A 58451-nucleotide genomic window follows, 5' to 3' on the forward strand; every position below is an offset into this window, starting at 1 on the left:
TTGTCTGCGTGTGATGCATCTGGCCCACGGACCACCAGATTGACAGGCTTGCTAGAGATATTAAGTCAAGTGCTTATAATTATGTGAAATCTTACATCTATTTATAAAAATATAATTATTGTGTTCACATAACATATTATTTCCCCTAGCTACTTATATAATGACTACAAACGTTGGTCTGGTTCCTATAACATACAAAAGCAATGGCTGGTTTCTCCAACACACTGAATAACAAACTATCCAATATCATATTAGCCTATATTGTTGAATTTAACCACTTAACATAATTAACCATATTGCACAAAATTACTATTTAAGCTTGTATAAATTCTTACTGGATCTTCTATTTTGGAACAATGTTTATTCAATGATTGTATTTATATTTCACATTAATGCATGATTTTGTAATCATGATTTGTTAAATAAATCACATTGGCTGATTTTAACTAAGCTATAATTTCCTATATGACTGACAAATTACAATGGCTGTATTCATAACAATAAGATAAAATTCTAACACTAGGCTTAGCATTATGTGTGTGTCTAGTAAATGTGTTTTGATTTTTAGAAAAATAGAACTACAACAGGGCATAAGTCTCTACGATATAGTAATTCCCACTTACTTTCTGTCTCCTTTAAAATCCTGCAGGGAAAATTTTCTACTAAACGCTTTCATCTCAATAGTCTGCTTATTTTTAACTTGACTTGAAACCTTAGACTTCTCCATCTGTAATCTTCTCCAACAGTTGCAACTCATTTCAAGACACTGACGTTTGCTCCCTTCAGCCAGTCTTGGACTTAAAAATATCCGAAGCCATGATCTCTGATACCGGCCTGCCTATGTTTTAAGATTATCCATACATATATTTAATATGTTATATTACATTAAAGGAAAAATTTGTAGTATTATATGTAGTAGCAACCTAATTGTGAAACACTTACCACAAATATGTGATTGGTGTGGACATAGTTTTTTTTTTATTTGATGATTAAACCTTTTGTGGCTGCTTAGGCATTTAACATTTAAAAACTATTGCATTGAATTAGTTTGTTTCATGTAATATTTCATTACATTGTTGTTAGATTTGTGTTCTTATGTCTTTAAATTTGACCCACTTTCAGAAGATGAAGAGATAATGAGAATATTTGAAAGATCAAAGTTAATAAATACAGTTATTTTGATCAGCTATCATTGTCTGCTTAAAGACTTTCGTTTTAGGGAAGTAATAACATAGAAGCAAGGTTTTTGCTACATGAACTGTGCCCAAAATTAACTGTGCCAAAATCTGTCCTCCAAAACACAGAAAGTAACAAATCACATGTTTTAGGTAAGGTACAACAATGCTCTAGGAATGATCTAATAAACTGATTGCTAAGCTTTGCACCACCCTCACTCAGAGTCTTTACAGTTATATACTGGCAAAGATAATGAAAACAAGTCCACCAAGGGCTGTTAGGGAGATGAGTTCAATCTCAAGATAACTAATCTGATGGTTAGATCCAGAGTACTGGTGATGCTGTATTATCCTGATTAGAAGAAGCTACAGTCATGGCAGTGGTTTGCTCTCTGAGTTTGCCATTTAGCTCCCATTAATTAAAAATGCCAAAATAAATGATGAAATAATGGTCTCATTTGACATCACAGGAGTATTCACATCTATCAACATTGACTTGGCCAAACAAACCATCTATATGATCTAGTCAGAGAAAATCAAAGCAATAACGAAAACACACCTAAAGAACACTCCATGTCCACTGATGCTATCGTGAAACTTTTGGAGTTATGCCTCATAGCACATTCCAAATTCAAGGGCAAAATCTAACAACAACTACAAGGCATGCCTATGGGATCACCCATATCCTGGCTGATAGCAGAAACAGTAATGCAAAAACATAAATGCAGAGTCCTGCCAACTATCCAACCAAAATTTTGGACACGTTACACGGATGACACTTTTGTCATCATCAAACTCTGCAGACCGGAAGGGAGACACAATCTACTCAATAACGGGATCTGTTTTATACAAGAGGATGAAAAAGACAAACAATTCTCCTTTCTAGATATTGACATAAGGAGACAAGATGATGGCAAATTAACAACGTGTATCCACACACAGAACAGATAAATCCACACACACACATGTAAATCCACACACACAAACCAAATTTTGAATTTTCACATAACCACCCCACTGCATGCAAAAGGGGCTATATCCAGACCCTCTTCAAAAGAGCCAAAACACACTGCAGCACCGAGTCATTAAAAAAAAGCAGAAGAAAAACATCTTTTTGATGTTTTCCTCCTCAATGGGTATCCAAATATGATATCCTAATGGGTATCCTAATATGATGCTTGACATCCAAACCCCGACTAAATATAGAGCCAACTGCAACATGGAAACAAGTCCTGCCATTCATCACAGGAACATCGGAAATGGCTGCCAGAATACTGCAACCCCTAGGAATAATGATAGCTCACAAATTCACGTTCACACTCAAACAAGAGCTTATCTAAGGTCAAAGAAAAGATACAAAAGGAAGACAACAGCAATATAGTATACAAAATCAATTGCAACAATTGTAACCAGTTGTGTATTGGACAAACAGGAAGACAATTAAAAACAAGAATTTATGAACATCAACTGGCAGTCAAACAACACGTCCAAAAATCCCTGATCTCTAGCTTCATTGACAAGGAACAACACGAGTGTCAACCTCGAAACTACTTCAGCCGAAGCCATGTTTACTTTCGATTTGTTTCTTAGTTGCCACTTGGGGAGAGTGAGGAGTTAAGATGGACTGGAATGTGGTGCCTTAATCCACTAAGACAAAACATCGACCAGATGCAGCGTGAGAACCGAGGTTATGGCAATTAACATCTGCTGAGTCTGAGGGGGAAGCTACTACAACTGGACTGATTGGTTAACGTGTCTTACCTGATTGAATTGGATTCATTGCTCGGAACAGTTTGATTGAAAAGGAACAAAAATCATCAACCATGCCAACACTTGCCACACAGGTAAATTTATTGAAACCTAGTATTCTACAAAGGGCAATTAACAAGCATATTGATTTAGATCCAACATACTTAAGAACACTTAAGAAACTGGACCATTCGAATGACCAATCAACAACGGAGTCAATCAGCTCCTCAGAAGTATAGCACCAAACGAATAAGGCCAATCACACAGCCAACTGATCACACTGGCACACAAGACATATATAAGCTAAAGAGGAATAGAACAAGACAGTTCTACCAAAGTCCCGCTGATGATGTTACCTAGCCATTCTGAAGTGAAATGGGAAGCTTGGAGAGCAAACCACTTCCAAAATCTAAAACCCAAGCTACAAGTATTTTCTATCATTTCAAAGCTACAGTCTTGTTAAAAGTGCTCAAGAGGAAATCCAAAAACAGGAAAAGAACCATCAAGAAGGATGATCTGTCCACAAATATCATAGCATGTGATCCAGATGATCTGTATCCAGCTAAAGGTTTTGAAATAACAGTTGATCATGTGCTGAAAACTAAGATCTTATTTGAGGAAATAAATAGTAACTGCTCAACTAGACTAAGTTTGCTGATTTACTTTGGAATGATCTGTATGTAATTTTATCTACCCTTGATCTTTCCCTTATCTTTCCTTTTTTGCAATAAATTCCTTTTTATATCTAGAGATTTGATTTAATTGGCTTAATAAGGAAATTCCTCATTAAAAATATTGTCACTTGCAGGACTGGACAATTAAAAAACTATCCTTTGGCTTGTATAATTGGCACAAAGCCAGCATATTCCACTGTATTTTTCAAAAGCTGGACTGAATTGAGAAACCTTGGTAGGAGGGCTATAAATACCCCAGCTGGATAGATAGGGCCGTGATAGCGAACCTAGGGCACACATGCTGGAAGTAGCATGCAGAGCCATCTCTCCGGGCACGCCAGCTGTCTCCCGTTGCTCTTCCGGGTTCTGGCACGTGCCAGCCATTTGGTCTTTGCATGTGCGGAAGTGCCGGAAACCAGAAGAGCAGCTCCCGGCACACACATGCGTGCCGGCCACCTGCTCTTCTGGTTTCTAATGCACATGTGCACGTGAAGACCAGCTGGCCAACATGCACATGCATGTTAGAAACGGCCAGCCAGCTGGTCTTCCGGTTTCTAACACGCATGCATGTGCAAAGAACTGGCTGGCGCATGCATGCGTGTTAGAAACCGGCCAGCCAGCTGATCTGCATGCACGCATGCTCAGAAGACCACTTGGTACCTTTTCGGCGCGCACACACTCCCGTTTTAGCACTCGGTGCCCAAAAGGTTAACCACCACTGGATTAGAGGATATGTACAGCCTAACGTCTGGCAGCATACCACTAATACTTTTTACTATGGTAGAGGACGTTTATATCTTAATTCATATATTCGATTTGTTATGACCATTTACTGTAACTTTATAAAGATCCTGGATAGCCTACAAAATTAAAATTAAAACACATCAAAACATAATGACCTGGATATGATATGAAAAGGACATTTTTTACAACAATCCCAAAACACAGATTTGACAGGCAGGTTTTAATTAACCCTAGCTCCCCCAGTTTGTAATATGATTTTAGAATTTATTTTCATGATCTTTTAAAAATGATGTTATTGTTGAAAGCTGATGCAAAATGCTGCTGTTGTTTTCTCCATCACTCTGAAAAGTCCTTAGTTGCTTCTGATCTAGATAAGTCTCATGGAAACAATCCTTTGTGTTGTGTTCCTTCAATATGTAACTTAAATATGTGAAGAAGTCAGAATGACACATGGTTCTTGGGCACCTCCTTACTAACATAACTAAATGCAAGAACCATGGTGCATTCATTCTAATTTTCACATAATGTGCTCTTTAAGGAAACAACAAAGCAAGTTCTCTTCCAACAAATTAAACAAGAACAGTAAAACAAATGCAGAAGAATTTTTCAGGAGTGCTCCCGCATTGTTTGTATCCAGATAGTAACTCAGCTCTGACCTTCATAACTTGCTTTTGTGATCTTATCCATTTTGATTTTTTTATTGCATTATCTACCATCCTTTACTTATGTTAACTTGCACTACAAGCTAGAAAGGTCATCTATCTCTAGGTTCATCTTAACCTAGCAAACACCACTAAATCCAGTAGAATCTGATATTATTTGCAATGTTTGGAATTCACAGCTCACAATGACTCTTTTCTATTTTGCATTCCTATGGTTTCCCAAACTCAATAGTGCCTCATATCTCAACGTTATAATTCAGTACGTTTTTCATAAAAGCCCTTGCAAAGGAACAACATTCTCATATTGGTAAGAGGAGTGTAGGTGAATTTATGACTATTTTTAACCTCCCTCCCCAAGATGAATCAATTAGTAAAACATAAAAGCACATCAGGGACCAAGAAAAATCAATGTATTGCCATTGGGCATAGAATAGGATTCTGTGTCAATCTGTAAATAACTCCCACTTTCTATTTTCTCAAGATTCCAGCAATATTGGAAAGATGAGTCAATTTATTTCCTGCTCAGCGGCAATGCAACCAGTGTCAAAGCTTTTTTTTTTTTTGCATTTCTTCACTTGCAAAACAAGAAGCACAACTCCTGACTTCTGAACTTTGCAACTCCTTCCAGGAGTCTAAGCAGCAATAAATTGAACTCATTTTTTGAGTTTTCCCATTCTCTTCAGCAGAGTGTAAACTTGCTTGCAAAGTGCAATCTATTCTTTTTTCCTTTTTGAATAGACCATAATGAATGAATTGCTGTCATTTCTGTACTGGTTTAGGGTGGATTAAAAAAATTTCTTTGTTCTCTCATTTCAAGTGCAAACTACCTTCAAACATGTTTAGGCAGAGGATAAGTGCTTATAATTTAAAAAAAAAAAAGCAATTCTGAATTATCAAGAAGGATGAAAAATTAAGTCCACAGCAGCAGGGACCTTAATTACAAAGTAAAGAACATAAAGAACATAACACCTTTATGTATATAATAAGTGCACAACTAGGGGTTCCCAAATTTCATTTACTCTTAAAACCCTTTCCAAAATCTACTAGTGATCTGTAGTTTTTTAAATGTGATAAGTAGTGAAAAAAGTAAGGTTCTACATTTTAGCAAGGAAAACCAAATGCACAGATAGATAATAGGTAGTACCTGGCTCAATAGTAGTAATAATACTAGTAATTGTGAGAGGGATCTTCGATATTTAGTGGACAATCATTTAAATATGAGCCAGCAGTGTGCTGCAGCTGCCAAAAAAGGCAACATTGTCCTAGGCTATATTAACAGAAGGATACAATCAAGATCACACGAAGTGTTAATACCACTCTGTAATGCCTTGGTAAGGCCACACTTGGAATACTGCATCCAGCTTTGGTCGCCATGATATAAAAAAGTTCTCAAGACTCTAAAAAGAGTGCAGAGAAGAGCAACAAAGATTATTGGGGAACTGGATGTTAAAACATATGATGAACAATTGCTGGAATTTGGTATGTATAATTTAATGAAAAAAAAGTTGAGGAGTGACATGATAGCAGTATATAAAGGGTTGTCATAAAGGAGTCAACCTATTTTCCAAAACACCTGAAGGCAGGACAAGAAGCAAAGGGTGGAAACTAATCAAGGAGAGAAGCAACCAGGAATTAAGGAGAACTTTCCTGACAATTAGAACAATTGATCAGTGGGACAATTTGCCTCCAGAAGTTGTGAATGCTCCAACACTGGAAGTTTTTAAGAAGAGATTGGACAACCATTTGTCTGAAATAGTTTCCTGAAATGGGTTTCCTGTCTGAGCAGGAAGGTTGGACTAGAAGACCTCCAAGGTCCCTTCCAACTCTGTTATTCTGTTAGTCATCATAATTAGGTTTAAAATTATATCAGCTTATTTTTTTGTTTTATTCAAGCCAACTGTTTGTCCATCCCTTGTTTATGTCTTGGAGTAAGACAAGTCCTAGACCTAAATAAAGTTTACAACCAAGTGACATTCTCCAACCTGTAAAAGCAATCTAAGGCCAGGTTTGGTGGTCTGAGGCAGGAATAGGAATGGTGCATACATGCATGATCACTTAGATCTGAAATTTGTATTTCCTAGGTTATGATATTACTATTATTGACTGATGTATTCATACATATCAAAAGAAAATATAGCCTTTCTTGTAAAACTTCAGAACAAATATGCCAAATTATTTTTTTGTAGGGAATCTAGAAGCTTAGAATTTGGAGCTTCCATAACTAAATAGGAATGGGAATGGGTACAGTACTCTTGGATGGGAAATCATTAAGAAATTTCAGGGCTATAGTCTAAAACAGAGGTCTCCAACCTTGGCAACTTTAAGACTTGTGGACTTCAAGTCCCAGAATTCTCCAGCCAGCTGGCTGGAGAATTCTGGGACTTGAAGTCCACAAGTCTTAAAGTTGCCAAGGTTGGAGACCTCTGGTCTAAAAGGATAGCTGAAAATACAAATTGTGCTGTTGTTAAGTAGCTAGCTCTGATTTAAGGATATCTTTCCATATGTCTGGACAGGATATGCTGCACATTGAGTCACAGTAAATCTCAGCTTTTTCTCAACCTTGGCAACTTCCCAGCTAGGGAATTCTGGGATTTGAAGTCCACATATCTTAAAAGTTGCCAAGGCTGAGAAACACTGGGTTTGAGTCCTTATTACAGACAACAATAAAGTCACAGACATTTTGCCTTCTCCAGCAAATTCATATGTCAACTTCATTTGCAAGTGGTTTCAACAGAGATTGATAGGCAGAAGAGTTCTCAAAAGTAATAGTTTTCTCTGAACACTGTTGGTATAATAGCAGTATTGTATCTTCTTTTTTCAGCATTTAATCAGAAGGCAGTTAACTCTAATTTCAAATGGAAGACACTTTTTCTAAAGTTACACAGGAATTAAATCATATCTGCCCTCTTCTGGGGAGCTAATTTGTAGAAATTAATTGAACATAGGCTATATATCCATCTTTATCACATGTCAAATGGTGCCTTTTAAATTAGTATAGTATACTGTAGGCAGGATTAATGTAACCCTTCACTCTCCTATTATAAAATCAGTTATGGTTACTCCAATACTCCAAGCCTTGATATATTGCTTGCACAAATACTTTTTTAGTGAAAGGATTTAATGCATACTTCCTTCCAGATTATTTGAAGTTGGTATAATTGATATTTAAAAAATCAATCTGAAGTGAACCAAACCTAATTGGACAACATTGTAAAAGATTCCTAGGAAGGGAAGTTAAAAAAACAGTATTTTGAAAACATAGCACTGGATTGCTGATACTTAATAGGCAAGAGCAGACTAAAAGTGCAAATGCTTTAGCTACAATGATTTGTTTAACATTTAGTATTGAATTACCTAATGCCAATTTATACCGTCCTCAATTTACATAAATAAAATCAAGCCATGTGCAAAGATATGATGTAATCTGAGGTGACAACGTGTACCAAGGTGCTTTTTCTGACGGCAACTGAACTTCTTGTTTTTTCTTTGAAGACGTTTCACTTCTCATCCAAGAAGCTTCAACTCTGACAGGATAGCGGGGAATGGAAGGATTTATATTCCTTGCAGACAGCATATATTCCTAGCAGACAAATCCTTCTATCTATCCTGTCAGAGCTATCCTGTCAGAGCTGAAGAAGCTTCTTGGATGAGAAGTGAAATGTCCTCAAAGAAAAAACAAGTCCAGTTGCTGCCAGAAAAAGCACCATGGTACAACCATGACCTGGATGACTGAGAATCTCTACAGACTGACAACCTGTACATATCTGCTGCTACAAATAACTAAGATAGCACACCCATACAACTGTCATTAGAGAATACCTTTCAAAAGCCACCTTGCCTGCTGAGAATAGCTGTCAAGTTGGCTTGAGAAAATGGCTTACAGGAAAGTAACTTCTGAAGATGCTGGGAAGGCCTAAAAGAATAATATTTGGGATGTCGTCTCCTTGAGAGAAAGACTTCAGTACTGCAAGCTTCCTTCCACTTTAGGGAAGTCTGCATTGGTCAAAAAAGTCAATATGCTGGCCATGACTACTGTGTGTGGTTAAAGCCCTACCTTTTCATATGGAACTAGCATTAAAAAAGGCATGACTTTAATTATAGTCACTGCTGTCATTTTGACCCAAAGTCTCCTTCATTATTTGTATAATTTAAGGTCTTTCATTTATTTAATGCTCCATTGTTTATTTCATGACAATAACCACCATGATCCAGTCGACTGACAGAGCATGACTGGCTCAAAATCACCAAGAAAGTTCTGCATCTGAAAAAGAACTAGAGCTCACAGTCTTCTAGTTTTTATCTAGCACTTTAGGCACCATACTAGACTGGCTTTCTAGTTAACATTAATACCTAGTATAGAAAAGTAATAACTTGGATGGAAGGTAATAATTACTTTGAATAAGAGAGGCTTCTATTCATAGCATTATTTTGTACAAATTATAATTTTGGGGTACATAAACTGACTGTTGGCAGAACATGGTACTGTACACCATGACTTGTTTAACCAAGTTGATTTAATATGCTACACATATGCCAAACTATAATAACTAAGTTTACACAAGGTGCCTGAATCACAACCAAGAAACCCCTGATTGATTTAGTATGTTACATGAATGAAGATTCCATAGGCAATTTATTATTAATCTTGGTTCTAAACTTTGGCACTAATAAAGACTGGAATGTACAGTATTACACAATTCCTTATCATTCTTGACTTCATCATTTTCTAGTCTTTGTATAATTTTATGGCTGACCATCCTGATAATTCCTGCTGTCTGGAGAGCTCAAAGTTGCTGGATTCTAAGCCATTTACTTTCAGGTGAATGTGAGCATACCAAGAATCCAACCAGCTCATTTTCTGCTACATATTGCAATAAAAGAACAAGAAAAGCCAGCTCGTTGAAATTGTGAGAAACATTAATATCAAAACTGAAAAAATTTGAACTTTGATAATTCAAGTATAACATTAGGCTTGCTTTGTTAAAGTTAAACAAAAAATGTTATCAGAATGTTATATTTAGCAAGAAATCTTTGATCTAGCAGGATGGCTTTACTGATATGTAGCATTAAAAAATTAATTTTAATAATTAAGGATGTCATTATTTAGAAGTAGCAGATTTAGGTGCCCAAGTTTTGGATAATCATTAAGTTAATAGTGAAGGTTTCATTTCCCCCGTCCAGTGAACGGGTACCTGTTTATCTACTTGCACTTGTATGCTTTCGAGCTACTGGGTGGGTAGCTGGAGTTCCTGAGTTCGCCCCTTGGGGTCTAGAACCCGGGCCGTCAGCAGCTGACATGCTAAGCTCAGCATCTTTAACCACTGAGCCATCGCCATCACCATCACCCTCCACGATCATTAGTTGGCAGAAAATACAGGCAGTCCTCAATTTATGGCCATCATTGAGCCCAAAATGTTTGCTGTTAAGTGAAACATTTGTAAAATGAGTTTTGCCCCACTTTGAGACTTGTCTTGCCAGAATTGTTAGGTGAATCACTGCAGTTGGTAAATAAAGTTGGTAAACCTGGTTGTTAAGTGCATTTCCCCATTGGCTTCACTTGTCAGAAGGGGATCACACAACTCGGAGTAACTGCAACCATCAGAAATATTAGTCAAATTTTGATCACGTGACCACGGGAATGCTGCAACGGTTGTAAGTATGAAACATAGTCAGAAGTCACGTTTTTCAGTGATGCTATACCTTTGGTCACTAAACTGATTTCTGTGGACCTTCAGTGGTTAGTAGAGAGGGCTTGCATAAGTGCACTAACTTGCCTTATCGTCTCTGTCATTGTATTTCTATTTTATTCTTGTTCTCGTTTTTGTTTGGCAAATTCTAATAAATAATAAAATAAATGTCAAGGGCTACCTGTAGAGGGAAAACGAACTTTTTGCAACCTAGTGGCCATCCGGATAGAATAGAATATAATTCTTTATTGGGCAAGTGTGATTGGACACACAAAGAATTTGTCTTAGTGCAAATGCTTTCAGTAGACATAAAAGAAAATGATTTATTTATTTTATTCATTTAATTTTTGTCAATTGCTTACAAGATAATAGATATAAGTAAAAACATAGTTATGAATACATGGATACATATAATAAAAATAAAAATAAAAGAAACAATAGGACAGGGACGGTAGGCACATTGGTGCGCTTATGCACGCCCCCTATATTATATTATTATATTATATATATTGCAGCTATATTATAGCAGCTCTCGCTGTAGTGCAGAGTTCTCCAAACTTGACAACTTTAAGAGTGTGGACTTCAACTCCCAGAATTCCTCAGCCAGCATAGCACACGTCTTAAAGTTGCCAAGTTTGGGGACCCTTGCTGTAGTGCAAATATAAAAGCGAACGCAAGCAACGTAAGTGTGCTATGACGTCATCAAAAGGAGGCGTTTCTCTCCGCCCCGCCCCGTTCTTCCCCCTCTCCCCGAGCAAGCGCCTTCCTCTGCATAGGAACATTCTGCGACCACGCCCACATGGTGCCGCAGATGGGGATTGGTGGACGGGGTCTCGGGGATTTGCAAAAAGGAGGCGAGTCTATTAAAAGCCTGTTTTTGGTGCCGCTTGCTTTTCCTTTGCCCATCAGGCGGCTGCCTTTTTCTCCCTGCTCCTTTGTACGTTTAAAGCACCAGCATGTCCGACAAGCTGCCCTACAAAGTTGGTAAGTAGTTCAGTCTCCTATTCTTCCTTCTTCGTGCCGCAAACGGTCCCCATACGAGGCCTGATAGAAGCAGTTCTGTTTCCTTTCTGAACACGGTACAGAGGTTTATTGCAAAATAAAAAAAAATAAAAAGCAATGGCCAAAAGGACTCGGATTCTTCTCGGAAACATTTAAGCAATGTTCCCCCCCTTTTTTCTGTTTTTTTCCTTTTAGGCTCTTTTTAAAACAAAAAGGAGATCCCTAAAAGGGATCTTAATAGAGGGGATACATCATTCTTTCTTCCCGAGGAGGATTTAAATGCAACCGATTGTCTTTAATCGACCTGAAAATTAAAGGGGTGATCCTCGCTAGTGCAGCTTGTATAATGTTGGAAGGCTTGTGGGATCTTTTTTCCCCCCTGTAATCAAAATGGATTTCAGAATGACTACTAGTTCGTTTTCTATTCGATATCTGAGCAAACGCCATGTGGCTCTGAAGGGAAAAGAGGCTTTGGGGAAATGTAGTTCTTCTGACTGTTCTCCAGCAGGACCGATGTTCGAGTCTTGTAACTGAAATTACTACATTTCCCGTCATGCTTCTGGGGACCATGCTGTCAAGCAACCGCTGCCCTCTGGATGCTAAATCCATTCACGATGTGTAGTAATTATTTCTACAAAAGAAAAGACTGTGACTTGAAGTTCAATCCGGAATAAGAAATATATATATATATATATTTTAAAAAAAGACAGGTTGTTTTTGCAGCTGCATAGAATCAAGACTTGTTAACTTTTCACATGCTAAAATAATTGTGTTTATAATGGAAGGCTTTGTGGACGAGGTTCTACTTACAAATGTTAGAATCAGCTTTTTTCATTATTGCAATACTTTGCTGAATTTGGACCCTCTTCTGTGGACCTTAAACATCGCATAGACAATGTAAGAATACCATAATGAAGTAATTGGAGATTTGCCATTCTTTTAGGGGATCAGAATTCAAGTGCTATTGTGTATACTGGACAATGTGGGAAAATCTTAAGGCCAGCTCCACCAGTGTATTGAACTGTAACTTCCATAAAGTTCAGTCTTTGGTAATTTACAACCTTTGAACATCCACTGAATAATACCATGCTTGATAAAGCTACTCTGACCTTCTATGTCTGAGAGCATACAAATCAGTGTTGTCAATTCCAAAAGGTTATTTTGTATCAGAAGATCCTGATATTTCCTAAGGCAATTTAGATATCTTAACAAAAGACTCAACTCTGTTCATTGTGTAAAACTCTTCTTTTCTGTCCTGCTTCTTTCCTTTCAACAGATAACTTCTTTGAAGTCAGACGTGTATGTACATGCAATTACCTAAGTTTTGTTCTAGGGTAAAGTTGACTAAAGTCAATTATTTATTAGATACTTTGCATAAGCATTTTTTTTGCTTCTCTGTCATTTCAACATGTTTATATGCTTTGCCTGGAGCAATACCTGTTCCCTTGCTTGGGTTTATTTTCAATTAAATATCTACAATTTCACTGAATACAATCTCCAGTCTTAGGGTATTTGTTTTCTCCTTTGTGTTTGAATCCCCCAAATGTTCACCATTAGAAGTCCTTTAATGGCAAAGTGCAGCAGATGCAGAATAACGTAACAGAATAACAGTTGGAAGGGACCTTGGAGATCTTCTAGTCCAACCCCCCTGTTCAAGCAGGAGACCCTATACCAGGACTGTCAAACTCCTGGCCCTCAGGCCTGAGGCGTCACACGCTGGCCATACCCACACCCAGTTTAGCGAAGTAGGAAAAAAGTCCTGATATATCATGTGATGATAACATGAATTTGACAACCCTGCCCTATATCATTTCAGACAAATGGCTGTCAAGTCTCTTTTTAAAAGCCTTTTCAATTTCATTGTACGCATATTGTACATTGACAATAAACATTTGATTGATTGATGGAGCACCCACAACATCTGAAGGCAAGCCATTCCATTGGTTTATGGTTCTCATTGTCATGAAATTTCTCCTTAGTTCTAGGTTGCTTCTCTCATTGATTAGTTTCCATCCATTGCTTCTTGCCTTGCCTTCTGGTGCTTTGGAAAAATAGGTTGACTCCCTCTTTTTTGTGGCAGCCCCTCAAATATTGAAACACTATTATCATGTCACCCCTAGTTCTTCTTTTCTCTAAACTAGACATATCAACATTATTTAGGTTAATGGATATTAGTGAAGCTTGTAAGATGATAACAAAAGAATTTACATTACCAACTGCTGTTTATAAGGCTTTTTTTAAAAAAAAGAAAACTGCAAGTGGGATTAAATAAGGAGTAGAAATGGATTTGAAGGTAGGTCATTCTGGGATTGCAGTCGTGTATGTCAGCTGTTCTTCCTCATCCTCTTTCCAAGACTTGTTCCAGTATTTCTCAACTATGGCAACTTTAAGGTATAGATTTCAACTACCAGAATTCCCCAGCTAACACTGTATTTTCTTTGTATTTGTCTATTGTTGCTCCTTCTTTGTTTAGAGTTTTATCCAGAGGTAGTATTCAGCAGATTATGACCAGTTCTGGAGAACCGGTAGTGGAAATTTTGAGTAGTTTGGAGAACTGGCAAATACCACCTCTGACTGGAGATTTTACAGTATCCTTCCCCTGCCAAGCCCACCAAGACACACCCACAGAACCGGTAGTAAAAAAAAATTGAATCCCACCACTGGTTTTATCCCACCATTTTTAGATAATTCAAATAATTCTCCTTCAATTTTCCCCAATCTTGTGATGATTTGGGCTGAGGGTGACTGGCCCAAAGTCACCCAGCCAGTTTTTCATGCCTACGGTGCAGTTAGATTTCACTGTCTACTAGTTTCTGGGCCAACATCACTGGTGAGGTATACAAAACTTTTAAAATCATCTTTATGATCTTATTTTTGGTAATGTAAGTAAACTGATGGCTCCTCATGAATGTTCTTTTCATCAGGATATTAAAGTGATTTGCTGCTCTCATAATCCTAGTAATCTAGAAATCCTGTCCGGAAGCAGTAGGATGGGCGAAAAAAAAATATTTGCACATTTTCATTGCTTTTGTTATAATTTATCTGTGTAAGTATTAGAAGTTTAGGAATTGATAAAATCAACTTTTGAGCAGTGATCCTTTAGGAAAAAATGCATTGAGATGCATATCCCTGTAATAATTGCTTTGTTGAGTCCAGACAAAAATTTATCAAGGCCAATATTTTTTTTTTTTAATAATGGATAGGCAGCTGTTTGTAAGCAATGTCACTGCTTTCTGAACACTGTTGGTTTATCTTTTGAAGATGGAGTTATCACTGTAGAAATAAGTTTCTTACATTTTTTTACAAAAGTAGATGATTGAACATAGATCCAATTGTTATTTAGTCATCACATTTGATAAATGAGTTGTATAGAGTTTGTATGATAGTTCTGGTGGTGGGGAATTCCCCTTTAGTTCTTGAAAGGCTGATGAATGACCTTTGTATTTTTTTTAACTCAGCTACACCACGAAATACTTGCACATTAATAGTTATTCTAAGAGCACTTAAATTAAAAGACTTTAAATGCTTTGAAGATTATAATTCCTTCTTGACAATTTTTTTCCATTCAGTTGTGTTTGATTCTCTGATACTGTTTGGACAAGACCCTCTCCGGTTTTCTTGGCAAGTTTTTTCAGAAGTGTTTTGCCATTGCCTCCTTCCTAGGGCTGAGAGCGATTGACTGGCCCTAGATCATTCAGCTTCCTTTGTGACTAAGACAAAACTACAGCTCGTTTGGTGCCTATTACACCAAATTGATACTCTTGTCAATAGTGCTTGTTATAAATGTTAAAACTAACAAATGTTTTTAGTTTAGCACAAGGGATTCCTGTTTCCTTTCTTAACATTTTATTCTGGAAGTTTGGATATAATATAGTATGCCATATTTAAATGTCTATTATTTCCTTAATCGGCAGCTGACATCAGCCTTGCTGAATGGGGACGCAAGGCTCTGAACATTGCTGAAAATGAGATGCCAGGGCTGATGAAGATGCGTGAGATGTACAGCCCTACAAAACCACTGAAAGGAGCTCGAATTGCTGGTTGCTTACACATGACTGTGCAGACTGCAGTTCTTATTGAGACCCTGACAGCTCTGGGGGCAGAGGTAAGGCTGCATTTAAGTTAAGTTGCACTCTCCTGAATGGTTGTGATGTATTTGGATGATACCAGATGGCCCATTTATAGGTTAATGAGCCACCGTGGTGCAGTGGCTTGAGTGCAGTACTGCAGGCTACTTCTGCTGCCTGCCAGCTGCCTGCAATTTGGCAGTTCAAATCTCAGCAGGCTCAAGTTGACTCAGCCTTCCATCCTTCGGAGGTGGGTAAAATGAGGACCCAAATTGTTGGCAATATGCTGACTCTGTAAACTGTTTAGAGAGGGCTATACAGCAGTATGAAGTGGTCTATAAGTCTAAGTGCTATTGCTAATACTGTCAGTTGATAGAGGCAGTTAAAAACACAGTACTGTGAAAGCTTAATTGATTGCTTATATTTATCTCAAAGCTAAGGGTCCCCGGCCTTTTGAAACCAGGCTGCAGAAGTAGCAAACGTGGGTGCATGCGCCCACCACTCATGCAAATGGAGCTGCACATGCACGCTTTCCTACCACACGTGCGGAACTATCCCTAATTCCTCCCCCTTTCCCCACTAGTCCACAAAGCCAAAAAGGTTGGGAACTCTGCTCAAAGCTATTGGGACTATTTCTACCAGCCAAATTAAACATATTATTACATGGTAGTTATAGTTTACATTGAGTCTTTCCATTTTAATCTTGTAAAAATGCTACGGTTACAGTGTGTTTATACGAACCTAGTCATTGTGGCTTGTAAATCATTGATTTTGGCATACCATGTTGTGCAAACTCAATTAAGTTTTATTCTAAAAAGCATGGTTGATAAAATTATGGCTTAGTGCTTCATAGTAATTATAGCTAGTTAGGCATGGCTATAGCTGGCACAAAGATAGCTCTGCTTTAATGTTTGTATTTTGGCACTGATGTAAAGGATTAGGGCCACATGCTATAGTGTGATTTGTTTGTATCTGTAAACCCAATAGTTATGACTTAACATAGTGCATGGAGCCAGATTGTTATTTGCTCAATTGAAAATGTGGTTGGAATACTGATCCCCTGCACACAAATTAGTTTGTTCAGAAAGTTCCTTAATCCTGGGTTGATACTGCTCAGTTTTGCAAAGATTTGTCGAACAAGTGCAATGAGTTGGGGGGGTGTGTGTTTGTGCCAAACTATAAAGCTGAAATGAAACATGTGCAGCAGAACCAAAGAAACAATGGCATTGTTTAAAACAGTGTCTGACCTAGCTGCAAACTAGCCACCCATAAGGTTTTCTTACAATGTAATGATTAAATGGATATGAAAAAAGCTATCAAGAATTTTAACTGAAGCAAGAAAAAGAAACCTAAGTAAGCAGTCACTTCAAGAGCCATTTATATTCTGATTTTCAGTTACTGAGTTTTGGAAGGCTTTTAGTTTAACCAGGCACAAAGCTTTGAACTCTGACTCAGCTTTCACTGGGAAATAATTGATCTCCTGATTTTTCAAACTATTTGCCTTTAAAGCATTCCTCCTCACCCAAGTTAAATTCTGTGAAAGTAGTAAACTTTGGAGATTGCTTCATTAACTCTGTAGAGTTATTGAATATAGTGCTGATCGTATTTTGAATTATTTTTCAGGTCCAGTGGTCCAGTTGCAATATTTTTTCCACACAAGATCATGCTGCTGCAGCTATTGCCAAAACTGGAATTCCTGGTAATGTTTCGCATTGTTAAAAATTATGAGCTTTTTTAGTCCTGTGGGTATAAAGTAAAGTAAGGGAGAAAAAAATTGGGTGGTTCCTTATATATTGATGGTTACTCTGGTTGAATGTGTGCTATCAGGATAACCTCCTTTTTTCCTAGTGAAAAAAGAACACTAGAATGTTGCTTTACCATTAAAAATAATTAAATGAAAATAAAAATCCGGAAGTATAGGATGAAAATAATATAGATACTGTAGCAGAATCAGAAGACTTTTGATCTTGAAACTAGCAGATATGTGATCTTGAAGATTTTGCCCTACTGGATTCAATAGATTCAATGTTTTGAAAAAGGATTACATTTCCTGTTTCAAAATATTGGATCCAGTATAATGAGTCTTCTCGCTTCTAAATGATCTCAATGCAAAGAGCACACCTACAGCATACCTTATGTTGTTCTTGTTTTCTCAGAAGTGCTTAGGTGATATGGCTTTTTACACACTGGTGAATCTTAAGTATAGTGAAGTGTGTTTTCACACTATTTAAGAATATCTTGGACTTTGAAAGTTTAGATTTCTCTTTTGTCACAATATAATTTCTTTACAAACTGTGAAGCGTGATGTAGGTTTGAGAGTAATATTTGTGAGAAATGAAGTATGATACCTTCTAATCAGTGGTACATCTGCCTTGCTTGTAATGTAGAATAACTGTGCCCATTTATTTAAGGCAAAGAGATGCCTTTGAAATCTGCACAGACTTAGGATGTGGCTTAGTTTTGCAGTACCATGGGATGATAGATTTAATGATTAAACTGTTTGAAATTTACTATCATTAACTATTTTTGCATGTGTGACGAAAAGCAAAAAACTCTCATTATTTTATTGGCTTAATCCTGACTAACAGTGATTAAGATTATGCTTCATTCCCATGAAAATAAACAGACCTAAAGCCCCACTTGCTGGCTTGGATTTTAGCTTGTTAAGGAAGTATAGCAAATGCTATGGAAGAGTATCCTTTGCAATATATTCTTAATAAGTCTTCATAAGGAATGCATAAGAAATAAGTCTGCATGATCTACATAGGGAATAATGTCTTGGAATTAGAGAAAGGTAAAGAAAAAAGAGAAATAGAGCAAAACACGAATGAATGAACAATATATTCTTACTTGCACATCAATCTGCAAAATAATAATACAATTTGTAGGTAGCCCAATTCTCAGTTGCTCTGAGCAGCTCACACCAATTAAAGAGTTAGTGATGATTCTGAAATAGATGTTTCTGGAATAGATGGAAGACAGATTGACTTTTAACCTAGTAAATTAAAAAAACATAGTTTAATTGCTTTGATTTATATTACTGTAAGATGGTTATCAGGCCCTTTACAGCTCAGACATATTCTTGGAAGTAAAGATAACACTGGAGAAAGGTTCTCCATAGTTCATTTATAAGCAAAATCATGGAGTCAATGGGATTCTCCTCCATGCTGCATCGAGAGCCCAGGATGGGGTTGACTCCTTCCTATGACATCATAGCTGAGTCTGTACTAAGATATAAAAGCCAGCCCCCGGGAGAGACCCCAGCTTTTGACTCAGCTCCTTTCAGTCAGTAGCTGTGTCTCTGAAAGCGTTCTGTTAGATAGCAATCACCAGCGATCTTTAGTACTTTTTTCCTCGCTTCAAGCAGCTCCCAGGGATCTGGGCAGCTGCTCTTTCAGGAGAGCCCTGCAACGTTGGGAGCAGCGTCACAGAGCTCTGTGTAGGCAAGCTGGGCAGCGTCTGCAGACCTCCCCCACGCATGCAGTTTGGAGCGATTGTAAACACGATCGGCAAACTGATAAGAGCTCCAGCCAGCTGATCGTGTAGCTGGTTGCTGTGTTTTTCCCTTGGTGACTTTGCTCGGGGCTCTGTATAGCCTAAGGAGCGATTCTTCAATTTTGGAGCCTGTTTTCCTGTAGTCAGTGGCCATCTTGGATTCAAGCCTTCCACCACGAGGTGAGCGGCTATTTTGTAAGCCCGGGGGCCATTTATACCCTAAGGGGCTTAATAGAAAAATTTCTAAACAGCTTCTTTCCAACGCAAGAGCCTTTATTTTACAAATGGAGCAAGATAAGGCTCTGGCAGAGCTTTCCCCCCCAGTGGAACAGTCTCTTAAGCCCAATAGGAGAAAAAGATGTAGGCAACGCACCCAATCAGTCCAGAGGGAGGTGGCTGCTAAAATCAAAGCTAAGGCTCTAGCCCCTAAGAAGGCAACTCAGGCTGAATTGAGGGGAGAGAAGCGCAGACATGCAGCTCTAGAGAGGCAGTTCAACAGAACTATTCAACAGAAGGGAGTGCAACTATAGCATGTTTCAGGTGATACTTGTGGGCCCCAACCAAGCCCTCCCAGGGGAGGAGAAGTTATCTATGAGCCTTTCCATCCTCCATCCTGGTCTCCTGAGGCTCTTGCTGTCCAGTCAGATCCTCAGGATTTAAGCAGATCTGGGCCTTATTTCCAACAGGCTTCTGTGCCCTATGCTCCTCCCCCTCCCTCCAGGCCTCAAACCGCTCCTCATACTAGGCCTGAAGCCACCTTCATTCCCACAGCAGTGGGCCTTCGGCCTTCTGCCTCTACCTTTGAGCATAGACCAAGGGATATCCAAGATGTAGTCTCATCAGCCATTAGGCAGGGATTGGCTGAAGGCTTCAAGCAAATTCTTCAACCTCTGGAAAGGGTTCAGGCCCTTCTCCCTTCTCAATCTATAAGTTCCTTGCCTCATCATCCTGATTTACACAGGCCTCAGGACCTCAGGGTCCATTCTTCTCTACCAGAATGGGAGGAGGTTGATGAGGAAGGAAGGCCTTCACCATCTGAATATAGTTATTCCTCTCATTCAGAGTGAAGAGGGTGAGATTTTTGACCAAAATATTTCAGAGGAAGAGGATTCTCGCCCAGAGCAGACATCCTCTGCATTGGTCTTCAAACCTACTCTCTTCAGACCATTACTCAGCAAGGCCTTGGTCACTGCCAAGCTGTCGCCAGAGGAAGTGGCTCCCAAGCCACAAGGAAATCCCTCTAGCCAAGGGGATTCGCTCTTCTCCAAGCCTGTAGTGCATGCAGAGGTTTTGCCTTCTCCCATTTTGTTCCTGGACATGGTCAAGGAACAGTGCGCTTCTCCTTCGGCAGGTCCTCACCCATATTCTCTAGATAAGCGTTTCTACAATGTCAGTGCAGCTCTGGACAATGCCCTGGCAGTGCCTTCTGTTGACATTCCAGTTCTGGCCTCGTTCTCATCTTTTTGCACTCCCACGGAGCCAGACGATATCCTGAAACCGGATGATAAACGTTCCGAACAGACCCTCAAGCGCAATCACCAGGCTGCTGCTTGGGCTGTTCGGGCTTCAACAGCAGCATCCTTCTTCACCAGGGCATCCATACGGTGGCTGCGCCAACTCCAGAATAGATTGCCTGCTTCTGACCTTCGGTCTCACCAAGACCTTAATAAGATTATTGCAGCGGCGGAATTCACTGCGGATGCCACTCTCAATTCCGCCAAATTTGCATCCAAGTTCATGGCATCTTCTGTAGCAGCAAGAAGACTTTTATGGCTCCGAAATTGGCAGGCGGAGTCATGCCGAATATGGAAGCTGGCTTCAGTTCCTTTCGCAGGCGATAAGCTTTTTGGCGATGCTCTGGAACCTTATCTCATCGAAACCAGAGATAAACATAAAATTCTCTCTTCCTCTGGGAAGAAAGCCGACTGTCGCCCTGCTCCTTATCGCCCTCCTGCCTTCCGAACGGAGACCTCATCTCGCTTCCCCGCTCTCACCATACTCCCAGCGCCAAGACCAACGGGCGGAAACATCTGGCAGGCAACAACCTTCTGCTGGTAAATGGCCCTTTCGGGGGGGAGGGGGTCGTTCCTTCCATCGCTCTAAGTAATCCCTTGTTTTCCCACCCATCGGAGGTCACCTAGCCTTCTTTGACTCCAAATGGGAGGAGTCAACGATGAATGCCTGGGTGCTCAGCACTATTAGGACAGGGTTACAATTGGACTAACCCCACCCCCCAATTTTTTTTTGATCTGTCCTGTGTCTCGGGACATTTCCAGGCAAGCCCTCATGAATCAGGCCATTCAGCACCTTCTTGAAATCAGGGCTATTCAACCTGTTCCCCCATATCAACGGGGACGTGGGCTTTACTCTCGCCTTTTCATCGTTCCCAAAGCCTCAGGGGATTGGCGAGCCATCCTTGATCTAAAATTTCTCAACCAATTTGTAAAATATAGGCGATTTAAAATGCAGACTCTCCATTCTATTTTAGAGAGTGTTCGGGAGGGCGACCTCCTCTCTTCCATTGATCTCACTGAGGCTTACCTCCACATCCCAATTTGGCCTCATCATCGCCAGTTTCTCCGTTTCTGTTATCAGAATACCCATTACCAGTATCGAGCACTTCCCTTCGGCCTCTCATCAGCTCCAAGGGTGTTCACAAAGGTTCTGGCAGCATTGGTGGCATCTCTGCATTCTATTCCAGTGAAGATCCAATGCTACTTGGATGACATTTTGATTCTTTCCTCTTCCATCCTTGCGGCCCATCGGGATCTGCAAATTACCCTGTCACGTCTCCAGAGGCACGGATTTTCCATCAACACCAAAAAGACCCAGCTCTCTCCTACAACCAAATTGCAACACTTGGGAGCAGTCATCGATACCATGTTGTGCCAGGTTTTCCTGTCCCCAGCTCGTAGAAAGAGCCTTGCAGAGATCATCAGCCAGATCCAGCAACATCAAATGGTCCCCCTGTCGCTGCTGTCCAAACTTCTGGGAAAGATGGTTTCCTGTATTGGCATCGTCCCCTGGGCTCGGCTCCACTTCCGAGCCCTCCAGTGGTTCCTGCTTCCCTACCAACAAGCAGGAACCAGCCACTCATCCATCAAGGTCCCACTCCCGCCACAAATCCGGAGATATCTCAATTGGTGGCATTTCCCATCTGTCTGGAGGGGAACTCTTGTTCAGGGACCTAGACAGGCTAGTGATAACCACCGATGCCAGCCTGGGTTGGGGTTCCCATATGCAGGGCCAGATAGCTCAGGGTGTTTGGTCCAGATCCAAACAGACCCTTCCCATAAATTGGCTAGAGCTCAGAGCCATTTTTCTGGCTCTCAAGCATTTCAGGCAATCAGTGACCGGCTCTCATGTTCTAGTCCTTATGGACAACATGGCCTCAAAGGCTCATGTCAACCGGCAAGGGGGGACGAGGTCCAAAGCCCTCATGAGAGAGGCTCTACGGCTGGGGTTATGGGCAGAGAAACACCTGTTATCGATCTCAGCGGACCACATCTCCGGGGTCGACAACTCCCAGGCCGACTGGCTCAGCAGGAGCCTAGTTGACCAGGCAAAATGGTCCATTCCTCCGTCTCTATTCAGGGATCTTTCCCTCAGATTCGGAACACCGGAGGTGGATCTTTTCTCCATTCCTCAAAACGCCCAAGTCACCAAATTCTTCACCAGGTTTCCTTGCCAGGGAGCAGAGGGGACCAATGCTCTTCGGTACAAATGGCCCAAGGGTCTCCTCTACGCCTTTCCCCCGCTTCCCATCATTCCGGCAGTAATTCGGAAGATGTTGGAGGAACATGCGGAGCTCCTCCTCCTGGCACCCTATTGGCCAAGGAGGCCCTGGTTTGTGGACCTGGTCAACCTATCAGTGGCTTCTCCTTGGAGGATCCCAGCCCATCTAATTTCCCTTCACCAGGGGGCCCTGCTCTACCCAGAGCCCCAGTGGTTCAAGCTGACCATGTGGCACTTGAGCGGCAGCGGCTAGAGGAGGCTGATCTTACAGAAGGGGTCATCCTCACTATCCTGGCTTCTCGCAAACCTTCTACAAGGCGCATCTATGATGCCACCTGGAAGGCTTTTTCCCGATGGTGCCTCAGGGAGGGTCTTTCTCCTGCTTCCGCCCAGTTGGCAGAAGTTCTTAGCTTCCTTCAGCATGGGCTGGAGAAAGGTTTGGCCCCCAACACCTTACGCAGGCAGGTTGCGGCCCTCTCCTCGGTCCTTTCATGGGGTTCGCTTCCTTCCTTATCCCATCACACTTCAGTCAGGAGGTTTTTGAAAGGGGCTTCCAACCTGCACCCTCCGGTGGTTCACAGGTATCCTTCCTGGGCCTTCATTTGGTCCTTAATGCCCTTACAAAGCCCCCCTTTGAACCCCTTAGAACAGTGTTTCTCTGTTTCCTGACTCTGAAGGTAGTGCTCCTTGTTGCCATCACTTCTGCCAGGAGGGTTTCCGAGCTTGCTGCGCTTTCCATCAGACAGGACCTTTGTTCCTTTCACGATGATAGGGTTGTTCTTCGTCTGGACCCCTCATTTATTCCGAAGGTTAACACCTGGTTTCACAGGTCCCAGGACATTGTTTTGCCTGACTTCTGTCCTCTCCCGCACCATGACTTAGAGCGGCAGTGGCACATGCTAGACATAAGAAGGGCTCTTAAAATATACATGAAGCGCACTTCCTCCTTCAGGAAGTCGGAAGCCATGTTTGTTTCCTTTTTCCCTTCTCACTTGGGGCACAAGGCCTCTTCTCCTACTATTAGCAGGTGGGTCAGGTCTTGCATTGAGCAGGCCTACAAAGGCTGCGGCCCTTCCGGTTCCCTGAGGTCTGACGGCGCAGTCTACCAGAAGCGCGGCCACTTCTGCTGCCTGGGCGACCCAAGCATCCTTGGAGGAGATTTGTCGTGCGGCCACATGGACATCCCCGTCTCCTTTCATCAGACACTACCATCTGGATGCTTTTGCCTCGGCGACTGCAGCCTTCGGCAGACGGGTGCTTTAACGAGTGGTTCCACAGTCGGTGTGATGAGCCAGACGAGGACCCGTCCATGGACATGCAAGCTTTGGCTCTTGATGCAGCATGGAGGAGAATGGGCGTTGGTAGAAGTTACCGTGAACGCCCTTTCTATCTATGCTGCGTGAGAGCCCAGCCCCTCCCTTGATTCGTCCGGAGAGGGTAAGACATATTTCTGTATTTATTTTGGGCTTTCAGAGACACCTTTCAGTCTGTCAAGTATCTTTGCCAAAGCTGGGGTCTCTCCCGGGGGCTGGCTTTTATATCTTAGTACAGACTCAGCTATGATGTCATAGGAAGGAGTCAACCCATCCTGGGCTCTCTCGCAGCATAGATAGAAAGGGCGTTCACGCTAACTTCTACCAACGCCCATTCCAAGTCCATCCTTAAAACATTTAAAACGCAACTATGTTTGTTCCTGAAGCCTTAACATAGTTAACTCCTCTGGAGGATACACTGACATGAATATTAAAGGATGAATACATCAATTAGCAGTTGGATTGAAGGAAGGGAATTGAAAATTGTGGGATTTTGTTAGTTCTTTATTTTTAAAAAAACCTGTTAAGTATATTTTGGCTTCAGAGCAAGGAAATGTGAAATGTGTCTCTTCACACTTGCTCATAAATACATTTTTCCCAGCATCCATGGATGTTCCTCAGCCACACCTTGCTGACAATTCTGGGAGTTTTAACATCTGAAGAGTAATCAGTTTGAAGAAGGCTGATCTAACCATTAATCTTTACCTTGAGTTAAATAAAGCTAAGTTACTCTGTAAATGTGTTCTTGCCTTTTCACAAATACCTTTGTAGTATTTACATTTAGACTGCACTTTTTTACTGCCTTTCTCTGCTGAAAGGCTTTGAGGTCAGTGTCTTAGATCTGTGAGAAACTGATGAGTGCTGATCACAATCTTATTCGTGGGAAAATTAGTTTTCTACGCAGAGAATATTTTTTACTACCTCAAGGAAAAATTTTACATTAGGACTTCCTGTCATTACACTCTCAAGTTTCACTCAGTTGGTTATAACAACACTGCTGGAGAAATTATAAGCCATATGGTTTATGTTTGATTTGGTCTAGTATATGCCTGGAAAGGAGAAACGGATGAAGAATATATATGGTGTATTGAACAGACCCTCTACTTCAAGGATGGACAACCTCTGAACATGATTCTTGATGATGGTGGAGACCTCACCAGCTTGGTTCATACCAAATATCCTCAACTCCTGAAAGGTAATTGTCTAGTCTTCCAAAACACTTAGAATTTTCTAATTTATTGTACATTCAAAGTCACTGGGGAGGTAATTGTTTCATTTTTAAAGGAATGGCTGGATGAGTAGGCAAAACTCATAGTCACCCAAAACAAAGCATTTTACTTGTAAGGCAAGAAATGCCCACAAGATATGTTGTAAGCCCCATTTGACTTAGCATATGGGAAAGGAGGATTTATTGGCATTAAACTTTCCTCCCATTCCTCCAGAATAGGCTTGGTCCTTTCAACTCCAATCTTTGGTGTTGCCAAATGCTCTGTAACCTATAATAATACAGAAGAATATAATTTTATTATGGTAGACCAGCAATAGACATCACTATTTACAATATATAAAAATAATAATACTGACACATTATATAGTACACTAACTCTATACCTGTGCTTCGCTATGAAACTATGTGATCGGGCTTAGTTTTTGGGGAGGAAAATAAGGGAAAAAATTGTGCCTCTGCTTACCAGCATCCATCAGTATTCATCTGGCTAGTCTCCTGTCAGTATGTGAGAGAGTTGAGGGCTGTTTGGAAACTGAAACAGTATTTGCTGTTTCTCAGTATTTGCAGTGCTATGCCCAGATTTTTTTGCAGCCTTAATAATAACATGACCATCTGTAAAATAATATTCAAAAATTGTTGCTCTGTGATGCTATATTTCATCTGTTAAAAATCCTGACAAGAGAATTTTTGTAATATATAGAACCTTTTGGTATCAATGTAGTAATGCCAGATGAATCTAGTCAGAAGAAATGCCATATATTTATTCTTTATAGACTGAATATGTCCCACAGTTGCAAAAAATATACAAGGAACTTTTTGGAAAGTAGCCAAACCAAAAAATCAATACTATTCTTTTGATTTTGAAAAAACATTTTCTTTTGAAGATCTTGAAAGTTTTCTCCCATTTTTCAATCCTCTAAATCTTAAATTGTTCAGGAATATTCCAGGTGAATATGAAGTGGAAGATTCAAGGACAAATCAGAAAATGTTCAAGTAGCTGCTCTGCTATGTTACTATGACATTTTCTTGGTCTGTATATACTAGATTAGGAATTTAAATAGAATAAATAAATCAGCAATAAAACCCTAGGATATGAGGAGGAGCATTTTGAACTCATGGCTGCCAAAATAATTTTTTTTAAAAAATAAATTGTTCAAAAGGATGTGCACTTCTGTGATAGCACAATGCAGTTCTGCCTCGTCATGTTTTGCTGTTTGAAAGGCACTGATTTAGTAGTTAATGCAGTATTTTCTGGCAACCAGAAAGTCTGGCTTCCTGTTCACATCTTTCCTATTCATCTTTTTTTTTTAGCTTTGCATTCTGTTTTTCCAATAAACAAATGGCATTCAAGACGATTGATATAAAACAGTAAAGTAATTAATCCTACAAATGAAAAGTTTATACTGTGGATTAGAAAGTGCTCAGACCTATCTTCTTAGGTAAGCAACTAAAGCTTGCTTACGCATCAAAACCAACCTAAATAAAAATATTGTCACCTTCCAGTGAGAAAGAGAAAATAATCAATGCTTTTGGTTTTTACATCATTTATCAACCTGTTTCACAGAATGTAAAATATGTAACATACACACACCCCAATTCAGAAAATTCACATCAATTATTAGGGTTAGATTGTTTTGGTTTTCTTTTGTGAAGAAAAATGACTTGGATGAGGACTCCCCTTCTTAGCATTCCTAGATGTGATGGTAGGTTTAAGTTCAAGAATGGTATCTGTGTATGTAATGCATGGCAGAATCAGAGCCCTATGGACTGTGTTGATTTCTCTTAATTGAACTTTGAAGACACCTAGAAATAGCTTAGAATTACAATACATTTATCCCCTCAGTAAATAGGTATTCTCTTACAGCTTTCAAACCATGCCTGCCAAGAACTTGTCTTTTAGCATCAGAGCTCAGGTCTTTATCATCAACATCTAACAGATAGTCCTTGACTTATGACTATAATTCAGCTCAGAGTTATTGCTGAAAATTGTGATCATTAAGCAGGTAGCCATGTGACTATGCCTGGTTTTATGGCCCTTTTTGAGGTGGTTAAACACCACCATTGTTAAACAAATCCATTTTATCCAGTGGGCAGTTTTTGCAAGAAACCAGAAGTAAACATTGGGAACAGGCCAATTGGTTCATGGTCATGTAACTGTGGGACACTGCAAATAACCATATAGGTGAACTCGTTGTCAAACACTCAAAATGAGATCATGTGACCAGAGGAGGGTACGGCCAATATATCTTCAAAATCAAGTTATAAGTAGCTTTTGGAAGTGTCATTGTAACTTTGATCATTAAGTAACCAGTCAAAAGTCAAGGACTACTTCTAGTCCAGCATAGTACAAATCCATGCTGTTTCAAGTGGCAATCCACATAATTAGCAAACTGCATATATTAATTGATGAATTGCAGTTAATAAAGATGGAGTAGAAAAAAGTTCCTAAAGATAAAAACCACAAATATTGGAAAAACAAAAACCAACTTTAAGCTACAAATTTGAGGAAGGCTGTTTTCCAATGATGTAGTGAAATTGAAACCTGCAAAGTTAAGCCTCTAATATCCTGTTCATTATTTTTAACAGCAGACAAGGATAAGGAAACAGACCAATATCTTCCAACATTGGTTCTTTTAGAGACAATAATCCTGCTGATTTAACAAGTCCATCAGTATTACACAGGCAATATTACAAAATTACTTTCTAGGCTCCTGTACCTTTGGACATTTTGTAATTGTTTAAGCAAAAATGGGAGCAATTGTTCAGTGCTGCCCTTGACTTTTTAGAGATATGGAAGGGGCTACACAAAATAGGCAGTTCAAGAGTAACTGAAATTTAAATTGCAGTTAATTAAACTTACATCAAAATGCAATTAATATGGTCACTTATATATAGTTATATGCTGTAACTATATTATATATGTGTGTGTGTTTGTGTGTGTGTGTGTATGTAGAAAGAAACCAAAATTGTAGAAATATAGAAGCTTTTGTGGCCATGAGAGAGGGTACAATTACTAGTAGATAGCTTTCTTAAGCTGTAATAACAGGTTATAATTTTTTACATAAAATTGCAGTTGTAACAGTGATTCATTAAACTATGCACTAAAAGTAAAAGGGAAACTAATTGGTAATCGAGATATAAAGTTATGTAAATAAGATTTTGTAAAAAGCCCACTAGAGGGAGGCCTTGTTTTTCTAGTCTATCAAGATGTTATTCTAGTAATTCTTTCTTTACATTAACAAACAATATATTGCAAAGTCTATTTTGACTCATCAGTTATATTTCAGGAGACATATAGGGCAGAATTGTCCTTTGAACATCCAAAAGTGATTAGTCTTCAACTTTTTTTCTCTTTTCATTTTTCTATTGCTAAGAGGTGCAAATGGGGATATACTTGGTTATCTCTTGCCTCATTCTTCTAAAAATTTACAATTTGCACCCATTGTCAGGTATTTATGATCTTTTTTTCTATTGCTTCCCCGGGATCCAAATATTTGTGTCAAATGTGATACTACCAGATGTATTTAATGGTTGGAACTGATATCAAGATATTTAATTATCAGCATGCTCATACAAAAAATTGTCTTCTTGAATATGCAGTCTATTAAAATACTATATCAATAGGTGATTGGTTATCAGTTAATATATGGCACAGAGCAGTGGTAGGATTCAAAAATTTTTACTACCAGGTCTGTAGGCCTGGCTTGGTGGATGTGACAGGGAAAGGATATTGTAAAATCTCCAGTCAGAGGTGGTATTTTCCGGTTATCTGAACTATTCAAAATTTCCGCTACTGGTTCTCCAGAACTGTTGAGAACCTACTGAATACCACCTCTGGCACAGAGCTCATCATTATACAAGGCTATTGTTCACTTTTGTGAAACACTCTGATTGGTTTAAGAGCTAAATTTTATATCCTTATAGTACTACTTTGTTCAATGAAAAGTATGCCTTAAGTTTCCTGTACTACAGTACACTCTTCCATAGAAAATCCAATATCCACAAAAAGCGAAACCAGAGGGACAAGTTAATGCTGACCACACCTTCTCAAAAATACACTTCCTCTCCAAATATCTCTTTTATTATCTTGAAATAAAAGAGATAATTTAAAATGAAAGATAATTGCTTTATGAATATTCCAAAATCCTTAATAAAACAATTGTATTAGGCCAATTGCGATTATAGAATAACATTCAAATTTCAAGTCCAACAGTCGATAATTAAATCTACATTTGGTTTCAGTCTTGCGTGGAAATGGGAATAAATCAAAGTCCTGTAAACTGGGACCTATCAAATTACATGTACTTGATCAGCTAAGTAAGCTCAGACTGAAGAAACAACATAAATGTAATTTATACAGACATACAGTCCAGCTTGGATTTTCTTGTTTCTTATTTCAAAGAAGCTGATATAATTTAAATCTGAGTTCCATCTCAGACATAATTGTGCTTAATCAACTGTTGTGAACTTTAATTGAACTAGTGAAGGATATTACTATAACATAGATGAAAAGCCAATGTAACATCAGTGTTCTGTAGGCAGCCAGATGTTGATTCATAGTCACACTTCTTCCAGTACATTCTTGAATATGAACTGACATAAAGATTGATTTCTAATTTTATGTCAACAATATAATATGTACAGGACACATTTAGTGTTATTTTCAGAAAGAGGATACAGGACATTAAAACACTAAATATTATTTGATTCCTTCAGTGAGGCCAAATGCTGTTCTCAATTCTTGTTACTATAAAATATCCACTGTAGATGAAGTTACAATAAAATAGCTAATAGCTACAGTGAAGGGACATTTCTAATACCAAAAGGAAAATAGAAACTATGCCTCAATAGAAGACATATTTATTGCTTGCTTAATTCATTTTTGCAAAGCAGTTCCATCCATAACTGGTAGATTTTTTTTTTTGTTAAACTAGGCTTATACATTTTCTTTTCTACTCTGCCCTGCCCATAACAAGTAACTCTTGTACCCTGTATTAAATTTTATAAATGTGTGTATTTCTTTGAAGATGCAAGCATTGTTGTACAGGTAATTCTCAACTTACAACAGTTCATTTAGTGACTGTTCGAAGTTACAATGACACTGATAAAAGGTGACTTATGACAGTTCTTCACACTTATGACGATAGCATTGGCATGGTCATCATCATGATCCAAATTCAGACACTTGGAAACTAACTCATATTTATGATGCAGTGTTCTGGGGCCATGTGATCCCCTTTTGCAATCAAAGTCAATGGGGAAGGCAGATTCACATAATAACTGTGTTGCTGACTTAACAACTGCCATGATTTACTGAACAACTGTGGCATGAAAGGAGATAAAATATGGTCATAAGTCAAGTACTACCGGTATTCAGATATCCAAGTTTCAGATGATTTTGGACACAATATCTTCTCAATGTAGTTGCAGTGTGCAAAGTGATGCTGCTTCAACAAGGCATCCATAAATGCTGATTGAATCCCTCCATGAAAAAGGATTGAGTACCCTCATTAACTTAACAGTTTGAAGTAAGCATAGGATTATTTTATATCAGCTATTCGAAATTCAGGTGATGTTCCAAACAGCTGCACAATTTCTGAGAATGTTATATTGTTGTTCGTCACTGAAGGAAGAGCCTTCTTCCTGGGTTAACCTTGAATCTTTTCTTGATCATACATATTGTTTTCTTCTGCCCACGCACAGGATATTTATTCTGAAGTCTTCTAGTGTTTAAAATATTTACACTGAAAGAAAATAAATAGGTGGCCAAAGAGTAAGTTTTATCCCTTTTTAATGTGTAAAAAAAAAAGATTATGTCTATTCATTACTATTGACTGTCGTCCTGCCAGAATGAAATTTAAGATATCCTCCTGTAAGAGCTAGTGCAGTAAATTCTGTTGGATTTTTTCCTTGCAGGAATCAAAGGAATATCTGAGGAGACGACCACTGGCGTCCATAATCTTTACAAAATGCATACCAATGGAACCCTGAAGTTACCAGCTATTAATGTTAATGACTCTGTCACTAAGGTAACAACCAGTATTCATGTATTCTATCTTCTTTTTCCTTTCTTAGCTGGCAACTTACTGTTTCTTCATATTTTACATGAAGGGTTTGTTTCCATATCCCCCTTTATGTGTGTATGACTACTTCCTACTGAAGGTATAGAATATTACATTTAAACAGGGAATGAGGTGATATCTCCTTGGCATCAAAATTAAAATGTTATGGGTCTTTCTTGCATTCAGAAATGCTTAAAAGTGCCCGGAATCGTTGGGAGTCAAAGGGCATATAAATGTAATAAATTAATATAAAGCAATTTCTGGAGGCTTTGAAATGGTGGTCTAGGGAGAACATGGTCATAGAGAAAGACATGGCTTGATATCTAAATGAATCATTGGGAATGGTTGGTATACAAGCGTTAATAATAATAATAATAATAATAATAATAATAATAATAATAATAATAATAATAATAATAATATACCTTACTGGGATCTGCTCGCATAATTCGCCGATACATCACGCAGTCCTAAATGCTTGGGAAGTATTCGACCAGTGATTTGTGATATGAAAGTTATCTCGTTATCTCGTTTGCTGTGTACACGCTTGGTTTTTTTGTGTCAATAATAATAGTAATTATTACTATTACCGGTACATCCAAGTTACATGTATTCATTTTGTTTAATATAGTTTTATATATCTATTATTGATAAAGATCAAGGCTTAGTATGCAAATGTTTTCATTTATCTGCAGTTTTGGCTTCATTTTTATTTATTTTTAATCTATCTAACTTCTAGTTGTCTAAATTACCAGAGTAATTCTAAGTGGCTTCCATATTAAGATTAAAAACAGTAAATAGAAACAATATGCAAAGGACAGAACAATAGTGCATACTGTGCATCAGAGAAGGATAACAAACTCAAACGCTGTTATAGCATTCACATTACTCTTATCAGGAAGAGAATGAATACAATCCAGGCACTGCTGAAAGCATCATGTTTTGGGACCTTTATGACTTTCTAGTATTGTTGCAGCCTTATGAACCTCAAGAATAATGCTGTTCTACAGGGCAGGCACTAAAATGGAGTAGGTTTCCCACCTAGATCCCACTCAATAGCAACCCTAGAGACCTGAACTTCTCCAGATCTTAGTGATGGGACAAGAAGTGACAGCAGAAAGTTGACTGCATAGGTCTTGACAATCAAGACCTTAAATTTTGCCCAAATCTGACATTTTTATTGGATTTATTAGTAATATTTTTATTACTTTACCCATGTACAAAATGGCAGATGGACTTGTAAAAAAAGTACTTATGGATTACATCATCAGTGCTAAATGCTTGCAGTTGCTGCTTCTTCTGGAAGTGATTGAGAAATTGCCTTGAACAGTGTATGCAAACCTGCTTGCAATGATCGCTCCACTGCGCCGCTGGATACTAATATTGCTTGCATATTGTCTACAGTTTACTCCAGTTGTAACAAATAATCTTCAAGTGGCAACAGCATCTCTGCAGCTCCTTACAATGGCCTCTCTCACCAAGACTGAAAGATACAGTGGAGAAGCCAGCATGAGCCACATGGCAGAAAATAGAGCAACACCCTCCATTAGCAGCCCATCAGTCTCCTCAGAGAAGATATTTTTACTGCAAGAAAACATATTGGAGTCTGAAAACTATACTTCTTAGCTGAATGAGATAAAGGGCAACTACATTGTAGCCCAATTGTGTAGATAATTGCTTGTGGGAGGAAGAGAATTGCCATTGGCTCCAGAACCTAACCCACAATTCCCATAATTACAGGCTTGTTTTTTTAACCATAGTTTAATATTGGAATAGTGTCTTCTTGAGCAACAAGAACCATCTATGAGATGTTTAATAATCTCTGTTTTCTTTCCAGTAGAATTTAGTTCCATACAATAACAAACAGCTGTTTTTTGTTTGCTTTTACATGCAACTCTAAAGAATGTTCAGTTTTCTTCAAATGTTCGGTTTTCTTTCCTAGAGTAAATTTGACAACCTCTATGGCTGTCGAGAATCCCTCATTGATGGAATTAAGCGTGCCACTGATGTCATGATTGCGGGAAAAGTGGCTGTTGTAGCAGGCTATGGTGATGTTGGCAAAGGTTGTGCTCAAGCCTTGAGAAACTTTGGTGCTAGAGTCATCATCACAGAAATTGACCCCATCAATGCACTGCAAGCTGCTATGGAAGGTGAGAAGCAACTTGGTTATATGTTACAAGATGTTATTACCTTGGCTATGCATTAATTTGGTAGCTGTACATTGACTGTAATCTGATACTGCAGTGCTTTTCTAGAAAAACTGACCCACGTATAGTGTCAGACAAACCTCCCTTAATCACATGATTGCCATTATATTCAGTACACATTGTCCTGTTGTTCTCCCCCCTTGCATGATGGAGAGATTGGAGAAGAAATTAGAAGAGAATAAGCAGGAACACAATGGGGAATTATATATTTACAGCAATGTACACTCATTATGTGGCTGCTTATTCTCTTCTAATCCCAGGCTTCCTTACAGCGCAGCATCCTATTGGGGGAGTAATTGGTAGCCATCTGTCAAAGCTGGGTGACACTGGGCAGAGTGAGAGGTGGCTTTTCCCAAGTCCTGGCTCCATCACAATCCTCTTTTTTTAGTCAAACATTTCTTCACACCAAAGCAGCATTAACCACCACGAGGACGCTATATTTTTGCCAAGGCCAGTTAACTTTCCCCTGCAGCTTCCACCCTGCCAAAATGAAAAAGGAGTTGTAAGCCTGCATTACCTAAGCCAGCCCTCAGGCACCTTCCCTTTTCACATGCACTGGGGTGGAGTCCAGACATGTGCAACTGGGAATGAAGGACATGATCCCTTTTGGGTCTCTTCGGAGGCCAGAACTGATACGCACCTTTCCAAGGCAAACTCCCTTTTCCCCTTGCCAATCTCCTCCCATCCAAATAACCTTTATCTCTGCCCAAGTCTATAAAGCAAGAGAGAGGAAACACCCATGTGCCTCTTTCTCCCCAGCCTCTATAGAGGCCCCTATTGAAGCCCAGATGACTCCTGTGCTCCCTCCTATGCTAACTGCAACCTCTCTTCCCTCATGCCCACCCCAGAATGGAAGGGTCCTGCCAAGTGATTTCTGTAGGCAATCTCTCTCCCTCCATCCCACAGAGTGTAGAAATTAGAGACAAAGGTATTAGAAGAGAGTACAGTAGGCAGGTAAAAGTGACTGCTGACATTGATGCATTGCTTTCAGTATGATTACTGTGTTCTAATCCTCTTCTCTCCAAAATGAATGCAAACATTAATTGCCATTCCAGCATTGGGGTGAACATTCCAAAGGGGAGGGAGTGGCTAGGAGGCAAACAAAACCCGTCTGGTAAACTCGCAAGATTTGTTCTTTCACCATGTATACATCCAAACTAAACTCTGTTGTTTCTCTGTGTCATATAATATATATGGGTACATGCATATTTTGGTATTTATTTATTTAGTAATGTTTATGTAGTGTATATTAGAGGTGGAGACCCTTTGAGAGCTGTATGCAACAAAATTTCATTTTAATGTATGTTGATTAGTGTACATTCAAAGTGATCATAAAGTTAGTCTAAAACCAAGGTGTGAAACTGATTACTTTTTTCAATTTCAAGTCAGAAAGTACAATTGCAATGATTTCCCACTTGCTTCAGTCAGTGACTTAGTCCCAATTGTGGTTGCTAAATGAGGACTACCTTTATTGTGGCTAAAATTAGATAAAATAGTATACCTGTACATATTCCCACTTAGGCTTTTTAAGAATAGGAAGAACCATATGAATTAATAGAGCTTTTAATCCAGTAGTGATGTATAACAAAGTATATTTTAAAATTATAATTTCACACACACATTACATAAGGAAGATTGAATCTTTATTGGTTCTATTGATGCTTTACATTTTAGAGGTATGCCTGAACTACTTAAATGCATGCCTTTGGCTATAATGCAACAAACATTTTTCTTTTTCGGTATTTTCAGGTTATGAAGTTACAACAATGGAAGAGGCCTGCAAAGAAGGCAACATCTTTGTTACTACAACTGGATGTTCAGATATTGTGCAGGGGAGGTATTTATCTTTTTAGTTACAGCTGGTGTGGCTCCATGTGATATTAAAAAGAGATGCAGAATATTGCGGACATAATTTCTTTGATGGTTTAATTATCCTATTCTCAGTGCTGTTTTCTTCCAATACAAACCTTTAGATTTTAGTTGATGAATTCTGAGAGTCAGACTTCTAAAATAGATTTCAATAGTTCTGCATAGACCTTGTTTAGTGACCATGCAGTTATGACAGTGATGATAAAATAACCTTGTGGTCAATCCTTGAATTACAACCTTTGCAGGTGTATGAAGTATTGCGGAAGTAAGATTATAAGCACATTTGCAGGTTTATTTGCAGTGACTGCTCTGCTTAAAACCAAGTTGCCCATCCTAATTGTGGTTGTTAAACAAGGACTACCTGTGTATTAAAATATGTTTAATACTTGTTATTGTTTATAAGCTTAGTTTCCTTTGTTGTAGCTTAGAGTTGAGATACTTGCACAGATGTTTGCAGCAAACAATTAACTAATGGTGGAGACATCCATCCTGCAAACTTTGGTAAAGTATCTTATTGTCACACATCTGGAAGTCTTCAAAGTCCTGTTTTTTGGATGCTTGCTAGTTACTGTCCATGAAAAAGATCTCCCTGCTTCATTTCAGGCATTTTGAACATATGAAAGATGATTCCATTGTGTGCAATATTGGGCACTTTGATGTGGAAATTGACGTGAAATGGCTGAATCAAAATGCTATGGAGATTGTAAATATCAAACCCCAGGTTAGTACATCTAAACCTAATTCCTATTTTTAAGGTACACAGTTAATAACTGTAGCAGATTGTGGAGAGCCTGAGAAAATTATGAATTGTGAACATAGCACAGCTTATGTCATAAATGGTGACTTAATCTTGGTGGAGAGAATCTGGAAAGAGGAATTTTAAAGCATTCAAAGAGACTCTATCTGAATGAACACATTATAAATAAACCTAGGAAACTCTTTGCAGTGAAATTGCTACCTAGTCAGGTAATAAAATCTCTGCAAGCAAGCAACCAAGCTCAAGGAGCTCCACAGTTTAATTCTGAGCTACATAGATTCTCTTCTATCGGATCCTCTTACAGTTTCTAGGATTCTATATTTATCTAAGACTAGCATAAAAATTATTGTACTGAAATCTTATTTATTCTTGCTTTCCTGAGTTTGCCCAGCTATGTGGGGTTTGACACTAGTGAGTTACTGCACTGTGATTGAGAATTCTGATGCCCAAGCATCACAAAACATAAAATCTCTTCAAGTTTTTGGGGAAAGTGATCTAATCTTATAAAAATCTAATTTAGATGCATCTCAGCCAGTTAAGGATACATCTTTTGCTAGTTTAATCTGTCCAAATCCCATTTGGCACAAGCTGACTTTATTGTTGTCACTGCTTCATGTTGTCTCATGTTCCTCTAATTAAGCTTCCTAGCCAGAGTTGCTATCTCCTGCTGTGGTGAATACTTCTGTGTATCATATAGCAAATCCACATTTCCTCCTTGTCCTTCCTTATCATATTGAACTACTGTTTTTCATTTATTTATAGGTAACTGGAAGCCAGGTGTCTTTCAGAAACACATGCTTCAACATTACTTTTTTTTTAAACGAAGACATTTTCCAGCGCAGTTTTGAAACATTCCAGGTGCTAAGATAAATAACTCAATAGGAGCACATCAAAAACATTTCTTATCCCTTCATGTATTCTAATTTTAAAGCTCTTCCCTAAAATTCCTGAACATCGTATGCAAGCAAGATGTCCCATAATTTTTTTGCAATTAAAGGAAAACATGATTTTGATAAGAACCAGCACCTTGGCGTTCCTAAGGAAAATGTTATTCTGTTCAGATTGGTTCTTTGAGCTTTATTCCAAGATGCTTTCTACTCAGAGTTAGATAGCCTTTCAATAAGCTTTTTTCACTTTTGTATTATGAAGCAAATACGTTTAAAATTGTCTTTTTTAACTTGCAATCAAACGCATCTCCCCTGGTATTTGATATTAAGCAGATGGCCAAGTTAAAGCCTAGTAATTATCTCCTGTATCTCAACAGTTAGGAGTGACTTGGCCAGTTCTTAACCATAGTGTGTTTCATTATAAGGCTGTAGACAATTTTATAATGAACATATCATTAATTTGATAGTATTTGATAGTATATGCTTTCTTGCATTATTAATAAATATCCCAAAGTGAGTTACACTGATGAAAATTTGAGAAGAGCTTTAAAACATCAGTGCAGTAACTTTCTAAACAATATTAACAATCTTAATTCTAAAAGCTCTGTTTTTACATTATGTTGCAGATTACATGAAGATTAACTGCTTTGAAAAGTGGTCCTATGAGAGGAACTTTGCTATAACTTTATCATATCCTGATGAGATAGCAGCATTCATTTCTGAAATTCATAATGCTGTATGTCAGCCTTCCCAATGTAGTGCTTTCCAGATGGATGGGATAATTCCAAGTTTCTCTCCTATAAGTTGGGAATTGTAGGGTAGGCGATGCATTGTGAAAGTTGTTGGTTAGTTGCTTACACAGAATTATTATACAAGATGGTACTATGTACTGTGCATTCTTGACAAGACTTATCTCTGCAGGTCTCTTGTTATAGAAATAGTCAACCTTTTTATTATGAGATCCCTAGTACATTGAAATAGGACAGATCTGGACAAAGAATTTAAACATGCATTTTAAAAGTGTTTTTTAGATTAATAACATTCCTTGACCTCAAGATAAATTCTTGTACTATATAGAGTGTCATCTACAATATTAACATTAAGATTCCAGAGGAGACATAATTGCAGGTATATCTCACTGAAGTTATAAAACCTGTGGAGAGCTGTTGCTTCTTCACCTGAATAAACAAGTTGATTTATGTGGGAGTTTGTTTAGCTCTTGGCTATGAAAAAAACTATTTTTAATGTAACATTTTAACATCCTTTAAGCTCACTTAGTAAGAATGTTTGTCACTTCAACTAATTCTATACAATGCACATTTTAATTAATTTAAAACAATTCTGTATTTTTATTTAATTACCATCTCTGTTTCCATATCTTATTTAATAGGATAAATTATAACTCTGAAATGAGCAATATATTTTGTCATCTGTTCAATTTGGTTAAATATTTTTCCACAGAATACTTGTATATAGTTACAGTGCTGCATCATGTGAAAATAATTTTCCTGTTTTTCACAACTCATATAGCATTTATTTTTGCAAATTTTAATTCATTTCAGTCTATCATGCCATCTGCTTAAAATTTGCATTTTTTTGCTTAAAATATCAATTTAAATATAATTATTGTGGTTCAGAATAGATCATTTGTTCCATACTATTTCTTTCATCTGATCCTTTCCCCAAATTTACATTTTTGCATTTCATTTTTTAGCAAACACAGAAGTGCAAAATACATATTATGTTTTATGTTAAAGCTCCTTTGTTTTCATATTGGCCTGTTGGCTCATTGTTTAGAAATGAGTGGAATATCTTAAATTTAATAGGGATAAATTGATTAGTAATCTAATTTTATTACAGAGTTAAATTTGCTAATGGCACATCATTGGTTTTGTGCCAAGAAATGGAAGTTCTTGTAGAGGAGGAAACTAAAGGTTGTGAACCGATGAAATGTATAGCCAAAAATTTCATCCCATTATACTAAACATAGTAATGCCCAGGTTCTGTTAGTGAACATAAGCTAATATGTAAACATGTGTGGGTCGGGAAATAATGCATCCTAATACCACCACCCCAATGGTTTTGTGCCTGTGCCTGAATTCTTGGTGTAATGAAGAAGCATCTTGTTTGAACTTCTTATTTTCATTGTTCCAGAAAGAATATAAAATTGTGGGCATTTTTATGTGCCTGTGCCTGAATTCTTGGTGTAATGAAGAAGCACCTTGTTTGAACTTTTTATTTTCATTGTTCCAGAAAGAATATAAAATTGTGGGCATTTCTGACAAAAGTGTAATTCATGGCGTTAGTGCAAATTCAGATTGATGAATTCAAGCTGTGCATTTTTCAAGATAAATGTCTTTCAAAAATATTTTTTATTTTATTTTATTATTTCTCATCTCAAATTCATTATTCTGGGTAGTTAACAGTGTTAAAAAAATTAAAAGTTTGAAAAAAACAGAAAAACATAAATAGCATGTCAGCGTTCCAACTAACAAACTCCAAACCAATAAATTCCGAGACAAGCATTTCCTCAAAGTTTCATTTTATTAGAGTTGTCATATTGGCACATCTGGGAAAACCCGAATCTGAGAGTTCTGGGTTTTCCCTTCCCAAAAGAAAATCAAAAATCCCTCCCCTGCAACCACCAATCCATCACATGGTCCAATCAAACATCATCCCACTTGAAGATCTTCCTCCAGACAACTCCCTTCAGGTGCAGGGTAACATGGCTTTGACTTCCTGTGAAAGAATGTTGTTGAGTTTAATCTACCTATTTAAGAAATTCCCCCTCCCAAATTCCCTGGCACTAAATGTAGCAGCCTTGAAACTTCCAAGTAAAATATGGCTTCCAAGGCTGACATAGCAGTTAGGGCAGGGGTAATCAACCTTTTTATACTTACTGCCCACTTTTGTATCTCTGTTAGTAGTAAAGTTTTCTCTAACCACCCACCAGTTCCACAGTAATGATGATTTATAATGTAGGGGACAAAACCCCTACCGCCCACCATGAAAGCTGGAACACCCACTAGTGGGCGGTAGGGACCAAGTTGACTACCACTGAGTTAGGGTAAGAATACTCCTCAGTCATAAGTTAACATAACCGGTATAGGGGCCCAATCTCCCCACCCACTTTCCCCTGCAATTGATCCCCACACAATGAAAGACTGAAGTCTGAAAGGCTAACAAAGTCAAGGGCAATAAGATCTCTGAGGGGGGGAGAATATGATATTTCAAAAGGCAGGGTTTTTTTCCCCTTCTGTTCAATCATGTCCCAGCATCACAACAGAGAAGCCTCTCTTCCAGGGCCACGCCAGGTATCATTCCTTATCAGACAGAGCCTGAAGCATGCCTCTTCTGCCAAACCTATTGAGATGGGTAGACATAATCAGAGAGAGGCAATCTCTCAAATGACCTGGCCCCATGCCCTGAAGGACTTTGTAGATTCCAATCAAGACCCTGTGTTTTAACTTCTACATTTAATTAGGCATAGATAAATAGAATTCCTTAGTGGATCAGTCTAAGAGTTTCCTTGCTGTCTGAGTGTCTCTAGAAATGATTGGATGTTGTAGCGTATTATTTATTTATTTATTTATTTATTTATTTATTTATTTATTTATTTATTTATTTGATTTGATTTGATTTGCCAATTGTTTACAAGATAATAAGTATAAATGTATACATAGTTGTGAATACATGAAATGGGTACATATAAGAAAAATAAAAGAATAAGAGAAACAATAGGACAGGGACGGTAGGCACGTTGGTGCGCTTATGCACGCCCCCTACAGGCCTCTTAGGAAAGGGGTGAGGTCAATAGTAGACAGTCTAAGGTTAAAGTTTTTGGGGTTTGGGGAAGAAACTACAGAGTCGGGTAGAGTATTCCAGACATTGACCACTCTATTGCTGAAGTCGTATTTCTTGCAATCAAGTTTGGTGCGGTTTACTTTGAGTTTGTATCTATTGTGTGCTCTTGTGTTGTTATGGTTGAAGCTGAAGTATTCATTGACAGGTAGGACATTGCAATGTATGATTTTATATACCATGCTTAAGTCAGACCGAAGACGGCGTAATTCAAGGTTTTCTAGTTCTAGAATTTCAAGTCTGGTGGCATAAGGTATTCTACAACGAGTAGAGGAGTGGAGAACTCTTCTTGTGAAATATTTCTGGACTTTCTCAATTGTGCTAATATCAGATACGTAGTGTGGGTTCCAGACTGATGAACTGTATTCGAGTATTGGTCTAGCAAATGTTTTGTATGCTCTGGTTAGTAGTGTGATATTACCAGAGAAAAAGCTACGTAGGATTAGGTTAACAACTCTTAATGCCTTTTTGGCTATGTAGTTGCAGTGGGCTCTAGCACTTAGATCATTAGAGGTGAGTATTCCAAGGTCCTTTACAGAGCTTGGGTCATCAACAAGATGACCCAAGTATTCAGTATTACTCTGAACAGGCTTTTATACTTCGCTGTAACTTAAGAGATATGGGCAAGGAAAGTCAAAAGGGTAAAATTTTGCAAGGTCAAAATTTGCTCTTTCAGCAAAGTTGGAAATTTCAAAAATGATATGATAATTACTTTTCAGATAATTGATCTAAAAGCGAGAAAACTAAGTTTCCTATGTTTCACTAAGAATATTTTTACTCATGTCAGAGATTTTAGATCCTTTCAATATTCAAATTTACAGACTAGATTTTTTTTCAAATCAAAATCTCTTCATCTCAGGAATTTTTTGCAGAGGAACTTTTTTTTATTTTTTTTATTTTTTACACAGACATAAACAAAACATAAACATAAAACATAAAACCATCTTTCAATTACATACAGTGTGTCATGTCAGTTGGTACAAATCTACAAATCTCGTGCACAATCTCTGCAGTCTTTCCCTTCTAATTTAAATTAATCCTCATATTATAAATCCACTATATATATTTGTATTATTATCATCGTTAATTACTTGCTGTTACTAATATTCCATCATTTTATTTGAGCAAATCACCATTTTTACTTGGCCTACTTTATAACATTCATTTAATCTTCACCAATCTATTCAATAATAATGTATCCTTACATTACTTTATCTCTACAATTCTATTATACTTATAGAGTTTTATAATATATTTCCCTGTTTTTTTAACTAACCATTGATAAAATAAGTCCCATATCTTATAAAATTGTTTATCTTCTTGGTCTCTAATTTCAAATGTCAATTTACTCATTTCTGCGTACTCCATTATTTTCTTAATAACTTCGTCTTCCATTGGAATTTTCTCATTTTTCCAGTTTTTGGCAAATACAATTCTAACTGCTGTTAATATATTTACAATCAAATATATCAATTCTCTACTATATATTTCAGGTATAATTCCCAATAAAAATATCTGGTTTTAAATCTATGTGCTTTTTTGTCATTTTCTCCAACTATGTGTGGATTTTAGTCCAATATCTTTTAGCTCTGCATAGGTCCACCACATACGATAGTATGATCCAGGTATCTGATGACACTTCCAACATTTCTCCGACTTATTCTTAAACATTTTTGCTATTCTTGCTGGGGGTAAATGCCACCTGTAAAACATCTTATACAAATTCTCTTTATATGCTGTTGACATTGTCATTTTATAATTTTGAGAACATAATTTTTGCCATTTTTCTAAGTCTATTCCATATTCCTTCCCCAAGCTATCATTGTTTCTTTAACTTGTTCTTCTAGTTTTAACCTCTAATAAATATCCATATAATTTTTAAATCATCATTTTAAATCATCAGTACCTGTCAAAATTTGTCTAACTCAGTCAATTTATCATAAAAGTCTTCTGCTTTAGAGTCTTTATCATATCTAGAATGTATATGAAAACCAATTCATCTTTATTTCTTGTTCCTCTAATTCTTGCATAGATTTAAGTTCACCCTTTTCATTCAATATTTCACCATATCTGTTTGTTCCATTTTATAAATTATTGAATATGCAAATGCTTCAATAGTTGACAATAGTTGGTATTTTTAGATAATGTCTTTTAATTTTCTCCCATATTAATAATAAAGCCTCTCGTATATAGTGCCACCTAAAGTACCCATATGTTTTAGTCCCCTTGTACCATAAGAAGGCATGCCATCCCAACAAGTCATGACCTTCTAATGTCAATAATCTAATATTCCTTAATGTTATCCATTCCTTAACCCACACCAACGTTGTCGCTTGATAATATAGCTCCCAATTGGGTAAGTCAAAGCCTCCTCTTATTCTAGAAACTTGTAATAATTTTAATTTGATTCTCGCCTTCTTTCCCTGCCAAATATATTTCAATACTATTTTATTTAAATCTTCAAAATAATCTTTCCCTAATTTAATTGGAATTGTCTGGAACAGATATAAAATCCTTGGTAATATATTCATTTTGATTGTAGATATTCTCCCTATTAAAGATAATTGCAAATTTTGCCAAGTCTGTCACAGTCTGTTGTTTCAGTTTATAATAGTTATCCTCTTTAAGTGTACCACATCTAGCTTTTAAATATATTCCTATTTAACTTTGTTTATGATCTGGATCTTCAAAGTCACTGCCAACTCTTTTTTTTTTTCAACTATGTTCTTTGTCAAAATCTTCATTTTGTCTTTGTTCATTTTCAAGCCTGCCACATATCTATATTCCTAAATCTTTTCTATCAATTTAGATGCTGTTTTTAATGGGTCCTCCATAATAAAAACCATGTCATCTGCAAATGCTTGTAGTTTATATTCTTCTCTTAATTTTCATTCCCTTTATTTCCCTATCTTCTCTAATGTTTCTATTTAGTACCTCCAATGTCAGCACAAACAACAGAGGTGACAGCGGACAACCTTGCCTAGTTCCTTTCTTAATATCAATATTTTCTGTTAACTCCATTTATCATTACCTTTGCTGATTGTCTATAATATATTGCTTCAATGGCTTGGATAAATTTCCCACCAAAGCCCATCTGTTCCAATTGTAATAACATAAACTGCCAATTCACATTATCAAAGGCTTTTTGTGCATCTAAAAATATCAAGGCCATTTGCTTCTCCGAATGTGCTTCGTAATATTCCAAGGTGTCCAGAATTATTCTCATATTATCATTAATTTATCTCTTTGGCAGAAATCCATTTTGATCAGAACGTATAAAATTGTTCAGATATCTTTTAAGTCTTTCTGCCATTATTGAAGCAAAAATTTTATAATCTGAGTTTAACAGAGAAATAGGTCTGTAATTCTTGATTTGTTGTGGGTCGGCATCCCTGCAGAGGAACATTTTCTGATTCAGAATTTTCTGGAAAGCCCATAAGGTTTAGCATAATTTTGTGAAAAATGGACTTTGGGGGAAAATCTCCACAGCAAGATATATGTACAGAGAAGAAGCTTTAGTTTCTTTTACTGAGTCACTGTATTCAGCCATAGAAACACATAAATTGGTGGGTTCTATGTGTTGAACTGCCAGGCAGGATCAGGTTCATACATTAAGTTGCAGTTCAAGGATTTATTGCTGAAGCCTATGCACAAGAATGTAGCCAGCGAAAGTTCAATACTAAATTGCTGCCAGGTTAGGGTCAATGGAATTCAAGAGATATATACTTGATTATACTTGGATCATTTGTGACAATATAATTACTCTAAGCTGATGATCTGCTTAACTCTGCTCCCGCAGCTCTGCCTGCTTTTCTTGTACAAGAACTGAGAAGTTGTCCAAGAACTTAGCTGCCTTGATATACTTAAGGAACTGTATATTTTCTCTCCTTGCTTTTAATATATTATTTTTACAGGAAATACAGTGAAAAAGATTACAAGGAGACTGAATATTCCTTTTTCTTGTTTTGCAAGATTGCTTATAAAGATTCAGTATATTATTTCAGTTCATCCCAAAAATTGTGATGCTGCATCATCTGGCAGTCCAGCAATGGCTTTCTCCTTTCCTAAAGAGAAAAAAATCCTGACAGCTTTTTTTTTTTTTTTTTTTGCTTTCATTCAGGTGGACCGCTACACACTGAAAAATGGGCATCATATTATACTTCTGGCAGAGGGCAGGCTGGTGAATTTGGGGTGTGCCATGGGACATCCCAGTTTTGTTATGAGTAATTCTTTTACCAATCAGGTGTTGGCACAGATAGAACTTTGGACAAATCCTGGTAAATACGCTGTAGGAGTCCATTTTCTGCCAAAGAAGGTAAGTTTGCGAATTAAAAAAGGAATGATATGTTTTAGTTGAAATATATAATTTTTGGCTATCCAAAGTAAATGTGGGGAAGATAAGATAATCTTATTTTCAGAACTGATTATATCATGTAAAGTTCAATTGTCAGTAGTCACATAAATAGATCTTCTCTAAGATATTATGTCCCCAGTCTGGTGCTTCAGAGCTTCCAATAATACACCACCACAATAATTAATTTTATTTCTACTTTAAATATCTGTGGCAAAGTTAGCATAACATGCTAAGCCATAAACCATAACACATAAACTATGATAGCTAAGCTAAACCAAATAGACCACATTATGTCTTAGCATGTTTGAATCAGATTGATATGTTGTTAAGCCATTATGAGTTCTGTTTGTTTTGATTTACTATGTTATGAGAATACAGCATAAATTATGATTATAGGTTAGAAGTATTGTAGAAATTGGTCTGTATGAGCTTCCCAACATCTGGCTCACATAGGAAAATTAAAAGGTTATTCATATTGTTGGATTTTTAATCTGGTTATTTATTTAGTTTGTGCATTTGATAATGTGCCTCTCTGCAGCCATGGAACATAAAATACTGTATATACATTTTTATAACTTTTCTGAGATTTCATGAAGCATATTTCCACATACGAATGATATTGCTCAAGGTTTCTTTTGAGGATATTCCAGATATCTAATTATTCCCTTGTCAATCATAATGGAAAGATGGCTTATACCTCTCCTTGATCTTCTGAGCATTTGCAATATGTTTCTGGCAAGTGCTCAGAATACAGGTAGTCCTCAACTTTCGACCACAATTGAGCCGAAAATGTATGTTGCTAGGTGAGAAATTTGTTGAGTTTTGTCCCATTTTGCAATTGTACATGTTGGATTGTTTCTATAACCCTATTATTTCTGAAATTCAGTCAGATTCAAAAAAGATTTTCCGTTGGTAAGATGAACCCATGATTTGCTTAGATAGAAAATGATGGAAGCGAATTCTGAAACTTTCCTGAAAAATGCTGCGATAATGCAATAGACCAGGGGTATCAAACTCAGCGGCGTCACGTCATCACATGATGTATTGTGACTTTTTTCCCGTTTGTTAAACCATGGGTTTAACATGGGTGGGCGTGGCCAACACGTGACACATCTAGCCCCTAGGCCACCAGTTGGACACCCCTGGAATAGACAATCAAATTATGGAATGTAAATCAGACTCTTCCATTAACACTGAAATTTTTAAGTGAACTCAACAACGTTGACTTTATTTATGGTCATTTTCCATTGGCTTATATCAGTTTTTATATAATTTTCAGGAAAGATGCTGATAGACTGGGTAGTTTAAGAAGGGTATGCAATTCTGCAGCCTAATTTTGGTAGCCCCAGAGTATGTTGATATTGTGCTATCCATCCTTAAAAGCACTCCAATTTTCCTTTAAAAAAAAAAGAAAGCCCCCAAAATAAAATGAGCTGGTAGTGGAATTATTCTGTTCATCGCAACAATATTTAATTGTCAGAGAATGACATTTTAAAAAGGCTGCCCAGACATGGCACATAGGTAGATGGATTGAGAGAATGGTTGTTCTATGTGGTAAAATCAGCAAAGCCATCTATGGACATCAGCAGTAATAAAATAATGAACTCTTCTCTCCCAGTATATACACCATACACACCCAACAGATATCATATCCATCCAGACGTGGTTTGCAAGAAGTTTTACTTAGATTTAACAAATTCAAGCGACAACAGACAGAATGTGTGTGCAGACACATGCTCAAAGCAAATAACCCCAAATCCCTGTAGGGTTTTATCTACAACAGTGGTTTCAAACTCACATCATCATGACAGTGTCATGTGACGTATCAGGACTTTTTCCCCCTTCGCTAAACCAGGCGTGGGTGTGACCAGCACATGACCCATCTGGCACATGGGACAGGAGTTTGACAGCTCTGATCTACAATGAGTTCTGAATCATTATGATAATTAACTTGCTGATTAGGTATATTCCAGATAGGGCTAGAAAAAGAACCCAGCCTGAGTCTTTAGTACCTTGACAGCTTTAGGATATGTGGCCTCCAACTTCCCAGCAATTCTGAGTTGAAGTCCACCCATTGTAAAGCCACCAAGATTGACAAACTCTGCTCCACCTGTGTGGAAACATTGCTTCATGAAATGATGATTTGTACATATTTCTAGCATTCACATATTGCTGAACTTCAGCTCCCTAATATCTTTCACTGTTGGCCACCTGGAGCTATTCATTAGCCTAAAAGCAGCTACATGTTTTCAGCCCATATCAAGATGTTGTCTCCTATATTAATAACTTTCCACATTTTTCTTTCAGCTGGATGAAGCAGTAGCTGCTGCTCATCTGGATAAACTTGGTGTGAAGTTAACCAAGCTGAGTGATAAGCAGTCCAAGTACCTAGGACTATCCAAAGATGGCCCCTTCAAACCAGATCATTACAGATACTGAGCAGCTGGCAAAGCCCAACAGGCTCAAAATCCAAGTCCTGTACTGCAATCTGATCAACAGCCACATCACCTGTCATCTATACTTTCCCACATCTGCCTCTTATCTTCTTCACCTCCAACACATCTGCTCTTCCAAAGAAACTTCCAAAAATCTTTCAAGCAGATGTCTGATGCTTCAGCCGAGGAGTGATGATGCTGGAGGATCAAAATGCTTTGCAAATTCTCTTCTCTTCATGGCCTTGTCCTTTTGAATTTTTGAATGCACTGACAAAAAATAAACTGGGGAGGGGAGACAAGGACGAAAAGAAGAAAATATCTCTAAGTCTCTTTCACATTAGGCCTTCAGGCTAGGATATGAAATGATATGTTTTAATTTAATGTTTGCTTATATTCAGTCTCAGATGCTGCTTTGATCTGGCTAATGAAGCAAAATGCATTCGTGCAGGCCTTGAAAATAACTTGGAAGGAAATGTCTGAAAGCAATTTATATACTATGTAGTAAAACTGATTCTGAAAACCTGACTGTGGGGAGGGGGAGCATTCAGTTCTCCAAAGAGGCCATCAGGAATTGTCTGCTCAAGCCTGGTCTGTTCTTGTGTCATAAAATAATTTTATTAAACATACGGAAAGTGGTCTCGTTTTCATTTTAATTATATGGATTAGGAAGATAGTTGCTGTTATTTTATCTAGTAACACCTAGATTATGCAGTACTTTAAAGGCACATTTTGCAAATATAATTCTGGCATATTATGACTCATTTGTGATTTTATTTCTCAAAATAGTTATAACTTACTGTCCAGTGGCAGAGAATTGTTGTTCCTCATCCTGTGGCAATGAGTTCCAAAAATTACGTGTTGAGTGGAAATCTAAATATATTTTGGCAGTGATTTAGAGCAGGAATGTCAAACTCAAAACCTGCGAGCCAGATCTGGCCTATGATATGGTTGGATCTGGGCCACGGGGTCATCCTGGTCTACCCAATGTGAAGATCGAGCCAGCATAGCTTCAGCCCGGCCTACCCAATGTGAAGAGGAAACATGTCAGCAGTTTGGGAAGTGGCATCAAACTGGCCATGCCCACCCAGTTGGTCAAGCCCTCCTGCCCCCACATCAACCACAGCCCTGATGCATCCCTCAATGAAATTGAGTTTGACACACCTGAGGAAGCACCATAGGCCTATTATCTCAACTTTGATTATTCTCCATCTAATTATTACTCTTTAATATTTGATGATTGGCAGCTAAAAATGTGGATATGTTCTGTTACGACACAGTTCTTTTGAGTTTTTGAAATGCTTAATGTATATTTAAGACAATTGAAAGAATAATATAATCCATTGAACTCACACATTGTTCAAAACATGGAATAAAATAAAGTAGTGCTAAAATTGATAATGTAATACAGATTAACAAATTAATCTAGTTGAGATTAAATATATTCATTTCTTGCTTGTAAGAAACTTGGAAGAATTGTAGTCCACTGGATAAAATTTATAATCATTACATCCCTTTAACTTAGTTAATATGCACTAGTGCTGGCATATAGAGTCCATTTACATAGGTAACACCCTATATCAGGGTGTTGATTATGTTAATTTAATCATAAACAGGTGTATAAAATGACCTTAAAAATATAAAATTTTCTTAACTCTCCAGTGTTCATAAACTGAGCTATACAGTTGATTGAAATATGATGCAGATTTTAATATAACATAAATAAGTATTTCTCAAATTTGCTCTATTAAACCATGAGACTATATAATGCAATTCCTTCTTTGCTGCTTCCTCTTTTAGCTGTAATAATTATTGTGTACAATAGAGGTCATGTACATACAATATCTGGTGGGAGAGACATGGAATTCTGCAACTTGGAAGAAAAATAACCTAGTTTAGTAAATGTCTGAAAAATAATGTAATGCTCTGCATTTATTTCATTAAGGCTGATCTGACCCTAATAAGCAAAGAAAAATAAGTTTCTTTTCTAAGTGCTTCAAACCTTTCTCATGCTTTTAATATTTTTACAAAATTGATTATAGCTTGATTTTTTTTAAAGTACATTTTCATCTTGTCCCAAAACTTGATCGAGCATTTTGTTCCAGTTTAAATTATTTCTAGGAATTTAGAAAGTAAAGGGGATCCAAGTTTGGAAATGATTTTGTAAAACTGATTACATTCAATCTTACATTGAGAAAATGTTGGGAAATACATTTTATACATATCTGAGATTGGTGACAGTATTTTTCAACTCATCTTAGATGTAATTAATAAATAGAAAATCCTTTTCTGTAGAGAAAAAGTATGTTAACCTTAAAAGATAGCAATAAGTTCAAGTCAATTACTTTTGCTACTAAGTCAATTCTACAAATTATAAAACTACTCATTCATATAATAATGCATTATTTTTAAAACTGAAATGGCCATTTTAGGGATTTTGTTTCCCATGAAAATATGGCAGTATCTGTACTATAGGCAGCAAGCAACCATATGTCGAGAATAAATTATGGTTAGCAAAAAAAAAAAAAAGCCACTTCCTGCAGCGGTCCCTTTAATTAGTACCCTTTAATCCCATATTTTTCTTTACGAAAACATCCTTGATTGCGTGCCTTTAAATAAAAATGGGTTCCTTCCATGCAGTCAGGGTCAATAGAATAATTAAATCATACAATTTTAAGAATTGTAAGAGATCTTACGAACTTCTAATCCAACTTCTATCCAGTGCAGGAATTCACTGCTACAACATCTGTGAAAGAAATAATTATTCAGCCATCTTTAAACCCTTAACAATAAAGAAAAAAGCCCACTACCTCCCAAGCCAGTCTCTGTTAAGCAGCTTTTAGGATTAAAAGATGTAAGATTTTAATCTTACAATTTAAAGCAATCTTACAATTTAAACCCACTATTTCTTGTCCTGACATCTGGAATGACTGAACAATAAAAGGTAAAGGAGTCCCTGCTGATTTTACTCTGCTATTCATTGCTGATTATAGGATGCTTATCTTCATTCTCAAGGCCATTGAGTCAGAGTGGTTATGTGGCCAGCGTGATGTCATGGAGCATTGTTTCCTTCTCCCCAAAGTGATACCTACTTATCTACTTGAATTTGCATGCATAAAAATTGCTAGGATGGCAGGAGCTGGGGTGAGGATGGACCCTGTTGTGTGGTGCTCGGGTCTCAAACCTGGCTGCCAGCTTTCCAGCCAACATGCCCAGCTTATTAACTGCTGAGCCCCCACCCCACTCTACACAATACGACTCCATTTTCTATATAACAGCCCTTCAGGTCCCTGAAAGCAGTTATCATATCTCCCTGTAGTCTTTTCTTGCTTGGCTTAAACATACTCAGTGCTTCCGATTATTCCTGGTAGTTTTTTCTTCTAAACCTATCAGCTTGCTTTCTCTCTTCTAGATGTGCTCCACTTTGTCAAAGTCCTTGCTGAAGTGTGGTACTCAGAACTGGATGCAGGCAATTGGACAACAGAATACAGAGTAACAATTGTATTTGTTATAATTTAAAATGGAGCACCTTAATTATATAACTATAACATTGAGTGAAGTTACCTTAAGTGGACATACTTGAATGGGTTAACTGGCTAAATCTCTTTGCTCTTTAGTTACAGAATTGACTGCAATTCAAAGCCATTTCTACATAGGCACTTTCATAATTCTTTATTTCTTATTGCCTTCCTCACCTCACAAACGAAATTAACATACCAAGGGGTGAGTAGACACTTGGACTTCTCTGTTCCATGCACAGAACTTCATCTAAATTCTAAGAGTCTTATTGTGGTTCTCGTTCGCTTTGATGTGCTTATTGGTCAGAAGGGGACTGAAGATAGTGGTTGGCCATAAGTTATATCATCTGATTATGTTTACTGCCTAATGCTAATGTTAATGCTAATTAACTAATGCTAATGCTAATAGAAATGTAGCATGACTTGGAGAAACTTGAGTCAAATATCAGGCAATTATGAAGATTTTTGAGTAATCTTGGCCCAGTGTACATCCTCATTTTAATTTATTCAAAATATTGTTAGATTAGTTAGGGGCAGATGAAGAAGATCAGAGTTTCATTTGGAAATGCAGATAAAATACAGTAATAAAAAGGCTGTGACTAGAATAATAAAATACAAAAGCACAGTGTTTATGAAAGACAAAGTACCAATTCATAAAATAGGGCAAGAGCACTCAGTGAATGGTTAAATTTAAGAATTGGGATAAATTAAATTGATTCCATGTGGCTGATAGTTCTCTTTCATAATTGCTTTAGAATTAGAAAAAACTTGATATAAACATTATTTAGGAAAAATAGGATATCTCATTGTGGAATCCAATCTGAGTTGGTCACTGGGACCATGGATTTAGTCTTCCAAGCTTTTGGACTTGAGCCCATCCTCAGGGAACCAGGATAAGAATAGTTGCAACTAGGACAAGTGGAAGTTGGGTAAAGCAGCCCTGGCCACATCATCCACCTGCAACAAGCAGAAACCATAAAATCAGGGAGGACTCTCGTGTCAGACCAGCTTACTTGGGTTCAGCACAACCTTATCATGAGTAATTACTATACTAGGACCAACATTACAACAAAACATGGCGTTTATAAAGATATGGCAACTCTACTTTTTAGGGTTTAGGCTTAATTGTTTATTCCCTTTAGTCTGTAGCAACCTATAGATAGCAGTTCCTGAAGTCTTTAAAGATATTGTGACTACAACCATAAACTAGAGCAGGGGACTTCAAACTTGACAGCTTTAAGACTTGTGGAGTTCAACTCCCCCTAATTCCTCCTCCATTCATGTTAGCTCAGGAATTCTGGGAGTTGAAGTCCACAAGTCTTAAACTAAACAAGTTTGAAGACCCTTGAACTAGAGAGAAAACTACTGCCTGATAGAAGTATAAGTAATATAGATAAAATACTAATGTAAAGAGAAATCATACCAATAAAAGTACATATTGTCAAGATCATTGCTATTCCAGATGTAACATATGGCTGTGTAAACCAGATCTTCAGAAGGCACAGCTGATTGGCCATCAATCAGCTTCTATATCCAATTCAAAGCCTTTTATAGGCTGGACCAGATATACTTGTTTTCAACTTACAGTAACAGCAAAAAAATTTTTCCTGCATTTCAGACTCTTTTAGTCTTTAATGATATCAGTACTATAGAACAAAGAGAAATGGATGCCTTTGAATTCTAGTGCTGGGGAAAATTTACTGAAAACACTTTGAACTGTAAGTAGAAGAAATAATTCAATACAAGATGAAGTAAAACCAAACTGATTGAAAGCATTAATAATAAAGCTATTATATAGTGCAAGGATCAGCGGGGAAGAACACAATGCTTGGAAATATTAAATGCAATTGCAAAAGAGGCCAAGAAAAGGCAATGTGGGTTACTTATGACTACTGAAGGCATAAATATGAAATAAGTTACTGACAGACAATCCTATTCCTGAAGAAATAGAAGTGAATGATTGAACATCAGGGTTGGGATTCTACCACTTGGCACCTATTCGCTAGAACTAGTTGTTAATATTCTAAGCAGTTCAGAGAACTGGTTGTTAGAAGAAATTACTAGCCTAATCCTGTAAGGAAGGCAGGAAGGAAACATTCTGGTGTTACAGAAACTGCCTCTCCGTTGACCCTTATTACATTCTTGGCAGGACTAGACTTCCTGTCTCAGGAACGTCTCTGGAGGTTTTTTCTCCCTCCTTTGCTGATACTTTGCTTGTGTGGAGGGACCATTCAAAGTTACAATGGCACTGAAAAAAGTGACTTATGACCATTTTTCACACTTACAACTGTTGCAGCATCCCCACAGTTATGAGAGGCCAGGTGAGGAGATGCATGCCTCGATGTGAGTGATACTGAGTTGGCCATACCCAGCCATTAACATGACCACCAAGCCATGCCCATTCAGTCACATGACCACCAAACCATGCCCACTACCTAAGCCATGCCCACAGAACCAGTTGTTAAAAATTTGAATCCCACCCCTGCTGAACATCCATATTCGAGGCTCTCTTTTTTTGCCATGTAGGGTTCATTGAGATTTTTGTATATTAATTCTACTAAGATAAACATGCAAGGAGCATATTTACTGGCTTTTTCCAAGTGTTTTTGACTGGCTTTGCCACCGTGGCAGCCATGTTTTTCATAGGTAAGTCTTCCATTCCATCTATAAAGTAACATCACCATCCTAAAGTTGCTCTCAGCCTCAATGCCTGTTTACCCTAATTTCTTAAGAGTTCAAAATGATAAAGAGCTGTGACTCCTCTACTTGCCATATTTATTTCTTATTAGAAGTTCCAGTGACTTCTAAAGAAACTAAGACTTGATTGAAAGCACATTGTTCTGCCCATATTCTTTTCGTAATGTGTTATAGAAACTACAATAAAGAAACTGACTCAGCATCCAATTTCTAGGAGATGTATGTATTATTCCCTATAAGTAAAAAATAAATTGAAAACAAATCTGACAGTTGGCAATCAATCCTCCAACACAAAAGAAGCGAGGCAGCCCTTTTCTTAGGTCAGAATGAAATAGAAGTCCCAAAGGGATTGAATATTATTTTTAAGAATCAGTCCTATGAGTCATTAGATTTTTTTTTAATCTTATGGCTTCCTAACCTTTCTTTGATAAACATTGCTTACCAGAAATAAAGTGGTAAGTGAACTTGCCTAACTGTTTCCACTCCTGCCTGCTGGGTTAAGTCTAACAGATGATTTAGTTTGGTGATAAACAAACTCAGACATGCGTAAGATTAATGTTTTTTCCAGCAGCTGGGAGGACTGAAAAAATGGCTGTTGCAGTCAAGACTTAGCCATCCCTAACTACACGGTGCTGTGTTTACAGCCTGGGAGATGGAATAACTGGTTATTTATCCTGTGAGAAGAGGTAGTTGTTGTGAATCTACTTATGTAGTAAAAATATCAGCACTAAGCACTTTAAAATGGATCTGAATCTATACTGTGCATTGGTCCTACTATATATGTGAATTGCTATGTACACATATATGAAATTAACAACCAGTAAGAAGCAAGACATGAAATGAAATATGAATCAAACAACTACATAAGGTATATATTGCAGGCATTCTCTTGCCAAAATGGTATATACCAAGACCCTGAACAGTAAAAACCATTAAAATTGTTCTTTTCCACTAGAGATATTTTTTTATTTATTTTGTCAAACAATTATTAGATAACAGGTATAAGTATAAACATGGTTATACATACATGAAATGCATACGAATAAGAAAAAAAACACCAATAGGACAGGGACGGTAGGCACGTTTTGGTGCGCTTATGGACGCCCACTACAGACCTCTTAGGAAAGGGGTGAGGTCAATAGTAGACAGTCTAATGTTGAAGATTTGGGGATTTGGGGAAGAAACCACAGAGTCAGGTAGGGTATTCCAGACATTGACTACTCTGTTGCTGAAGTCGTATTTCCTGCAATCAAGTTTGGCGCGGTTTATCTTTAGTTTGTATCTATTTTGTGTTCTTGTATTGTTTTGGTTGAAGTTGAAGTATTCATTGATAGGTTGGACATTGCAATATATAATTTTTTTTTTATATAAAAGTTTTATTGATTTTAACAACAAATAAAAACACATAAAACATAAAACATAACATAAGAACATCGTCATTCTTCATAAATTTACAGACAGTGTATCGGTTGGTTTATCACTCCTTTTTGTGCATCTATTTCATAGTCATCATAATAATTATGTTACATAATAACTCATATTATCAATCAACAATTATATATCCTAATACCCTTATTAAACAATCATTTGACTATAATTTAACTAATTCATGCTTAAGCGAGATAACTATAATTTAGTTAATTTATAACAAATCGTAAAATCATACCAAATCTATCTTAATATAATATTCTAAAAATATTATCAAAACCAAAATATATATATATTCTATTATTATATTGTTTTATCTAACCATTGATAAAAAAGATCCCAAACTTCATAGAATTGTTTATCTTCTTGTTCTCTAATTTCAAATGTCAATCTACTCATTTCAGCACATTCCAGTGTTTTCTTAATAATTTCTTCCTCTAATGGTATTTTCTCACTCTTCCAATTTCTAGCAAATACAATCCTAGCCGCTGTTAACACATTTACAATCAAATACTTTAAGTTTTTATTAAATGTATCAGGTAAGATTCCCAATAGAAAAATCTCTGGTTTCAAATCTATATGTTTTTTGTCATTTCTTCCAACCATATGCGAATTCTAGTCCAGTATTTCCTGGCCTCCTCACAAGTCCACCACATATGGTAATATGAGCCAGGGATCTGATGACATTTCCAACACTTTTCGGATTTATTCTTGAACATTCTTGCTATTCTTGTCGGGGAAAATGCCACCTGTAAAACATCTTATACAAATTTTCTTTATATGCTACTGACATTGTCATTTTATAATTTTGAGACCACAATTTTTGCCATTTTCTAAATCAATCCCATATCCAAAGTTCTTCCCCCAAACAATCATTGTTTCTTTGACTTGTTCTTCCTCTAATTTAATTTCCAACAAATAACTATATAGTTTTTAATCACTTTTTCATCAGCACCTGTCAAAATCCCATCTAAATCAGTCAATTTATCATAAAATCCTTCTGTTTTAGAATCTTTAAGATACCTTGAGTGTATTTGCGCATATGAAAACCAATTCATCTTTATATCTTGTTCTTCTAGCTTTTGCATCGTTTTAAGTTCACCCTTTTCATCCAGTATTTCCCCATATCTAACTGTTTGTTCCTTCTTATAAATTATGGGATAGGAAAAAGCTTCAATAGTTGATAACCAAACTGGAATTTTCAAATAACATTGTTTCTTAATTTTCTCCCAATTCAACCATAACGATTCCCGTATATAGTGCCTTCTGAAATAACCCTGCGATTTAGTTCCCTTATACCATAAAAAAGCATGCCAACCCAATAATAAATCATGTCCTTCCAATGCCAGTAATCTAGACTTTCTTAACGTTATCCATTCTTTAACCCACATTAAATTTGCAGCTTGATAATACAACTCCCAATTAGGAAGGCCAAATCCTCCTCTAATTCTAGCATCCTGTAAAAGTTTTAGTTTTATTCTCGCTTTCTTACCTTGCCATATATACTTCAACACCATTTTATTTAATTCATCAAAATAGTCTTTACCAAGCCTAATTGGTATTGTTTGAAACAAATATAAAATTCTGGGTAAAATATTCATTTTAATTGTTGAGATTCTACCTATCAAAGATAATTGTAGATTTTCCCATTTTTTCAAGTCAGATGCTATCTGCTGTTTAAGTTTAATATAATTATTCTCTTTCAGTGTAGTACATCTTGACGTCAAAATTATCCCCAAGTATTTAACTTTATTCGTAACTTGAATTTTCAATAAGTCTGCCAACTCTTCTCTTTGCCTTAATAACATATTTTTGTCAGAATCTTTGTTTTGTCTTTATTTATTTTCAAGCCAGCCATCTCACCATACGTCTCTATCTTTTCCAGTAGTTTTAAAGCTGTCTCTAGAGGGTCTTCCAGAATAAAGACCAAATCGTCCATAAAAGGCTTGCAATTTAAATTCCTCCTTTTTAACTTTCATTCCTTTTATATTTGTATCCTCTCTAATATTTCTATTTAATACTTCCAAAGTCAATACAAATAACAAAGGGGATAGTGGACATCCTTGTCTTGTGCCTTTTTTAATATTGATAGTGTCTGTAAATTCTCCATCTATCATCACTTTTGCTGTTTGCTTATGATATATAGCTTCTATTGCTTGAATAAATTTTCTAGCAAAACCCATCTGTTCCAATAATAATAACATAAATCTCCAATTCACGTTATCAAATGCCTTTTGAGCATCTAAAAATATCAAATCCATTTGCTTTTCAGGGTGTGCCTCATAATATTCCAAAGTGTCCAAAATTACTCTCATGTTGTCTTTAATTTGTCTCTTTGGTAGAAATCCATTCTGATCAGAATGAATAAAATTATTTAAGTATTTTTTAAGCCTTTCTGCCAAAATTGAAGCAAATATTTTATAATCTGCATTCAATAAAGAAATAGGTCTATAATTCTTAATTTGTAATGGGTCAGTCCCTTCTTTTGGAATAAGCGTAATATAAGCTTCTGACCATGTTTTAGGTATCTTCTTATTTATCATAACTTCATTCATAATTTCTAACAATGAAATACTCAATGATTCTTGTAATGTTTTATAAAATTCTGCCGGAAACCATCTGGTCCTGGTGCTTTCCCGTTATTCTGTCTATTAAGTGCTTCAGTTAATTCCATCATTGTTATAGGATTTTCCAACATTTTCCCAGTTTCATCAGATATCTTGGGTAGGTTGGCATTTTGTAAATACTGTTTAATTTTCCCCTCATCAAAATCCTCCTGCTTATATAATTGTGCATAAAAATCTCGAATAATTCTCTTTTTCTCCTTATTACCATGACAGACTAGACC

The 58451-nt window shown here is 37.3% G+C and overlaps 1 protein-coding gene across 1 annotated transcript; it reads left to right on the forward strand.

The window, feature by feature from the left end:
• The first annotated feature begins 11478 nt into the window (after positions 1-11478).
• AHCY (adenosylhomocysteinase) lies at positions 11479-48589 on the forward strand. The gene is made up of 10 exons (XM_026681671.2): positions 11479-11675; positions 15608-15798; positions 17384-17459; positions 25346-25498; positions 31448-31560; positions 33536-33743; positions 35550-35637; positions 36273-36390; positions 45295-45489; positions 47836-48589. The coding sequence occupies exons 1-10, from the start codon at positions 11648-11650 to the stop codon at positions 47965-47967; spliced, it is 1302 nt and encodes a 433-aa protein (XP_026537456.1). The 5' UTR covers positions 11479-11647; the 3' UTR covers positions 47968-48589.
• The last annotated feature ends 9862 nt before the right edge of the window (positions 48590-58451 follow it).

This window comes from Notechis scutatus, chromosome 3, assembly GCF_049901735.1.
Source record: "Notechis scutatus isolate UNSWTSFEM ecotype Mainland chromosome 3, rNotScu1.2, whole genome shotgun sequence".
Classification (NCBI taxonomy): domain Eukaryota; kingdom Metazoa; phylum Chordata; class Lepidosauria; order Squamata; family Elapidae; genus Notechis; species Notechis scutatus.

Excerpts from the sequence above, each read along its gene's own strand:
- AHCY (XM_026681671.2), top strand. The coding sequence starts at position 11,648 with ATGTCCGACAAGCTGCCCTACAAAGTTG. Across the intron at positions 35,638-36,272 it reads TCAGATATTGTGCAGGGGAG|GCATTTTGAACATATGAAAG; the intron begins GTATTTATCTTT and ends GCTTCATTTCAG. Across the intron at positions 45,490-47,835 it reads TCCATTTTCTGCCAAAGAAG|CTGGATGAAGCAGTAGCTGC; the intron begins GTAAGTTTGCGA and ends TTTTTCTTTCAG.